Source organism: Gossypium hirsutum, chromosome A13 (genome assembly GCF_007990345.1).
Source record: "Gossypium hirsutum isolate 1008001.06 chromosome A13, Gossypium_hirsutum_v2.1, whole genome shotgun sequence".
In the NCBI taxonomy this organism is placed as follows: domain Eukaryota; kingdom Viridiplantae; phylum Streptophyta; class Magnoliopsida; order Malvales; family Malvaceae; genus Gossypium; species Gossypium hirsutum.
Genome location: NC_053436.1, coordinates 108,779,391 through 108,851,479, shown reverse-complemented (window position 1 = coordinate 108,851,479; position 72,089 = coordinate 108,779,391). Strand labels below are relative to the sequence as shown.

Below are 72,089 nucleotides of genomic sequence, written 5' to 3'. Positions count from 1 at the left end.
CCAATAAGCTTTATGCTCCAAATCTACTAGTAGATGACATGCTTTGGCAAAAACAAGTCGATACGGGGTCATGCCAATTGGTCCCTTATACGCCGTCCGATAGGCCCAAAGCGCGTCATTGAGCCGAAGACTCCAATCCTTACGGTTGGGTCGAACCGTTTTTTCCAAAATTGACTTGATCTCCCTGTTTGAAACCTCTGCTAGGCCGTTCGTTTGGGGATGGTAGGCTGTTGCTATACGATGATGAACCCCATATTTTGATAATAGTGCCTCCATGACCTTGTTGCAAAAGTGGGTACCACGATCACTGATCAAAGCTCGAGGTGTTCCAAACCTAGAAAAAATAGTTCGTTTTAGAAACTCCACAACAGTATTAGCATTATCATTGCGAGTAGGCTTTGCTTCTATCCACTTAGAAACATAGTCTACTGCAAGAAGTATATATACGTTTCCAAACGAAGAAATAAAGGGGCCCATGAAATCAATGCCCCATACATCAAAAATCTCACATACATGAATTGGGGATAGGGGCATTTGATTTCATCTAGTGATATTACCTGTATGTTGACATTTATCGCAAGACTTATAGAAGTTAAACGCGTCGCTAAAGATTGTAGGCCAATATAGCCCACACTCCAATACCTTGTGAGCTGTCCGCTTAAGGCCAAAGTGACCTCCACAAGCTTCTGTGTGACAAAAAGTAAGGATAGAGGTTACCTCGGTTTCTGGAACACATCGTCGTATTATCTGATTTGAGCAATGTTTCCACAAGTATGGATCGTCCCATGTGTAATTCCGAGCTTCGCGTCTAAGCTTGTTTTTTACGGATTGAGCTAACTCAGTGGGCAGTGATCCCGTGGTTAAGAGATTAACTATGTCTGCATACCACGGATAGTAAGCCTTGGTTGAGAATAAGCTTTTGTCAGGGAACTCATCCTTTATGGGATCATCATCAAATAGAGTTTTTATCCTACTCAAGTGGTCGGCCACTAGGTTTTCACACTCCTTTTTGTCACGAATCTCGATGTCAAATTCTTGGAGCAGTAAAATCCACCTAATGAGCCTTGGCTTTGCTTCCTTCTTTGCGATTAAGTATCTAAGAGCTGCATGGTCAGAAAAAATAATCACCTTAGATCCCAGTAAATATGATCGAAATTTATCTAAAGCAAACACAATAGCTAAAAGTTCTTTTTCTGTGGTTGTGTAGTTGCTTTGTGCAGCATCTAGGGTCTTTGAGGCGTAACAGATGACATAAGGCTCTTTCGCTATCTTTTGTCCCAATACGGCTCCCACGCTACGTTTACTTGCATCGCACATAATTTCAAAGGGATAGTTCCAGTCTGGTGCTTGTACTATAGGGGCGGTTACCAACTTTTGCTTAAGTGTATCAAAAGCCTCCTTGCATTTTGAGTCAAACTCAAATTTTTTATCTTTTTGCAACAGCTCACACAATGGTTCAGCTATTTTTGAGAAGTTTTTTATAAAACACCTATAAAATCCTGCATGGCCAAGAAAAGAACGCATCTCTCTAACAGTAGAGGGATATGGCAAAGAATTTATAATGTCAATTTTGGCCTTATCAACCTCAATTCCCTTAGATGAGACTATATGACCTAGAATCAAACCTTTGTCTACCATAAAATGACACTTTTCATAGTTCGAGACAAGATTAAATTCTATGCACCTGTTCAAAATTATCGTAAGGTTTTCAAGGCATTCAGTAAAACGGTTTCCATACACGGTAAAATCATCCATAAAAACTTCAATAATTTTTTCTACATATTCAGAAAATATACTCATCATGCATCTCTGGAAGGTAGCTGGAGCGTTGCAAAGTCCAAATGGCATCATCCTGTATGCAAACGTGCCGAACGGGTATGTAAAAGTGGTCTTTTCCTGGTCTTCTGGCGCAACAGGGATCTGGAAGAAACCTGAATATCCATCAAGACAACAAAAGTGAGTTTTACCAGCTAAACGTTCAAGCATTTGATCTATAAAAGGAAGAGGGAAATGATCTTTTCTAGTATAAGCGTTCAACTTCCTGTAATCGATGCAGACACGCCACCCGTTCTGCACTTGGACCGGTACTAAGTCGGCGTCAGTATTTTTTTACTGTCACGCCCGTTTTTTTGGTTACGACTTGTACCGGACTTACCCATCTGCTGTCAGAAATGGGGAAAATGATGTCAATACCCAGTAGCTTAATTATTTCTTTTTTCACCACCTCTATCATATTCGGGTTTAAGCGTCTTTGTGCCTCTTTCCTTGGTTTCGTGTTCTCCTCCAAGTAAATCTTTTGGGTGCATGTCAAGGGGCTTACCCCTTTCAAGTCAGCAATGGTCCAGCCAATCGCCTCCTTATGACTCTTTAGTACCTGGATCAAACTTTCCTCCTCGGGTTTAGAGAGTTTATTTGATATTATAATGGGTAAGGTATTACCTTTTCCTAAAAATGCATACTTGAGATGCGCGGGAAGTGGTTTCAATTCCAAATCTGGAGCCTGCACAACAGAAGGTAGAAGTTTAGTTTCTGATGGTGATAATAATGTCTTAACAAATTCATAATCATCATATCTATATTCAGATTCGTCTTCATAAGTTGACTCAAAAGTCTCATCCACTAATGAGTCAATCAGGTCGACGCGGTTTACGCTCAAGATTTCACTTGGATGGCTAATGGCATCGTAAACATTGAATTTCACGATCTCCCCATCAAATTCCATCGTAAGAGTGCCGCTTCAGACATCGATCTTGGTGCTAGCAGTACTAAGGAAGGGTCGGCCAAACAGGAGGTCTGAAGATCCAGCAGTGTTGTCGTCCTCTATCTTAATTACGTAGAAATCTGCAGGGAAAATAAGTTCATTAACTTTTACCAAGACATCCTCGAGGACTCCTTCAGGATGCACAATAGACCTGTCTGCCAATTGAATAATAACACCTGTTTTTGTCAAAAAACCCGCGTTAAGTGATTCATAAATAGAATAAGGCATTGCATTTATTGAGGCCCCTAGATCACACATAGCCTTCTTAATTACCAAATGGCCAATTTTGTATGGAATAGCGAACATACCCCTATCTTTGCATTTAACCGGCATTTTTCGTTGTAGAACTGCGGAAACATTCTCACAAACACTTACCTTTTCATTACCTCCTAATTTTCGTTTGTTGGTGCAAAGTTCTTTGAGGAACTTGGCATACCGCGGAATCTGTCTAATGGCATCTAACAGTGGTAAGTTGATCTCAACATTCCTGAATATTTCGAGGATCTCCTTGTCTTCCTTACTTTTTCGACACTGATTTAATCGTCCTGGGAATGGAGGTTGGATTTTCGGCAGTGGGGGTTTCGCTCGGATCTGTTCGTCATTTCCTGGAGTTTCCTGGGCGATTTCTTGACCAAGATTCTTGCCAGGAACTGGTTCTAGGATCTTTCCGCTTCGTAACGTTACTGCATTCGCATTCTGCCTCAGGTTTGGTTTTGTTTGTGATGGCAGTTTCCCTTGAGAGTTTAATTTCTCAATTGATGTGGTCAACTCCCTTATGGATGCTTCAGTTTTCTGCTGAAAACCCTTCATTTCTCTTTGGAAATTGAGAGTTTGCTGTTGAAAATCAAAGACATTAGTTGCTAATTTATTGACCAAAGTTTCTAAAGAATTACCTGAATCTTGCGACTGTTGTGGGGCTCGATTTTGGTATGGCTGGTTATATCATGGATTAGCCCCATAACTAAAATTAGGGTGGTCCCTCCATCTTGGGTTGTAGGTATTGGCGTAAGGGTCGTATCGTCTTTGTGGTGGCCCAGGAAAATTTCCCACAGCATCTAAATGGGCCATAGAATCGTTACACAGACTAGGACACGCATCAGTCGTATGTTCAGGTGTAGCACATATTCCATATACTCGGGCTAGTTTCGATTTTTCTGTAACAAGGGAATTCACAATATTAGTAAGTCTATCAAGTCTATCTTCAATGGTAGAATTACTTAGCTGGTGAACCCTTCTAAGGGGTTCAAGATTGGCTCAAAATTGCTGGGAATTCGCAGCCATTGTGGAGATTAAGTCTCTTGCTTGTTGTGGAGTCATGTTGACTAACGCTCCTCCACTCGCGGCATCTACCATATTCATCTTCATGGGTTTCAAGCCTTCATAAAAGTACTGGAGTAAAGACTGTTCCGTTATACCGTGTTGTGGGCAACTTGCACACAACTTCTTAAATCGCTCCCAATAGTCGTATAGAGTCTCTGCGTCTTTTTGCCTTATGCCCACGATTTCTCTTCTTAACTCAGTCGCTCGTGATGCAGGGAAAAAGCTGTTAAGGAATAAACGAGATAGATCAGCCCAAGTTGTAATGGATCCAGGAGGTAAATAAAATAACCATTCCCTGGCTGAATCTGCTAGAGAAAAAGGGAAAGCGCGCAATTTAATTTGATCATCGGTTACCCCCTGAGGTTTCATACTCAAACAAACCATATGGAATTCTTTTAAATGCTTGTGAGGGTTTTCATTTTGTAATCCACAGAAAGTTGGCAGTAGCTGAATCAAGCCTGACTTTAATTCAAAATCAGTATCCATAGTAGGATACGCGATGCATAGTGGCGGTTGTTCTGTCGGCGCTTCGGCCAGTTGCTGAATTGTCTGAGCTATAAGTTGAGGTGTTAAATTAGGGTTTTCGTCAACCCTAGTGTTTAGCACTTTTTCAGGGGAATCGACTTCTTCTTCTTTACTTTCTAACGTTTGAGTAGGGTTTTCGTTAACCCTAGACTCTACTTCGTCGTCGATTCTAATTTCTGGCGGTGGATTGCTTTGAGTTTCAACCACCACTGACTGCTTTTTCCTTAGTTTTGTTTCCTTTAGATTAGCTTTCGCAGTATTTTCGATTTCTGAGTCGAACGGAAGAGTACCTGGAGCAGATCTGGTCATAAAAAACAAAGAAAAACAAGATTAGTATGTTGCCGATCCCCGGCAACGGTGCCAAAATTTGATGCGGTTATTGAGAGCACCAAAAATATCCTATTCCCTGTAAAATAATGAAAAAGAAATAGTAAAGGGGAAGTAGGGTCGAATCCTCAGGGACCGGATTATACGAATGCTTGTCTCTCAAAAACCTGGGCAGAATCGTGGCCAAGAAAACCTGCGTTCCTGGAAAAAAATAAAAAACAGAATTTAAGAATTAATTTTGGAAGCGAAAATAAAATAAAAACAGAATTTAAAGTTTACTGAAATTATGATTACGAAAATAATAAAAATAATAAAGTGAGTTTTAAGAGAAAAGAAATTCTTATGGGAAAGTTCCAGCCTCCGGTTGTCTTATTCCGCCTTGGGCTCAATCCTTGGCTTTTGGATGATCCTTCTCGACTCAAGTAAGCCAGTTATAGTGGAAGAGGACGCCTACGACCACCAGCTCTAAAGATTAGATTTACGATTTTTAGGGAACCTGACTCTAGCCAGTAATCTATGCTAGATCAACGCTTCTCAATGGCGAATCCCACACCATTTTGTCTCTTTGGCTCGCCAACCTCTGACGCAGTAAGTTAACGAACCACTATGCAGTCCTTCCAAAACATACAAAGTGGCCGCCTTTGCATATACTGAAAAGCTTACTTCTTAAGAGCCATGGAAGGAAGCGTCAGCCCGTAGTGTGGAGAAACGATGAATACTTGGCGAGAAGGCTAAGTACGGATTCTAGGCTTCAAGAATCCTTTTTGGGGAAATATTGACAACTTTTGGCTAGAAGGGTTTTTTAGTGGCTCATGATAATGGAGGGAAAGCAAATAAATAAAAATATGGAAAAAGAAATTTTATTGAAAAGAAATATGAAAGAACAAAAGACTTTTGGGGAAGAGTGTTTACAGAAAAAGATGCCCCCAAATAGAGTCACTTCACCCCCTATTTATAGTGCTAGGGAGATAGTCTAATTGAACTTAAATTCTAAAAAGATAAATACATTTAATTAAAGATAAACAAAGATAATTAAAATAAAATCCTAAATTTCAATAATCCTAATAATTATCTTAATATTAATTATCCTAATAGAATAAAATAAAATAGAGTCTTCCAAAATAAAATCTCTTCTATTTGCTTTTAAGTCCTTGTGCCTTCCATGTTCATACTTTTGGCACCATATTTGTTCCACGTTGCATATTGGCCCATTTAATCTCCAAATTGACGCTTTTTCCCTTGAATTTACTTTTCGCCTCCAATTTAGTCCCTAAAAGATAAAAAGACATAAATAGCTCAAATTAGTAGGCTTAAGCTCAAAATAAACACATGATTAATATATAAAAACACGTCATTTTAGAGTACTATCACATGTGAAACATTTTTCGTGAAACATCTGTTGAAACACAAGATGATGGTTGTTTTTGGATGGGAGTTATTCCTGGATAATAGTTATTTTGACTTGTTCCAAACATAAATTATTCTCAACATAGTTGTTCTCAATTAGAGGTTACTCTGCGTAACCCTTTTTTTGAAAACGGGGATCGACTTGGATTTGAAAACGAAAACGAAAAATGGGAGTCGCCACCAATCCTTTTTGATGAGGTGTGATCGGATCACCTTAAATTAATCATTTTAATAAAAGTTAAGATTTACTAAAACGATAATTTTTTTGGTCTACGAAAATCAGAAAATGAGTTCGGGAGTCAGTTACGCACGAGGAATGGTTAGCACCCTCGCTACGCCCAAAATTGGTACTTAGTTGATTAATTAGTGTCTTAATTGTCGAAAATTGAGAACTTGAAAGACTTTGAAATAAGATCCCTCTTTTGTAAAATAAACATTAAAATGTTAAAGACATTCTCGTCTCGAGGCAACGATACGTCATATCCAGTAAGTTAGGATACGGCATCTTGAACTTTTGAGAATAAGCTTGCCTTTTATTTAAAATCGATGTATTTTAACTTCTTTTAAAAGGATATTCGGTTAGTTAGGGTTAACGAGAAAAATCGAAACCCAGTAAGTTAGGGCACGTTTCTTCGAATTTCCGAACACTGAACATTGCCTTTATTTGCAAAAGATCTTATTTCGAGGTATTAAAATGTCATACCCGATAAGTTAGGGCACCACACTTCGAAGCTCTGAAAATAAGCATTTTTTAGACTCATATTTAAAAGATTATTCCGTTTATTTAGGTTGAATGAGACAAGTCGAGACCTAGTAAGTTAGGGCACGATTGTCTCGAATTACTAAATACGAAATATTATTAATGTTTTGAGTAAAATCGTGATTTATAGTAAACATAAAAGCAAATTAATATGAATAATAACATAATGATGGGTGCAATTTGAGAAAATATCCCATTAGGACAAAAACACGAGGATCCCCTAGCGGGTCGGGTCGCCTGCGCGGGTCGAGGGCCAAACGGCGCCGTTTTGAGGTCTCCATAATCCCCTTAAAACTATGTCGTTTTATACTTCTATATAAACTAATTTTTTTTAAAAAATTCCATTCTTCCCTTTTGTTTTTCAAAAAAATGCTTCTTTTTTCTCTGTGCAGGTTCTCCTGGTCCGGTCTAGGCTCCGGCGAACAGCCACCGTCCTCCGCCGCGGGCGCCATCGCTGGCCACCGCTTTCGGAAAAGGTGTATTTTTTATTTTATTTTTTTATTTTCCTCTTTATTTTAATAATATATATATGCACAACCATGTAATCAGGAAAAGAAAAGTAAAAAAAAGAAAAAAGAACTATTCGAAACTTAGAAAATTTAAACACCTTTCGATCTCTGGTTTTGATTTCTTCCTTAGGCTTCGTTTTTTCTGCTTTTGATGTTGATGAAATCTCTGTTACTTGTTTTGTGTTCTTTAAGATCTAATAATGTTTTTCATTTCAAGAAGAACCGAACGTAAAATGGTCCTTGATTTGGCTTTTAAATAGCCATTTACATGCCCCTTTTTTTAATATCTGTCTATTCTCCTCTTTTAATGTTGCATGCGCAAGTGGGGCGGTGGCACAGTGGCGGTGCTTGCAGGCGTCGGTGGAGGATGGGACAGGGAGGCAGCAGCTAGGGTTTTTGGTTCTTTTTGTTTTAGGGTTTGAATTGGGCTGCTATTGGGTTTTGGATTTAGTGGGTATTGGGCTCATATGTTTAGTGGGTTTTGGGCTAGGTTTTGGTTAGTTTGGGTCTGGAATTATTTGGGAGTTATTTGGGCCGAAAATTGGGCTGTACAATGACTCTTCTGAAAAACCACAATTGTTCTAAATACAAATTATTCTAAATAATAAATTTTTTAAACATAGCTATTTTTGAAACGTCATTATTCTAAACAATAGCTGTTATGAACTTTAGCTGTTATGAACTGTTGTTAATGGACTCTACTATTTTTATTTATTTATTTTTGTATATTTGTTTGGGCCAGATAGAATTGGGCCATTACATCTGCACTTGCTTGTTTGGAAAATAGTTTTTTATCTTCTCTCTCTGATTTAGTTTATATTAGTTATCGTCCCCTTTTCGACAAAAAAAAAAGTGGAAACAAATTTGATACGTTGATCTAATCTAAATTGGAGGCTCAAATTTTTGGAAATTCAATCCTTTGTCTGCTATGATTGTGTTTTTTTTTTTTTTTGTAATTGATGAACTTTGAATATTCAACCTTTCATCTGCAAAGTTTTGATTTTGTTTTGAATACGCAACCACTTCATCTTCTATGCTTCGATAATCAAATTAAAAATTTGGGAAATTGATAGCGGTGTTAAATTACAAGCTATGAATAGACCTAAATCCCTATGTAAAGAGAACCAAGTTAATTTACAGACTAATTTAGTTCAAGGAAACATTTCCTTAAGAGTATTAAAAAAAGGTTAACAACATGAGTGTTGATGCTAAGATTGAGTTTCCGGTCATTGAGTTTCGTCTATCAGATTCGGAGTGACACCGTGTGCAAAAAAGTTTGAGAGGCTTGTGATACTTTCGGTTATTTTGAAGTGATGTATGATAATATATCGACGAAAGTTGGGAAAGGAAATATGTAAGTCGATAAAAGAACTGGTTGAAGTTGTAGTGGAAAGGAAACAAAAGAACACTAGTCCCATGCCTTACCATGACTAGATTACACCATTCGCTCATATGAAGGTTTTGAACTTAAAGATGCCTCCAACTTTGATTTTATTAAAAACTTTGCTCAATTTATTTTTCAACAAAAAATTCAATTGTAAAGACAATTTTAATTTTGAATTACTTTTAATGCTCTCTTAATCAATTAATAAATCTCTATTTCGTTTTGTTGGAAATAGACTTTTACCCATTTAAACTAATAATATCAAATTAATAGCTAAATGAAATTCTCATTCAATGCATCGAGTCAAAGAGGCTGCATACAATTATTCAAAAGTTTGGTTCGAGTAACTATTAATCAATTGATTAAATTTATCACTCCATTATTAAATGATAAATAAGACTAATAATAAGGTGAAGTACAATTTATTTTCTGAGGGTAAGAATTAAATTGTATATTTTTATGATATTAAGAAGTAATTTTACTATTTTAATAGCTTATATTTTTACAATTTTAAAAGATTAAATCAAATTTTTATCATCTTAGGACCAAAGTTAATTATTATTATTATTAATTTAAAATTTTATAAATTATAAATGAGCTAAAAGGGAAAATTTTCATTTTAGGGTTCCCTTGCCAGCCCTTAATTAATGGTGCATTTCGACGTTAATCACTCTAAAATTAAGACAAACAACTCATTAATCACTCCAAATAGGGGGCGTTCATATTTAAGTCACCCTAAATTTTTTCGTTTAAATGCACCATTAAACTTCCGTTACCATTTAATGATAGAGTGATTAATTTGATCAATTTCTTTTTTGAGTGACCAAATTAACAAAAAAAATTAGGGTGACCAAAATAAGTTTGTTTGTTTATGAATTGATTGTTGTGTTTATTATTATATGATACATATATATATTAAAGGCATAATGATGAATTAGTTCTCAATATTTATATGTTTTGTCAATTTAACCCTTATTATTTTAGTTAAATTTGATCATCAACTTTTTAAAAAATAATCAAATCATTTTTTTAACAAAAATATTGATTAAAATATCAATTTTTCAATGATATTGGCGGGGTACCTTAGTGGTACTCCAAGTATGCTTCATGCTGAAATGATATCATTTGTCTTATATGTCACGTCAATAATAATTTAATAATTATAAAATATTTAAAAAATAAAATTAGTCAAAATTCAAAAAAATAATATAAAAATTTAAAAAATTAGCATGAAGTAGATGTAGCTCGCCATGTAAGCTGCTGTGTTTAAAAGTTTAATATTTTAGCCAATATTTCAGTTAAAAAAATAGCAATTTGACTATTTTTAAAAGGTTGATAGTCAAATTTGACTATTTTTAAAATATTGAGATTAAATTTATCTAAAAAAAATGCTTAAATGAAAAATTAGCCCTTAAACTATAGGGCTTTTCCCACTTGGCGGCCAAAAAGTTTTTTTTTAGTCAAAAGTATCACCAAAACTTTGATTTCGTTACCACTTCTGACATAAGGTATATTTAGATATTTTTAATTTTTTCACCGTTTTTTCTTTCTTTCATCTACTCTTCTTCTCCTTCACAACCCTAGCCAACTTCTTCAATCTCTCTTCAAAGCAGAATATTTTATAATTTCATCACACAATTTTCCTCATATCGCTTCAGTTTTAAGGGAAACTCGTCACACAATTTCAAACATCTAGAAAATTTCCAATTTCATTACCTCTCACTTACGATCTGATTCAACCATTTTGTAGTCTAAAATATAAATAGTAATTTTTCCAGGAAAAATTCAAAGCTAGCTTTTCATCCCCACTTTTTTGAACAATAAAAAAGAAAAAAACCCATTTAGGTGTTGATTTTATTTACCCTCTATATATTTAATTTTTTTATTTAATAAAAAAATATCGCATATCACAATACACTTGGTTAAGGTTTTTTTTTACAAAAGATTAACAGTTGAATAATCGAGTACTTTTTCAATTGATGACATTTGAATATTCAACCACTTCAACTGCTTCTTCCTTGGGATTTTTGGAGTTTTGCTTTTGTTTTGAATGTTCAACCACATGTGCAATGCTTGGATGATCAAATTAAAACTTTGGGAAGTTGATAGAGACCTTATTACCAAGCTATAAATAGACCTAAACTCCTATGTAAAGAGAGCCAAGTTAATTTACAGAATAATTTAGTTCAAGGAAACACTTCCTTAAGAGTATAAAAAAAAAAGGTTACCAACATGAGTGCTGCTGCTAAGATTGAGTTCCCAGTCATTGAATTCCGTTCATCGGATTTGGAGCGAGGAACTGATGGGTGGCACCGATTGTGCAAGAAAGTTCGAGAGGCTTGTGAGACTTTCGGTTGTTTTGAGGTGGTGTATGACACGATATCGACGGAAGTTCGAGAGGAGATGTTTAGGTTGATGAAAGAACTGGTTGAGGTCCCAGTGGAGAGAAAACAAAAGAACGTTCTTCCCTCGCCTACCCATGGCTGGGTTGGACCAAACAGTCACGTTTCTCCGTTGTATGAAGGCTTTGGACTTGGAGATGTCTCCAATTATGATTCTGTTAAAAACTTTGCTCAACTTATGTGGCCTGAAGGTCACCCACGCTTTTGGTAACAACAATTCTTTGACTTTTCTAATTTCACAGGCTGTATTGGCTTTGATAATTTCTAATTTGAGTTAAGTGAATTTGAATTATTTACTTTTTATAGTTAAATTGAGTCGAGGTTAATCAAATTAATTTGTTTATATTTAGAATTGATAATGTATTAAAATAGATGTCCAAGATACGCTAAGGGATTATAAGTATTGATATTATATGAATAGTTAGGTTAAATTTTGAGTCCTCGGCTAAATCACACTGGATTAACTAAAGACTTGACTTTGACTCTGACTCTGATTTTGACTTTAATCTCATATTCAGAATTTGATTAACCCCTACCACCTACAACTTAAAAAGAAATTTCTTAGGTTTGTTTCCTTTTCTTTCATTAATTTATTGGACATTTTTTTAGGAATGATTTTTTTTTAGTGAAAGAAATTGTAGTAAGAAAATAGAAGAGAGGATTCTAATTTTTATATACGTTACCTCTTAAGAGTGGCTACGTGTATTAGCTCCAGAGTCAAGTTTTTATCTTTTTCACATAATATATTTGGATTTGAACTCATAACCAGTTGTGAAGCTAGAACAATCTTTTAAGAGCTTGAATGAAATTTTAATTTTTTATAGTTTATATCTTTATAATTTTACCTTTACTAATTTAAAAATTTAAAATTTTTTAAAGGGCCTAAATAATAATTTTCTATTTTAGGGGGGTTGGGCCCCTTTCCACCCCCTAGATTTGCCTCAGCTCATAATATACTTAGAATCATAAATTTGAAATCTTACAAAATTTAGAATCTAACAAATCATTTCCGTTGCTTGATCTTTTGTCCCAGTGATACTGCACATACCATGGGAACACAATTGGAGGTGCTAAACAAGTTAATTTGGTTAATGCTAATTGATAGTTATGGATTAGGAGATGATTCACTGAAGATGAACTACACAACGGTTATGCGGATGATGAAATACATGCCCCCTTCACCAGGGGAGAATGAGATAGGATTCTTTGCTCATACTGATAAACCTGCCAGCACATTAATTTGTGAGAATCAAATTCCAGGGTTGGAAATTGAGGTCAACGATGGCCAATGGATCAAGCTGACTAATTTATCTTCTTCTTCTTTTGTCTTCGTGGTTGGAGATCCTCTCATGGTATGTTTATATTGTTTATATTCAATTTTTAATTTACTAAGAACTTAATTTATATGATCTATATGAAAAAATTTGAAATACAACTGCTACTTTATTAAAATATCAATTATATAAAAATTCATCAAACTTAACTAATTTTTAATTTTTAATTTTTTTATTTTTTGTGTTGTTTGAGATTTTGAGAAAGAAAACTAAATATAGATTCTTTTAATAACCTACCCTTGGTATGGATACCTTTGGTCAATTTTGCTCCAAAACATTTGAAAATTTTGTTAAAAACCCCTATAAGGAATTTGAATTATTTCAACATTTAAAATCAATTCAATTCAATCCAAAACATTCCAATTTCCACCACTATTACTACAGAATCATATCACAAATACATGAATTTTTAAACTCATAATGATAAACTCAATTCAATAGTATTAAAGTATTTCATTTGCGCACCAAACTAACTCAACTTCTCAAAGTCTGCATATTAGTCATTTTAGCAAAAACTTACACCAAGTACCTATGTACATGCCATACTAACTCCAAAATTTATATAAACCCTCTTGTCACGAGGGGGTGATGATGAGATGGGATGCTCTCGACCTCGATAATAGCCCAATAGGATCAACTGTACCTACTTGTTGGAAAACTAACGCGTTAAGTCTGTAAAAACTTAGTAAATACTTCAATATATGAAAATCTACAACCAATAAAAATAAACAATATTTATTATATAATTATATACATACTTCATATGAATTTAATCCCTAATATTCAATACATTTACCAAGGTTGTACTTATCGTTACTTACCATAATCCTTTATTTATTTTAAGTGAATTTATGATATTATAGCCTAATGTAGACTAGCTAAACATTTAGGATATACAAAAGGGATAAATTAATGCATCTACATGAGATTTATTTATCATCAGACCATTACATGTATTCATTTAACAGAAACTGTTACAACTTTATTCTTTTCACAATTCAGTCTTTATTGCAAGAATTATAACTTGTAAATCTTATTCACACTTATCACACACAACACCACAACTTTCACAATCTTTCATCTAAAACCATTTTTTTCTTCTAGAAATATCATATCATATTTTAATTCCATTACAAATTAGTCATTTTTCCATTTTCATCACAACTACCAAAATTGCACAACATAAATTAAGATTATAATATTTACATTACTTTCCTCTAATAATTACTTCACATAACATTATGATTTTAGTGATTAAACTACTTAATTTACATAATTTCCTAATTAACATAGCTTAAACAAGGTTAAATACTTGAAGTACATACAACCAAAAATTTGGATGATAGATTCTTCTTCCTTCTTACTCTTTAGCCAACTCTTTCCCTTTTCCTTCAATTTGATCTTCAATTTTCTTCTCTTCCTTTAAAGTTTTGATGGAGAGAAATTTGGGGCGACGGTTTGCTTGTGGAGAAAGATGATAATCTTTTCATTTTTCTCTTCCTTTCTACACAATTCTACTAAAAAATCTAATGATTTAAATAAAAATGGTCAAATTACTATCTAGTCCCCTAGCTATTCATCTTTACACTAAGACTCCTAATCATTATGCCTATAGATATTTACTTGGCCAATTACCATTTTACCCTCAATCATATTTACATTTCCATGTATGAGTCATATTTTTACTTGGTAAGATTTCCTATTAGTCTTTCCTTGGTTTTCCATCTTTTCCATATATTCTCATAACTTTCTAGTTTCATACTTTCACCACAACAATTTCTTTACTCTTTCAATTTAGTCAATGCTTTTATTTAAAAATTTCCCATGTAAGGAGTATTTTCTAATTTCCTATCAGGTCTAAAAACTTTCTAATTTCATACTCAAAGTCTCTATTTGTTCTATTTCAAAAAATTCTCCACTAATTCCAAACTCGATCCATCACTGTACCTAATTTCGAGTCAAAACATGGTTGTTACAATAATAATGTAAATGACTATTATTAGATAAATTTATGACTCCAAAAAGTTGCAACAAAATCAAACACCAAAACAAGGCGAACAAACTCCAAAAAAGAAAACTTAGGCAGTCAATGCTAGACCCCAAGTCCCCATCAAACAAAAACACACCCATTAATCTCACAGCTTCATGAAGAACTCATATGCATCTTAGCTTCATGAAGCAACTCATCTCCAATTCACGAAACAAGCCTTTAAAAACAAACTCCAACATAAGCCCGCATAAATCCATAAACATTTGCCACCAATCCATAAAAGAACAACCCAAGCAAGAAATCATAAGTAGAGTGATGTCAACAATTACCATAAAATATTTATGGATGTTTTTATATTAAATCTCTGGTTCAAATTTTGAATAACTTGTTTATCATGCTCATAATATATATTAGACTATTGACATTGAATGTGAATGCTTATCATAAAATTAATACTTATCAATATTGATTTTGATCATTAAAGGCATGGAGTAATGGGAGATTGAAATCAGCGAAGCACAGAGTAGTAATTAGAGGAGACAAAGATCGTTTTTCTATAGCAGCTTTTGTCTTACCAAATAAGGGTACCATAATCAAGACACCCAAGGAGCTTATGGATGAGCAACATCCTCGGGTTTTCAAGGACTTTGATTTCATGGAATTCTACTCTTTTGCCTTTTCCGACCCAGCAAGGAGCAGGGATAGTGGCCAGGTGCTCTATGATTTTGCTGCTCTCTCACCACCAGTTTCCATTTAAAATCTTGCCCATTTCGACAAGTACAATCCCAGTTACAAATAATAAATTGTGTCCTATACTCAAGATCTGCATTCTCGTGTTGTATTACTATGTTGTGGTTAGTTATAATTGTGTGATTGTATGGTGCTAAGGTTATTAAATCTATCGTGTAATTTAGTTCACTTATGTGTTCTTTTATCTTTTAAATAAATAAATAATAAATAAAGAGTCCAGAAAACTGTTCTATTTACTTTTGTATGAAAATCTCCTAGCTGACTTTCTTTATATCATCTTTTGTTTTCATTCACCTTCAGGTGTGACAATGTTGACGTCGTATTTCCACGGTATCACCTTATCGTCCTGGTAAGAGAAAGGAGATGGTACTTCGATTATCACTTTTGGTTTCACCGGCTCCTTCTTCGCATCATAATAAATTATTAACGATCGGTCGGTGCTATATGGAAAACCTGACAATTGATTGTCAGAGGCACATATTTCTCCTCTATCGGCCTTTTCGCCTTTATAAAAAATCCCAATCTCCTTATTATCCATCATATTTTGCAGTAATCTCCTGAACCCCTCGCAGGACTGAATGTCGTGCCCCTCAATACCATGGAATTTGCAAAAACTTTAACCTTTTGCATTTCTTCCTTCGAATACTCTGTTAAGATGACAGAGCAACCCCTTTTCAACTAGTACATCCAAGATTTTCTGCAGAGGTGTTCCTATTTCAAAAACCCATCTTCTACTTTTCCGTTTGTCCTCCTCTCCCACTATGCTCATATTTCCTTCGGTGTGGTTTGGGAATGGGTTCCCGGCCGTACTGCCAATACCATCAAATCGCAAAATGCCCGCATCGATGAGTCATTGAACTCTCCTTTTGAAGGAAAGGCAGTTTTCCGTAGAGTGTCTCTGGTTCCCAGCGTGATATACACAACTAGCGTTAGGATCGTACTATTTCGGGTACGAGGGTTTTAAGGGTGCCATGTAATGGGGAGATATCAATTCCAAAAGTTTTGGGTACAATTCCCCATACGACACAAGGATAGGAGTAAATTGCGGTCTCTCGGGATTGGGCTTTGCTGGTCTTGGTTCGTTTTTGGGTTGGCTTTGGGTGGGTACAATGCTTTGTGGGAATGTGGCGAGGGGTCTTTGGTTCTTTGTGGCGTATACGGGGTAGGAAGAATGTGGTGCTTGGTGATAAGGGGTTTGAGGAGGATAATAGAAATTCGGAGGTGGATAATTTCGAGGTCGGGGTTGGTTTAGATATGGCTTCGGAGTGTAACGACTTCCAGCTCCCACTATATGGGTTTTTGGCTCTCTTTTCTTTACGGGTGCTGCCCTTCTTGAACTGTCAGAACCTTTCATCCTTCCACTCTTTATGGCATTCTCAATAAGTTCCCCGGATATCACAATATTCGCAAAGTCCTTTGTGGCGCTTCCCACTAGTTTGTCATAGAATGGCGCTTTCAACGTGTTGATGAAAAGGACCGTTATCTCAGTTTTAGTTAGTGGAGGCTTCACTTGGGCCGAGATATCTCTCCACCTTTACGCATACTATCTAAAGGTTTCTGCTGGTTTCTTTTCCATCATTTGTAGAGTCATTCGATCAGGTACCATATCCGATACATGCTTGTACTGCTCACTGAATGCTGACGCCAAGTCCTTCCAAGATCGGATCTTTTTCCTTCTAAGCTGGTTGTACCACTGAAGGGCCGATCCTACTAGACTATCCTGAAAACAATGTATGAGTAGCTTATCTTCGTTCATATAACCGGTCATTTTCTGGCAAAACATGACAAGATGCGCTTTGGGACATCTTGTCCCATCGTACTTTTCAAAATTAGGTACCTTGAACTTCGAAGGCAGAATTAGATCGGGTACCAGACTGAGTTCTTTAGCACCTAGTGGGGAGAAGACTTCAGTGCCTTCTATCGTTGAGTCTTTCCTCTAAGCTCCTATACTTCTCTTGAGCCTCGTGATCACCGGTTTTCAACTTGGCTATTTCTGCTGGATCGTCCAAATCTGGAACGAGTGGATCAGCAGGACTAGCCCCCGGGTTTGATACGAACATTCTTTGCCCCAAATTAACAGGTGGCGCAGGTCGTTGCTCCAGGCCTGTAGGTTCCCATTGAGCGTACCCTCTTTGTGTTGCGTAGGTGTGCGGTGAAGTAAATCCTGGAGGATGGGGCGGATCTTGATCGAGGTTAACCCTTGACTGTGGTTCCACAACGTCAGGGTTTATAGGTCCCTTTCCTTTTACCAGAACTGACATCATTTCCATCATCTTGGCCATTTGATCCTTCTGTTTGAGCGATTCTTCTCGAGATCTCACCATTAAGTCTCTTGTCTCTTGCTGTGACTTGGTCAACTACTCTTGTAATTCCCTTTGGATTCTTTCCATCCTTTCAATCCTTTCATTGAATTCAGTCTCCATTACTCTAGCTTGTCGGCGTGTCCTATACAAATGACGTGGTTCCAGTCTTATGGTATTATAACTGCGAATTGTATGTTTTAACCTCAGCGAACGATTATGGGATATGCAATGAATGAATGAATGTATAAATGAATGTTAGTCATACATGAATATGCAAGAATTTAGTGTTGATTTCAAGACGGCCCCTATTTAGGCATTTCATTTATCAAAAGAGTCCATTACAAAATATTTTACCACTTTCGATTCAGCCATTACACAAACTTCCTAGCTATATCGCCATATTTCTTTACTCGTGCTAAGAATTCTGATATGTTTGATCTTCGACTTGGAGGGAATTGACAAATGAGAATTTCAGCTTCTTCCGATAATTGTACCATGTGCATGGCTACCCCACGAACTTCATTGATCAAATAGCTAAGTTGCATTTCTTTTTCTTGGAGGCCTTCTTCGTAAGCACGAATGTCTCTATCATACTGACTATTCTTTTCTTCCAAAGCCTCCAAGGGAGTATTTAGCTGTTGTTGACGATCTTGCAGCATGTCTTCTAAATCTCGTATCCTCTCTTTTAGTTCTTGACATTTAGATCGACTAGTCATTACCTCGGCAGACAAAACATCATATTTGGCGTTCTTCTTCCTTAGCTCCATCATAGCCCGCGCAATCTTTTCTTCTTCTTTTTTCGCTTTTCTTTTCCAAAATTTCATCCCATCTTTGATGTTGCTTAAATCTTCTTTCCGTTTCGCTGATGATTTGCCCAACCCACTATTCTTGATAGTGACTCTTAATTTCTTATTTTCCAGATGAAGATCTCTTAAGTCATTTCTTACGATCTCAGCTTCTCTTTAAACTTTCTCAGCTCTGAATCTTTCAATTTGAACATCAATCTTCAGCTGGTAATTTTCCTCTTAAAGGGCACTAAGGTTCCGTCACATCTTGGCTTTTTCTCGTTCAAATTCCATTCTTGCCATTTCCAGCTCTGATGACATTTCTTCCGAGAAAGGATTCTAGAAGGTATAATTCGTTGACAAGACTTGCTGACTATTTACTCGTTGTTTTCTCCATACATCATAATCCTGGGTGAAAGTATCAGCGTATAAAGCCAATTCCATCAGATGAATTTTCTTCCAAGACTTCGCCGTATCTCAGACCCTTTTCATATAACCCTCGCCTGCGAAAGCAAATTAGAACTGTGCTAATCCTCCAGTGGCGGGTATGGATTGTCGCGAAGAAAATTACCTCTGGGCCAATAACGGAGCACAACCTACTCCCCCCCATAATCCAAGCAGTGGCACCCAATCTTGGTTTCCAACCTTGTATAATAGCACCGAAGGCGGATCCACGGTAATCTCCAGGTTACATCTTCAGCTCGAAGGTTCTGAAAAACTGAAACCCAATGCTCTTCGGTGACATCCTTTGGCCATTCTTTCTCAAGATAGGCTTCCAACGGAGTGAAGGTTTTTGAAAACATGTGGTACAGTGTGCGCTCTACTTTCCAAAAATGGCTCAAAATCCAAACATTAAGCAATTGCGCACATCCGATAAAGCGTCCTTCCCCTTTTCTCCTACAACTGCTTAGGGATCTGAAGGTCTCGGCCAAAATAGTTGGGATAGGGTTGATTCCTTATTTTAACTTTTCAAAGAAGTCTACTACTGCAACTCTATATGTCCCAGAACTTTTGGGAAGACGACCAATTCGTAAATGGCCAAAGCGAACAGATCACTCTCTTCAAAATATCGGGATGGTTTAGGACTAAATCCCGCAGGGAAAACCATGAAATACAGCTGATTTCATTCTTTTTCTTTATTTGTTTCTCAGCCCATGTGTCGGTCAAGCTAGTCAACTTTACCAGCTTTTTCTTGAAAGTCATCAGCTTGGGCTCCTTCACATAAATCTTGTAGAATTACACATTATCAATACGAAGCAAAGCAGCGTACTCTTCTACGGTTGGGGTCATATCTTCTTGATTGAAGATGAAACACTGGTAAGCCGGATCCCAGAATCTGATCATGGCCTGAATCAATCTTTCATCTATGTTGACAGCGATCAGGCTGGCTATATCCCTGTACCTTTCAGTGAAGATGCCTCTAGTGTCCGAATCCCACTGTTTCCAAATCTAAGTCAAGTCATCAAGGTTATTCTGACGAACGTTCACAGTTACGTGCTCGGGTAGATTGGGAATACATCTTTCCATTAGACTGTCCCCTTTTTCTTTCTGGGTTCTTAGAGACCAATATCGGACTACAGCGTTTTTCTCGGTTGTTTGTAAAATCGACTCTTCCATTAGAAACCCGTTTTTAGCAACCGATCTTTAATCAACACCCTCCTGATATGATGCCTATAATGCATGATGCAAAATTAAAACAAAGACAAATACCTTGGTTAGTACGACAAATATGAACAGAGGAAAATTACAGAAAACCCAAATAAAAAGTGTAAAGAAATAAAAGGTAAGAGGTGTTTCTCCCATGTACTTATTTTGGTGATTATTAACGGACAGAGGTTCGGCATGGCTCTAATTAGGTGGCTCATATAGTTCACTATATGCGGTTTTGGTTCTAAATAAGTACTCGAATTGTCCGTACTATCATCTGCTAAGATTAGTACGAAGCCTCGATCATTGCCTATCACAGGCTTACGAGTTCAATTCGAGGGATCACATTTACTTATGCCTATGCGGAGGGACAAGTTAACTCACGAAAGCATAAGTCATATGTAACCCGAAAGTATTCACTAGCCTGTGCGAAGGGACGAGTTAACTCACGAAGGCATAGCGTTTACCTTCGTTTAAATGGACGGAGCCCGGGTAGAGAGCTCATGTTATGCAAAAATGCAGGTGCACGGTGTGTGGGGAGAAACTCACAAACCTTTACGTTTTATTTAAAAACTAAACCAAAACTAAAACCATAAAAATTTTAAAGCTGAAAAACAACCAGAAAAAACAAGTTAGAAGAATATATACAACACGATGCAAATGCATGACTTTTCAAAAACACAATTTTGGGACCACGACTAAATATTAATTTGAACAAGAAATTTTGAAAATTTTTACAATACGCGTTTAATTTGACTCGACTCTCAAAAATGCATCCCCAGTGGAGTCGTCAGCTGTAGCGACGTAAAATTTTTGTTTTGGTCGCTAGTTGAGGCGATTTATTGAAAATTTGAAAACTGACTTTCGATTTTATTTAAAAAAGGGGAGTCGCCACTGATCCTTTTTCCTAGGTGTGATTGAACACCTAATAAATCCTCTTTACAAGAAAATTTATTTTTTTAAACCAAAAGAAGGCTGAGTTTAGGTTTACGTCAAAAGCCAGAGAAAAAAATAGGGTTCGGGATTCGGTTACGCACGAGGAAGGTATTAGCACCCTCGTGACGCCCAAAATTGGTATCTTTATTAAACAACGTGTTGTCTTGATTTTCAAAAGTACGAATTCAATTTGACATTTAATCGTGATTCAATTGAAAAATGAGAATTTTTAGTTTTCGGTTTTTTTTAAGGGTGTTCCGTCTTTAACACGAGCCGAAGAATTTCACCCAACATAGCGATGAAATCGATGGATTAATGTTAAATCGGTACATTGCCTTATTTATTAAAAAAAAGAACAAAAATAAAAATCTTTAAAGCGGTGAACAGCGAGATGATACAAAAATGAGAGGTAACAAAACATAACAAAGTTAGAAATACGTCGAAACAAATAATAACTACGATAACAATATTAAAACAATAACAATGTATGCGATATTAAACATGATGACAATATTACTAAACACGAAATAAGAACGAACATATATGTAAACATATAAAAATAATAAGTAAGGTGACGTAAACTTAATATTAAAAAAACTATACTAATAATGCTAGGTATATATATATTAAAATATATGTAATAATACAAATAGAAAGTGTTTACATAATAATAATATTAAAGCATATACATAATAGATGTATATATAATATATATAAAAATGAACATATACAATACATTAGAAATAATAAAAAACATAAGAAAGAAAATGTAACACCCCAAACCCGGTCCAGACGTTATGGCCGGATCCGACATGCCACATCGAAGCGTTCAAAACATTTTATATTGTTGATCCAGAAAAACCTACTTAGTGCTTTAAAAGATAATTTCATTATAGGTTAAAGTGAATGGAAGCTGTGCACCAGGTAGGAAACCAGAAAAGAGGAGGTGAGTCTATCGGACTACTTAAGTACCAAGCTCCCTTTGGATCCAATCCTAGACATGCACACCGCCATTGCCACACCTTAACGTCATGTATATTTCTAGGAAACCGATTTGATTAAGTCATTTTAGGAAAAGTGATTAATTTTGGAAAATACTTTCATTGCGGAAGCTTTGCTTGTTGTCGTGTTATTTTGAAATCAATTGTTGTTTTTTTTTTGAAAACGCGCCCTAAAGCTATCCAATTTCAACAGTTAAAATAAGTAATACCTATCTTAGTAAACATATTAAAACCATCAAAAATAATTAAGCGACCTTATTACATTTAAAAACCCAAAACTTCAAACGTAAATAAAAGGATGTCCAGTTCACCAGAAGAAAATCAAACTTTCAGAATGGGTGGCCACTCCGAATTCCCTCACAGCTCCAAGCCCACTATGGTTGGGGATTACCTGCGTGGATGAAAATAAAAGGGGTGAGTTTGGGGAAACTCAGTGTATAAGGAAAACCCATTCAAAGCCCAAATCAGCTCAAGCCTATTGGGCCTAAGCCCATTCAGGTAACAGTGGTACTGGACCAGAGCCCTTTTCAGATTACAATAAACTGGACCTTAACCCCTTATTCAGATAACAGTATGGCCCATAGGCCCATTTCAACGACATGTAACATCAATAACATATGCAAGCCCATTTGGGGAGACTACTCAACCCACCAACCACTACACTTGTAATACCCCTACCCGTATTCATTGCTGGAATAGGGTACGAGGCATTATCGGAGTTTACGAATTAATTTTTTTTATATTCAATATAGCCCTTTTATAAATATCTAACCTTCCCTGTAATATTAAATCGAGACCAATCCACATCAACCAAATCAATTCAACATATTTTCATGATAGATTCATGCATTTATATAAGATAACGTCATCACCTATCTATAACCAGGTTTGTTAACCATACTAATGGCTAACTTTACATTCATTTCACGTTAACATTTACTTTGTTAGCTTATACATGCCATTGATTTCCAAAATAAAGTTTCTTTATATACCAAAATCCTGAGGTTGATAGTGTGATGTGTCTCCGACCAGATCCGACCTCCGAGCTCTTAACACTACAAAATAGGGAAAAAGAAAACGGGGTAAGCACTTTGTGCTTAGTAAGCTCATGTAACAAGAATTATACTTACCTAATATTTTCAATACAATACCATAAACATCCATATATCCATTCAATGCATTATTACCCTAATATGCACAAACTCAACATTCAAGTTAGTACAATAATTTCCATGTACCAATAATATATACCATGATTGATGTACTCATCAATACCATGATTTTCATTCCCTTATTATTTTCCATATTTATCCCGTTGAATTTATCGGAATTTCGATGGATTTTTAGAGGTACACATTTACTGTACAATTCTGGGTCCGTCAATTCATATTGATGTGCGCACATATCCATTTCAGAGAGCACACTCCCGTGAACCTCAACCTTGCAGCGGGATTACCAGTCCAGGCTAAATCCTCTGCAATATAAACTCATAGAGTATTGTCGGGATTACCAGTCCAGGCTAAATCCCCTGCAACGACAATTACTCTAATGAGCTTGGATCTGAATTACCAGTCCAGGCTAAATTCAGACCCTAATTCAGATTACCCGTTCGGGCTAAATCCATTTTACACATATTCTTTGGGAGGGCTATATCAGGATAGGATCACCCGTCCGGGCTAGATCCTTTTTACCGTCAATTCCTTTTCAGAGATCCATCGAATTTTCTTTTCATTCAACCGGGGGATTTCTTCCCATTTTATCAAATATATCAATGTTTCATAAATTTCCATATAATAAACACTCAAATCATATTCACATCAATAACATACAATTTCAAGCATTTCAGAATATAATTCAAGTTACACGAACTTACCTTGATACTTGTTTGTAAACAGTAAAAATCTACTAATCCCGAACTTTTTCCTTTCCTCGATATAGCTTCGTATTTGAATCTTCTGGATTTGGTGCAAAAATTATGAAATACCAGCTTAGAGAACCCTCCTTTGGCGTTTTTAGCTGCTGGAATTGAAGCGAAATGAAGAAAAATATAGATATTTCCAATTTAGTCCTAGTTTTATTTAGTTAATTTTGTAATATTCCAATTTTACCCTTAATTTATCAATTTTTCCGCTGATTTCATACCCTTGCCGTCCAGCCCAAATAACTTTTGGGTCTAATTGCCTTTTAAATCCTTTCTCATTAGACTCTTAAGTTATTTAATCACTCTAGCAACTTTTACACCTATTACAATTTAGTCCTTTTCATTTAATTGATTACCCAAACATTAAAATTTCCTAACGAAATTTTAATACCACATTAATAACATTTCATAAATATTTATAAAATTATTTTCGACTCGGTTTTACTAGATAGAGGTCCCGATACCTTATTTTACCCAATTTCTTCAATAATTTCTTTTTCTAACTAATCACTAAATCGATAAAATTTTCCTATCAATATTTTCATACGATTTTCCTATCATATCAATTTTCAAGAAAAAATATTGAAATAAATTTCTCTTTAAATCGGATCTATGGTTACGAAACCATTGTTCCGATAACCTTGAATTTAGGCCATTACAACTCTCCCCCCTTTTAAGGATTTTCGTCCTCGAAAATCTTACCAGTAAAGAGGTTTGGGTATTGTTTCCTCATTGCCTCCTCTGGTTCTCATGTTGCTTCCTCAATCCCGTGCTTTTGCCACAATACTTTCACCAAATTTATCTTTTTATTTCTAAGCTCTTTTGTCTCCCATGCCAATATCTTGACCGGTTCTTCACTGTAACTCATATCCGGTTGAATCTCTACTTCTATCGGAGAAATAACATGTGAAGGATCTGATCGATATCGTCGTAACATAGATACATGAAAAACATTATGGATTCTATCAAGTTCCGGTGGTAATGCCAATCGATAAGCGACCGGTCCAATTCTTTCTATGATTTCATAGGGCCCGATAAATCTTGGACTCAATTTACCCTTTCGACCGAATCGAAGAACTTTCTTCCAAGGAGACACTTTCAGAAATACCTTGTCACCGACTTGAAATTCAATCTCTTTTCGCTTAAGGTCGGCATATGATTTTTGACGATCGGAAGCTGCTTTTAGACTATCTCGAATAACCTTTACTTTTTCTTCTGTTTCTCGGATCAAATCAACCCCATGTATCTTCCTTTCACTGAGCTCTGTCCAATATAACGGTGTTCTACATTTTCTACCATACAAAGCTTCATACGGAGCCATTTTAATACTAGACTGATAACTGTTATTGTAAGCAAATTCAATCAAAGGTAGATACCTCTCCCAATTACCTTCAAACTCTAGTATACAACATCGGAGCATATCTTCCAATACTTGAATTACACGCTCAAATTGACCATCTGTCTGAGGATGAAATGCAGTGCTGAAATACAACTGAGTACCCAAGGCTTCTTGCAATTTGTCCAAGAAACGAGAATTAAATCGGGGATCTCTATCTGATATAATGGAGACAGGCACTCCATGTAACCTGACAATCTCATATATGTACAGTTCAGCTAGTTTATCTAAAGAATAATCCATACGTACCGGAATAAAGTGAGCTGACTTTGTTAATCGATCAACAATCACCCAAATAGCATCTTTTTTCCTCGGAGACAAAGGTAGCCCCGATACAAAATCCATAGTGATTCTTTCCCATTTCCATTCCGGTATAGTGATTGGCTGAAGTAACCCCGAAGTACCTGATGTTCAGCTTTAACTTGTTGACATATTAAACACCTTGATACAAACTCAGAGATATCACGTTTCATTCCCGACCACCAGTACATCTTTTTCCGATCATTATACATTTTATTACTCCCCGGATGTACAGACATAGTACTACTGTGGGCCTCGCGTAGAATCTTCTATATGAGCTCTGAATTCTGAGGTACACATACCCTACCTCTGAATAATAAACAATCATCAGAACCAATCTGAAATTCAGAATCATTACCTGACTCACACTGTGCCCGTTTAACCTGTAACTTCTCATCATTCTTCTGAGCTTCACATATTTACTGTAAAAATGTCGGTTTAGCTCTCAATTCAGCTAGGATTGAACCATCATCAGTCAATGATAATCGGGTATTCATAGCTCGTAAAGCAAACAGAGATTTGCGGCTCAAAGTATCAGCTACAACATTAGCCTTACCCGAATGGTAATCAATAATCAAATCATAGTCCTTTATCAGGTCAAGCTACCTGCGCTGTCTCAAATTCAAATCTTTCTGTGTCATCAAATATTTGAAGCTTTTATGATCAGTATAAATATGACATTTCTCACCATACAAGTAATGCCGCCATATCTTCAGCGCAAATACAATAGCAGGTAATTCAAGATCATGTACTGGGTAATTTCTTTCATGTGGTTTAAGTTGTCTTGAAGCATAGGCTATTACTTTACCTTCTTGCTTCAAAACACAACCTAAACCATTTAATGAGGCATCACTGTAAATAACAAATTCCTTACCCGGTTCAGGCTGCACTAATACATGTGCTTTCGTTAATAGGTCTTTCAATTGGTTGAAACTTTGTTGACATTCATCAGTCCACTCGAACTTTACATCTTTTTGCAATAATCGAGTCATTGGAGAAGCTATCATAGAGAATCCCTGTACAAACCTCCGATAATAACCAGCAAAACCCAAGAAACTTCTAACTTCAGATACATTCTTCGATGGACTCCAATTGACAATAGTTGAGATTTTACTTGGATCTACCCTGATGCCTTCGGCAGATACAATGTGTTCAAGAAAACCCACTTCTCGAAGCCAAAATTCACATTTACTGAATTTAGCATACAACTGCTTTTCTCGTAGAATTTGCAACACAATTCTCAAATGTTCTGCATGTTCTTCTTCATCCCGAGAATAAACCAAAATATCATTAATGAATACTACTACAAATCTGTCTAAGTACGGTCTAAATATCCGGTTCATCAAATCCATAAATACTGCAGGTGCATTAGTTAGCCCAAACGGCATAACTAGAAACTCATAATGCCCGTACCTGGTTCTAAAGGCTATTTTTGGCACATCTGACTCCTTTACCCGTAACTGATAATAACCTGATCGAAGATAAATCTTTGAAAACATAGTAGCACCTTTCAGCTGATCAAATAAATCATCAATCCGGGGTAACGGGTACTTATTCTTTATGGTTACTTTATTAAGCTGCCGGTAGTTGATACACAATCTTAAAGACCTATCTTTCTTTTTCACAAACAGAACCGGAGCACCCCAAGGTGAATGACTCGGTCGGACAAAACCCCTGTCAACAAGCTCTTGCAACTGTGTCTTTAACTCTTTTAATTTTATAGGAGCCATCTGGTACGGAGCTATGGAGATCGGAGTAGTTCCCGGAATCAAATCTATAGAAAATTCCACTTCTCTTTCTGGTGGCAATCCTGGTAATTCTTCTGGAAACACATCGGAAAATTCACATACCACTGGAACTACCTGTATCTTTGACTCAGATACCTTGGTGTCGAGTACATAAGCCAAGTAAGCATCATACCCCTTTTTGACATACCTCTGTGCTACCATTACTGAAATCATATCAGATAACCCCTCTGTCTGATCAGATTTAACCTGGAGTAACTCACCATTCTGACATTTTAGCATAATATATTTTTGTTTACAATTTACTACCGCATCATGCTGGGTTAACCAATCCATACCCAATATCACGTCAAATTCATCAAATGGCAGTAACATCAAATCAGCCAGGAAACAATAACCTCTTACCATCAGTGGACAATTTTTAAAAATTTTATCCACTAACACAGACTGGTCTAGAGGGTTCGAGACTTTAACCACAAATTCAGTAGGTTCAACAGATAAATTTTTAACAATTGCAAGTTTAACACATATATATGAATGCGTAAAACCAGGATCAATCAATGCAGTAATATCAGTATCAAGTAAAGAAATTGTACCAGTAATAACATCGGGTGCTGAAGCATCTTCTCTGGCACGAATGGCATATGTCCTAGCAGGTGCTCGTACCTCAGGCCTACCTATAGTATCTTTTGTAGCTCCTCGACTACCACTGACATTACCGAATGGTCGAGGTGGTCTGCCCCTCGAAACTAGATTACTCGGCTTCGATATATGTTCAACTTCTTTTTCAACCCTTTTAGGACAATCTCTGAGGAAATGGTCAAAAGAACCACATCGGTAACAAGCCCCACTCTTAAATTGGCATTCACCAAAATGAGCTTTATTACAGTACTGGCATGTCGTCTTAGGAATGCCAACACTACCAACACTGGTCATTGATGGAGTAGAAGGTCTTGGATTAGTGCGTTGAGAACCTCGCTCTCTACCCGAATACCCAATGGCTAAAGTAGAACGATCCTGATACTTCTTCAATTTCTTTGAAGCAGAAAACTGGGATTTTCCCATCGGTCTTTTACTAAAAATTCGAGCTTCTCTCTCAGCCTGTTTCTTTTCTTTGCTCAATTCTTCTGCTTTATAAGCTCTCTCTGCCAATGTAGCAAACTCTCGAATTTCAAGAATTCCGATCAGTAACTTAATGTCTTCATTCAACCCTTCTTCGAATTGTTTGCACATTTCAGCTTCTGACTGTACCCATTCTCGAGCATATTTACTTAATCGAACAAATTCTCTTTCATATTCAGATACTGATCTATTGCCCTGTTTCAGCTCAAGAAATTCTTTTCTTTTCTAGTCAAGGAACCTCTGGCTGATATATTTTTTTCTGAACTCGGTCTGAAAGAATTCCCATGTAATTTCTTCTTTCGGAACAACTGAAGCTTTAGTATTCCACCAATGGTAAGCTGTATCTTTTAGCAGTGAGACGGCACATTTCAGACATTCTTCTGGTGTACAAGATAATTCTTCCAGAACCCGAGTAGTGTTTTCTAACCAGAATTCAGCCCGTTCAGAATCATCATCAACTGCTGCTCGAAATTCTTCGGCCCCATATTTTCAAATTTTATCTACTGGAGCTTTTCCTTTTCTGACAGATTCAGTACCTGCACCCTGTGGGATCTCGGGAACTGGTGAAGGAGCAAGAGGGGGAGCTTGAACTTGCTGCATTACAGGGTTAGTTCTTAAGTATTGATTAAACCATTCATTCATCATTTGAAAGAAGGCTGTTTTTGCCTCCTCCCCTCGACCCTCTGTCTCGGGCCTTCTACTGCTAGTTTCTTCTCTTTGTACTGAAGCCGGAGCATGACTCCCAGCTTCCTCAGATTAAGCTCGGTCGGATGATATTACTATAAGAAAAACACATTTTAAATGATCAGGAGATATCACATTATCAATAATAATTTAAATGGCATGTATAGCTAATCCCATATTTGCTACATCAGTCCTAGAACCGGCTAAACCGTAGCTCTAATACCAATAAATGTAATACCCCTACCCGTATTCATTGCCGGAATAAGGTACGAGGCATTACCGGAGTTTACGAATTAATTTTTTTTTATATTCAATATAGCCCTTTTATAAATATCTAACCTTCCTGTAATATTAAATCGAGACCAATCCACATCAACCAAATCAATTCAACATATTTTCATGATAGATTCATGCATTTATATAAGATAACGTCATCACCTATCTATAACCAGGTTTGTTAACCATACTAATGGCTAACTTTACATTCATTTCACGTTAACATTTACTTTGTTAGCTTATACATGCCATTGATTTCCAAAATAAAGTTTCTTTATATACCAAAATCCTGAGGTTGACAGTGTGATGTGTCTCCGACCAGATCCGACCTTCGAGCTCTTAACACTACAAAACAGGGAAAAAGGAAACGGGGTAAGCACTTTGTGCTTAGTAAGCTCATGTAACAAGAATTATACTTACCTAATATTTTCAATACAATACCATAAACATCCATATATCCATTCAATGCATTATTACCCTAATATGCACAAACTCAACATTCAAGTTAGTACAATAATTTCCATGTACCAATAATATATACCATGATTGATGTACTCATCAATACCATGATTTTCATTCCCTTATTATTTTCCATATTTATCCCATTGAATTTATCGAAATTTTGATGGATTTTTAGAGGTACACATTTATTGTACAATTTCGGGTCCGTCAATTCATATTCATGTGCGCACATATCCATTTCAGAGAACACACTCCCGCGAACCTCAACCTTGCAGTGGGATTACCAGTCCAGGCTAAATCCTCTGCAATATAAACTCATAGAGTATTGTCGGGATTACCAGTCCAGGCTAAATCCCCTGCAACGACAATTACTCTAATGAGCTTGGATCTGAATTACCAGTCCAGGCTAAATTCAGACCCTAATTCGGATTACCCGTCCGGGCTAAATCCATTTTACACATATTCTTCGAGAGGGCTATATCAGGATAGGATCACCCGTCCGGGCTAGATCCTTTTTACCGTCAATTCCTTTTCAGAGATCCATCAAATTTTCTTTTCATTCAACCAGGGGATTTCTTCCCATTTTATCAAATATATCAATGTTTCATAAATTTCCATATAATGAACACTCAAATCATATTCACATCAATAACATACAATTTCAAGCATTTCAGAGTATAATTCAAGTTACACGAACTTACCTTGATACTTGTTTGTAAACAGTAAAAATCTACTAATCCCGAACTTTTTCCTTTCCTCGATCTAGCTTCGTATTTGGATCTTCTGGATTTGGTGCAAAAATTATGAAATACCAGCTTAGAGAACCCTCCTATGGCGTTTTTAGCTGTTGGAATAGAAGAGAAATGAAGAAAAATCTAGATATTTCCTATTTAGTCCTAGTTTTATTTAGTTAATTTTGCAATATTTCAATTTTACCCTTAATTTATCAATTTTTCTGCTGATTTCATACCCTTGCCGTCCAGCCCGAATAACTTTAGGGTCTAATTGCCTTTTAAATCCTTTCTCATTAGACTCTTAAGCTATTTAATCACTCTAGCAACTTTTACACCTATTACAATTTAGTCCTTTTCATTTAATTGACTACCCAAACATTAAAATTTCCTAACGAAATTTTAATACCACATTAATAACATTTCATAAATATTTATAAAATTATTTTCGACTCGGTTTTACTAGATAGAGGTCCCGATACCTTATTTTACCCAATTTCTTCAATAATTTCTTTTTCTAACTAATCTCTAAATCGATAAAATTTTCCTATCAATATTTTCATACGATTTTCCTATCATATCAATTTTCAAGCAAAAATATTGAAATAAATTTCTCTTTAAATTGGATCTATGGTTACGAAACCATTGCTCCGATAACCTTGAATTTAGGCCATTACAACACTCCACCCGTACCAGCCCTACACTCCATGTGGGGAATAGCTCAACCCACCCAGCCCAACACTCCACAGTTGCAGCCTTGCTGCTCAGTTAACAGTAAATTGAGGCAAAGCCTCTAGTACGTGGACAAGCCACTTTCAGTACTTCCTCCGTCAATATCCCAATCCCATGCATCAGATAATAACAACATGGCATGCAGTAAATAACAACAGTCAAACATGCATTTAGGTCAATTTAACCCTAGGGGTATTTCGGTAATTTATCTCCTAGGGGTAAAACTGTAAATTTTCCACTTTTAAAGGTATTTCATTAATTTATCTATTTTAGGGTTTTTCATGCATATTCCTACCTTTCACGTACTAACAGAATCACGTACCGAGGGTTCTTACCGAATTGGGCCCGTTGGCCCATCATTCCAATTTTGGCCCATTAAGTCCAAAAATATCGAGGGCACAGAAATCATGCACTTTGCAGTCCAAATTTTGCAGCTTACCAAAAACATTAATCGATTTACCTCACGAGCATTCGCACACTCGCAAATCTACAAAATACCGGTTTTCGGCATTTCGGCTTTTCAACTTTTGCCGATCCAGACTAAGAAAGAGGGTGTTAGTTACACACCTGTTTGCGACGATATGCTGACGAGATCCACACACGAACTGCCTACAATTGGATTACTAACACGTTAATCTAACTATTCAAATACAAACTACGTATTAACCCCTTACAATATTCGGCCAACCACACCTACAGATCATAGTAAGCTTATAAGAAATCAATAAGCAACTCATTAACAAATTTTTGTCAATGTTTACCACATAATCATAATTTCACTGCAAGCTGTCTTCCTGAGCAACAGTCACTAAATCATTTATAACTGGAGCTACAAAACTCCAAATCAAGTGCCATTAATTTTCCCTGAAAATAGACTCATATATCTTCTATCCATAAAATTTTCAGAATATTTGGTTTAGCCAATCAATACCAGATTTTTCTTAAAGTTTTCCATGTTTCACTGTTTGACTAATCTGACCACTCTTCATTACGAATCAAATTTCTCATTGTACAAAATTCAAAATATGTTCTCGTTTATTTCATTTGAAACTAGACTCATTAATCTTTAATTACATAATTTATTCAGCTTCTAATTCATCTCCCACAATTTATGGTGATTTTCCAAAGTCACGTTACTGCTGCTGTCCCAAGCAGATTTATTACCAAATTCACTCTTTCACACATAACTTGCATGCATGTTATTTAAACATGTATATCACCAATCAATCATCACATATCTATGATTTTACTTAAGTATAATCTCCATTTCATCATTTTAAAGCACAACATGTTAGCCGATTTTTCCCTTTAGCATCTAAGGCACATGCATGTTCATTTGTTTGGCTCAACTTCACCTATCTTCCATTTTTCATCAAAAGAACATGAAACAACAACCATTTCCTTCATTTTAATTCATGACCAAATGCTCACAATACAACCAAAAACCAAAATATGCTTCAAGAGTTAAGGTAGAATCAAGAAGAACTCATGAACCTCAAAATAAAAGCAAACTACCATGAACTTACCTTCAATTTTCTTCCCCAAGTGACCGAACATTGAAGAGCTTTCTCCTCTCCTTTCTCTTCTCTAACTTTAGGCTATGATGAACAATGATGGAAAAAACTTTATTCTTTTCACCCCTTTTTCTTTTAATAAAATTTCATATTTCATCCATTTAATTCTTTAATACAAAAGACATGAAATTCCAATCATGGAACATTTACCTAACCCATTATCATGGAACATTTACCTAACCCATTATCAATTTGTACCATAAATTATGGATATCAAGTGCACATTTTGTCTACAACAACATGATGGCTGGCCACTTCATGTAAAATGGGAGGTTTGTCATGCAAATCCTCTTATTTTGCACTCCTATTTATTTGGCCACTTCAATTTAGCCTATAGCATTTTCAAACATTTTCACATAGGTCCTATTTCATAATTTCACTCACAAATGACAAAATTAAAGCATGAAATTTTGCCAACATTCACAGAATTCCCAAAAATTGGGACGTTATAACTCTACCCCTTTAAAGAAATTTCGGTCTCGAAATTTACCTGATCCAAATAGTTGAGGGTATTGTTGACGCATAGTCTCTTCTGATTCCCAAGTAGCTTCTTCCCTTCCATGATTACGCCACAGTACTTTTACCAACGGAACTGACTTCCTTCTTAGAACTTTAACCTCTCGATCTAAAATTTGTATGGGTTCTTCCTCAAAGGTCAAATCAGTCCTTACTTCAATCTCCTCCACTGGCACAACATGTGAGGGATCCGATCGATATCGTCTTAACATAGACACATGAAAGATGTCATGGATTCTGTCTAACTCTGGTGGTAACTCTAACTGATACGCTACTGGCCCTACCCACCTAAGAACCCGATAAGGCCCTATAAACCGCGGACTCAATTTGCCTTTCTTGCCGACTCTCAAGATCTTCTTCCAAGGTGAAACCTTTAAGAAAACCATATCCCCAACCGCGAACTCTATCTCTTTGCGCTTTAGGTCCGCATATGACTTCTGTCTATCAGATGCCTCCTTTAATCGATCTCTTATCAACTTAACCTTACTTTTAGTATCTGCCACCAACTCCGGTCCAAGCACTTGTCGTTCACCCAACTCTGTCCAAGACGTAGGAGTACGACATCTCTGCCCATAAAGTGCCTCATATGGAGCCATCTGAATACTTGCTTGGTAGCTGTTATTGTATGCAAATTCTACCAACGGTAAGTAATCCTCCCAACTACCTCGAAAATTAATCACGCATCCCCTCAACATGTCCTCCAGAATCTGAATAACCCTTTCTGATTGACCATCAGTTTGGGGATGCAAAGCCGTACTAAAATTCAATCGCGTCCCTAATGCCTCATGCAACTTTTGCCAAAACTGAGATGTAAATATGGGATCCCGATCAGAAATAATTTAAACTGGGACTCTATGAAGTCGCACAATCTCCGCCACAAACAACTTGGCTAACTTTTGAAGTGAAAAGTCAGTACGAATAGGTATAAAATGGGCCGATTTGGTCAACCTATCCACAATCACCCACACTGAGTCTTTCTTCGATGGTGTCAAGGGCAGCCCACTCACAAAGTCCATGGTTACCCTCTCCCACTTCCAAAGTGGTATCTTCACTGGCTGCAACAGTCCAAAAGGTAATTGATGCTCAGCTTTCACTTGCTGGCATGTTAGACATTTCCCTACAAACTCCGTTACTTCTCATTTAAGTCCAGGCCACTAGTACAATTCTCGCAAGTCGTGATACAACTTGTTCCCTCCAGGATGCATGGCACAAAGTCCTCCATGAGCTTCCTTCAATATTGCCTACCTCAAATCAGAGTCCTTCGGAACACAAATTCTTCTTCGGAAACACAGAACTCCTTCGCCATTTAACCCAAACTCAGAAGTTTCCCCTTCCTTAACTTGTTGGAAACGAGCGACCAAAGACTCATCATTCAACTGCTTTTCCTTAATCTGATCCACCCAGGTTGGCCTCACTTGCAACTCAGCCAACAGACTTCCATCATCATACAGACTCAGACGAGGTAACATTGCTCTTAGATCAGATACAGCTCTACGACTTAGAGCATCGGCTACCACATTAGCCTTGCCTGGGTGATACTCGATCGCACAGTCATAATCCTTAAGTAACTCAATCCATCTCCTTTGCCTAAGGTTCAGCTCCTTCTGAGTCAACAAATACTTAAGACTCTTATGGTCAGTGTATATAATACACCTTTCTTCATACAAGTAATGTCTCCAAATCTTAAGTGCAAATATCACTGCTGCCAACTCTAAATCATGAGTCGGATAGTTCCCCTCCTGAGGCTTAAGCTGTCGTGATGCATATGCAACCACCTTACCCTCTTGCATTAACATGCAGCCCAAACCCACGTGTGATGCGTCACTGTACACACGAAAATCCTTCCCAGACTCCGGCTGAATCAACACAGGTGCTTCAGTCATAACTTTCTTCAACTTCTCAAAAGCTTCCTGCTGCTTCTCAGTCCATACAAATGGTACTCCTTTCCTTATGAGTTTTGTCAGAGGTGCTACCATCACAGAAAAACCATCCACAAACCTTCTGTAGTATCCTGCCAACCCTAGGAAACTTTGAATTTTCGACACCGTCCTAGGTGCCTTCCACTCCAAAATTGCTTCAATCTTTCGAGGGTCCACCTTAATCCCTTTGGCAGAGACCACATGTCCTACGAAGGTTACCTCCCTCAACCAAAATTCACACTTGCTGAACTTCACAAAGAGTTCCTTCTCCCTTAACACTCGCAGCACTATACGGAGATGCTCATCATGTTTCACTTCAGTTTCAAAATATACCAGGATATCATCAATGAAGACGACCACGAATCGATCCAAAAATGGTTGGAACACCTGATTCATCAGATCCATAAATGCTGCAGGAGCGTTCGTCAGTCCAAATGGCATAACCAAAAACTCGTAATGACCATACCGAGTCCTGAATGTCATCTTATGGATATCCGCCTCCTTGACCCTTAATTGATGATATCTAAATCGAAGATCGATCTTGGAAAATACAGAAGCTCCTTTAAGCTGGTCGAACAGATCGTCAATCCTTGGCAGTGGATACTTATTCTTAATCGTCAGTTTGTTCAACTGGAGATAATCAATGCACATCCGCATCGTACCATCCTTCTTTTTCACGAATAGGACCGGTGCTCCCCATGGAGACACGCTTGGCCTAATGAAGCCCCTATCCAACAACTCTTGAATTTGAGCCTTTAACTCCACTAACTCCTTCGGTGCCATCCTATACGGTGTGATGGACACGGGCGCCGTTCCAGGCAACAAATCTATTCCAAACTCAACTTCTAGGTTCAGAGGCAATCCTGGAAGCTCCTCCGAAAAAACATCTTGGAACTCCTTTACGGTCCTAACCTTATCCATTGTCAATCCCTCCTCTTCTAACTGACTTACAAATACCAAATAGGCCTCACAACCTTTTCGAATCCACTTTTCGGCTCTTAAAGCCGACACCATATTAGACAAATAATCCCTTCGCTCACCTATCACCATAACCTCCTCATCCTTTGTGGTCCTTAACACCATTCGTTTAGCAGTACAATCTAGGGTCGCCTTATGCTTAACAAGCCAGTCCATTCCCAAAATGAGATCAAACTCTCCGAACGGTAACTCCATCAAATCTCCAGGGAAAATTCTACCTTGAGTTTTTAAGGGTACATCCCTATACAGTTTGTCTACCCTAACCGAGTGACCCAAAGGACTTAGTACAGATACCCCACTCACAATCTCCTCAGAGCAGTCCAAGTTGTCCATAATTCGTTCTGTGGCCTCCAACCAATATTCCACCACATTCGGGGCTATACCAGACATGCCCCTAAATATCTCCGTTCCATTAGCCCGAAGTCGTTCAGAAATAGATCCTCGAACTCCATTGCCCGCACTTGCCCCGACAACCCTTTCCAGAACACGAAGCATTGTCTGTGACAGGGCATCATCCTCGGCACCGCGGTCATGAGACTCTACTTCTGTTGCCGGTGGTACCGGTGCATCCACCGCCGGCATATGTCTCGAAGACGAAGATCTCGCTTGAGCACTTCCTCGGCTCCATCCACGGCCTCTTGTACTCATATCGTATTATCTTGATTACAAATTTTTATGCATCAATTAGTATTCCAGTGTTTATTACAGATGTTTTATGAATCAGACAGTAGTTCAGAGTTTGTTTTCGCAGAATCGAAGTCTAGCTACAGTTTCAGTCTCTTATCAGATTTTCCTATGGTTTCAGTATCATCCTATCTAGAGTATCCTAGCAGAATTTTAGTACAGACAGATAAGTCAGAAAAATATTACGAAAAGTTAAGAGTAATACTTACAGGCTTGGGCCGGAGATTCGAAATGCCACATTCTAAAGATCTAAATTTTGAAAATCACGTTTTTCGCAAAAAAAATTTATTTTTGAAAATCTTTATTTTTTTGTAAACCCATTCCACAGTCGAGTTGTTGCAACCTAGGCTCTGATACCACTAAATGTAACACCCCAAATCCGGCCTAGACGTTATGGTCGGATCCGACATGCCACATCGAAGCATTCAAAACATTTTATATTGTTGATCCAGAAAAACCTACTTAGTGTTTTAAAAGATAATTTCATTATAGGTTAAAGTGAATGGAAGCTGTGCACCAGGTAGGAAACCGGAAAAGAGGAGGTGAGTCTATCAGACTACTTAAGTACCAAGCTCCCTTTGGATCCAATCCTAGACATGCACACCGCCATTGCCACACCTTAACGTCATGTATATTTCTAGGAAACCGATTTGATTAAGTCATTTTTAGGAAAAGTGATTAATTTTGGAAAATACTTTCATTGCAGAAGCTTTGCTTGTTGTCGTTTTATTTTGAAATCAATTGTTGTTTTTTTTTTAAAACGCGCCCTAAAGCTATCCAATTTCAACAGTTAAAATAAGTAATACCTATCTTAGTAATACATATTAAAACCATCAAAAATAATTAAGCGGCCTTATTACATTTAAAAACCCAAAACTTCAAACGTAAATAAAATGATGTCCAGTTCACCAGAGAAAATCAAACTTTCAGAACGGGTGGCCACTCCGAATTCCCTCACAGCTCCAAGCCCACTATGGTTGGGGATTACCTGCGTGGATGAAAATAAAAGGGGTGAGTTTGGGAAAACTCAGTGTGTAAGGAAAACCCATTCAAAGCCCAAATCAGCTTAAGCCTATTGGGCTAAGCCCATTCAGGTAATAGTGGTACTGGACCAGAGCCCTTTTCAGATTACAATAAACTGGGCCTTAGCCCCTTATTCAGATAACAGTGTGGCCCATAGGCCCATTTCAAATATATGCAACATCAATAACATATGTAAGCCCATTTGGGGAGACTACTAAACCCACCAACCACTACACTCCACCCGTACCAGCCCTACACTCCATGTGGAGAATAGCTCAACCCACCCAGCCCAACACTCCACAGTTGCAGCCTTGCTGCTCAGTTAACAGTAAATTGAGGCAAAGCCTCTAGTACGTGGACAAGCCACTTTCAGTACTTCCTCCGTCAATATCCCAATCCCATGCATCAGATAATAACAACATGGCATGCAGTAAATAACAACAGTCAAACATGCATTTAGGTCAATTTAACCCTAGGGGTATTTCGATAATTTATCTCCTAGTGGTAAAATTGTAAATTTTCCACTTTTAAAGGTATTTTAGTAATTTATCTATTTTAGGGTTTTTCATGCATATTCCTACCTTTCACGTACTAACAGAATCACGTACCGAGGGTTCTTACCGAATTGGGCCCGTTGGCCCATCATTCCAATTTTGGCCCATTAAGCCCAAAAATATCGAGGTCACAGAAATCATGCACTTTGCAGTCCAAATTTTGCAGCTTACCAAAAACATTAATCGATTTACCTCACGAGCATTCGCACACTCGTAAATCTACAAAATACCGATTTTTAGCATTTCGGTTTTTCGACTTTTGCCGATCCAGACTAAGAAAGAGGGTGTTAGTTACACACCTGTTTGCGACGATATGCTGACGAGATCCACACACGAACTGCCTACAATTGGATTACTAACACGTTAATCTAACTATTCAAATACGAACTACGTATTAACCCCTTACAATATTCGGCCAACCACACCTACAGATCATAGTAAGCTTATAAGAAATTAATAAGCAACTCATTAACAAATTTTTTTCAATGTTTACCACATAATCATAATTTCACTGCAAGCTGTCTTCCTGAGCAACAGTCACTAAATCATTTATAACTGGAGCTACGAAACTCCAAATCAAGTGCCGTTAATTTTCCCTGAAAATAGATCATATATCTTCTATCTATAAAATTTTCAGAATATTTGGTTTGGCCAATCAATACCAGATTTTTCTTAAAGTTTTCCATGTTTCACTGTTTGACTAATCTGATCACTCTTCATTACGAATCAAATTTCTCATTGTACAGAATTCAAAATATGTTCTCATTTATTTCATTTGAAACTAGACTCATTAAGCTTTAATTACATAATTTATTCAGCTTCTAATTCATCTCCCACAATTTATGGTGATTTTCCAAAGTCACGTTACTGCTGCTGTCCCAAGCAGATTTATTACCAAATTCACTCTTTCACACATAACTTGCATGCATGTTATTTAAACATGTATATCACCAATCAATCATCACATATCTATGATTTTACTTAAGTATAATCTCCATTTCATCATTTTAAAGCACAACATGTTAGCCGATTTTTCCCTTTAGCATCTAAGGCACATGCATGTTCATTTGTTTGGCTCAACTTCACCTATCTTCCATTTTTCATCAAAAGAACATGAAACAACAACCATTTCCTTCATTTTAATTCATGACAAAATGCTCACAATACAACCAAAAACCAAAATATGCTTCAAGAGTTAAGGTAGAATCAAGAAGAACTCATGAACCTCAAAATAAAAGTAAACTACCATGAACTTACCTTCAATTTTCTTCCCCAAGTGACCGAACATTCAAGAGCTTTCTCCTCTCCTTTCTCTTCTCTAACTTTAGGCTATGATGAACAAAGATGGACAAAACTTTGTTCTTTTCACCCCTTTTTCTTTTAATAAAATTTCATATTTCATCCATTTAATTCTTTAATACAAAAGACATGAAATTCCAATAATGGAACATTTACCTAACCCATTATCATGAAACATTTACCTAACCCATTATCATGGAACATTTACCTAACCCATTATCAATTTGTATCAATTTGTACCATAAATTATGGATATCAAGTGCACATTTTGTCTACAACAACATGATGGCTGGCCACTTCATGTAAAATGGGAGGTTTTGTCATGCAAATCCTCCTATTTTGCACTCCTATTTATTTGGCCACTTCAATTTAGCCTATAGCATTTTCAAACATTTTCATATAGGTCCTATTTCATAATTTCACTCACAAATGACAAAATTAAAGCATGAAATTTTGCCAACATTCACAGAATTCCCGAAAATTGGGGCGTTACAGAAAATACATATTAATAATAAATATGTACATATATATATTAAAGATATATACATATATAATAGACATATACTAATAATGATAATAATAATAGTAATAATAAAAAGATGTATGTACACCAAATAATACATAGTAATATTAAAATAAAATAATAAATGACAATAGTGAAAATAATAAGTATAATAATCAATATAATGATATATGAGAATAATACTATATAAAAAGTATATAGATATACGTATAACAAAATATATGTACTAACATCAATAATAAATATAATAAGAATAAAAATAAATATAATAATAATATACACATAATATGGTATTAAAATATATATAATAGTATTTAATAATATATACGCAATATATATGCTAGGAATAGTAATAATAGTGAAAACCATTAATAATGATACATAAATAGATATAAAGTAACAGTATATACATACATTGGCAATAAAATAAACTATAATACAATACATAAGTATGTACATATATAAATAGTAATGGTATTAGAAGTATATAATATATAGTATTAGAAATATATATATAAAACAACATAAAAGACATATAACTAATGACATTAAAATATATACATAATATATATATATATAAAATATTAGGAGACATATGTACCTAACATATATAAAAATATATATAATATAGTATTAAAATATACACATAATATATGCTTATTAGAGATAAATATAATGTTACAAGACAATTATTGATAATACTACATAAATATATACACATATATACATTAAATATATACATATATAATAACATTATACACTAATATTAATAATAATAATCAATTAATTTTAATCATAAAATAGTAAGAATAACTAAAAAGGGGTTAAATTAAACATAAGGCAAAAGTTTAGGGCCAATTTAAAATAAAAATAAGGAAGAGGACCAAATAGAACGCGCGAATGAAATGGAGGGATCGGTTGTGCAAATATGCCTTATCCCTGAAACGACGTCGCTCCAATATCCCTTCCCGAAATGGTCAAAGGACCAAATTGAAGCGGAGTTAAAATTAAAAGACAGAATTAAAAAACATGAAATGACTAGATTAAAACATAATAAAAATGCGGAAGGGCCGCATGCGCAATTACCCCAATAACAAAAAACGCGCGGATCCTTCTAGTGGGTCGGGTCACCTGCGTGGGTTTGGCGTGAAATGACACCGTTTAAGCGTCTATCCCCTGGGCACAAAACGGTGCCGTTTTGCCATGATATAAAAGTCAAGTTTTTTTGAAAAAAATTCATTTCCTTCATTTCTTAGAAAAAAAACTGAAACCCTCCCTTAAAAATCCTCTCAAGCGTTCACCCCCTCCAGTGGAATCCCGGTCACTGGGCCACCGCCGTTCGTTGCGCCGTCGCCGTCGCCGGTTTTTTTATTTGTTTTTTATGTGTTTATAATATATATATATGAGATTAAATAGATTCAAAATAAAAAATAGATAAAAAATGATAAAATCACTTTTAGCTTTTAGATTTAGATCCTTGGTATTTCAGTTTCTCGATTTTTGGCTTATTCTGCTTGAATGTCCGTTCTTATTTCAATGGGAAAAGGAAAAAAAAATCATCCCTTTTACAAACTGATTTCTAGGCTTATATAGATCTATTTTTTACAAGCTTTCAATATTTTATGCATAATGTCTTTTCTTTTGCAGGTGAACGGCGGTGCTGCAGAGCTGGTGGTTCAGAGGGCAGTTGGCCGACTTTGGCAGAGGCAAGTGGGGAGAGGGTGGCTAGGGTTTCAGCTTTTCTGAAACCCTAGTTTGACTAATGGGGTACTTGGGCTTGGGCTAGGTAATTAGGTTTAGTTGGGTTTGTTGTTTGGGCTTAAAATGTTGTAAACGGGTTTGGGTTTTGTGGGTTTAATTGTAATGGGTTGGTAGTTTAGGGGTGTTGGCTAAGGTGGGTCAAAATTGTAAAAGGGTTTTAAATTGGGCCAAAATTGGCCTACAACAACCTTCAAGGAAGAAATCACATGCAATAGAAGCCAACAAGTAGTAGAAACAAATAGAAAGAAACAAAAAATAGAAATCAAAAGTCTTGTAATTTGGCTATAAAAGCCATATCGACATGCTTGTTTTTTTTTCTCTCTGGTTTTTCTTCCGAAAATTTGGAATAGAAAAGCAAAATATTTAAACTTTTGAGGTGATTTTCGTATTATTTATTTAATCTTAAGTTTATTTTATTTTTTATTTTTTTACATAAATACGAAAATAAAAAGGAAAAAGGGGATCATGCTCACCGGAGTACCCCACGACCGCGTCGTCGCACCGCGATCCCGTCGTCGGATGTCTCTCCTCCGTGGCCGGAATCAAACCAAAATGGGGCAAAAGGGGTCCACTTTTCTTGCGTTTTACGGGCCTGGGGATGGTACCATCTTTGGACCATTTCGAACAGAGGCTAAAGAGCCCATTTTCGCACCTCCGACCACCGATTATGGCGGCCGGTGCGGAGGTGAATCGCACCATCGGTGACCGAAGGAAAAAGGGGGAGGGAGAGAGCAAAGGCTCTCTGTTTTTTTTTCTAAAAAATGGGGTTGAAATGAATTTTTCAAAAAAATGTGGGTTTATATAGCAGGCCGAAACGACACCGTTTCGTTAGGCCCCCCATGCGCCCAAAACGACGTAGTTTTGGGGGGCCAATCTGACCCGACCCGTATGGGCACCAGGTTCCGCGTGTTTCCCAGTCTTGGGATATTTATGCGCGAGGTCCTTCCGCCTTTGTGCGCATCACAATTTGGTCCCCTCATTCACTTTATTCTTTTTTATAAATCTGGCCGCATAATTTTCTTCTGATTACATTTGAGTCCCTGCTAAAATGATGTGGATAAAGGCTGGGAAGATTTCCCAGCTAGTCCCTCGTCGTTTCAACGTGATTCATTTAGGTCCTTGATGGCCTTCTTTTCATTATTTACAATTTTTACCTTAATTTTTAATTCAATTTCCGCCTAGTCCTAATCTATTTAATTAATTAATTTATTTATTATTTCAGTTTTTTTTAGGAGACTATTTTATTATTTATTTATTTTAAGCTTGTTTTTTCTTATATTATTTATTTTAAAATCGTGTTATTATCATGTATTCTAAGTTTTACATATTTTAAACTATTATTCATTTTAATTTTCATATACATTATTTGTTTTAATTATTATGCATATTATTATTTTTAGATACCTTTTATTTTAAACTATTTTTTATCTATTATCTATTGAAATTTTTTATATGTTATTTAGATATATTATTCTATATGTTAATCATTTTAAATTCCTTTTATTATTATTTATTTTGAACTTTCTATATATTACTTATTTTAAAATTCTTTTATATACTCCTCATCTTAAAACTTTTATATATGTATATGTTACTTTGGATTATATTTATATTTATTTATTTATTTTAAATTGTTTTTGTTTATAATTTATTTTAAATTTTTTATTTACATATTATTTATTTTAAGCTCTTTTATATGTCATTTTAAAAGGGTCTTTTTTTATTTTACTTTGTGTATTATTCAATTTTAATTTATTTAACATATTATTTATTTGAAATTTGCTTTATATATTATTTTATTTCAAATTGTTTATATTTTATTTATGTTAAATCTTTTTCACATGTCGTTCATTTTGAACCATTCTTTGGTATTATGTGTTTTAAATCTTAATTATTTCATTCGTTATCTATTTTAAACTTTTATCCTATTTACTTTAAATCGTCCTTTTTGTATATTATTTTACTTCTTTTGTCTTCGATTATTGATTGGTATTAAAAAATAATATACATTGTGAATATGGCCATTACATACACTAGAAATTATTTATTGACATCTTCATATTATGACATTCATTAATATTGTATCTAATTCATGTTTCATTATTTCATGCTCTATTTTACACGTTTGTTTTATCTAGTTCAAATCATATCGCGCATTAAGCTCAAATGTATTTATCCAATATAGATTGTTTCATTTTACTCCAAACAAAATAAACTCACGTTGTGAAGTGACACACTCGTTATTATTCAAAAAGAAAATCTTTAAAATAAGGCAATATTTCGCGTTTCGGGAATTCAAGGAATCGTACCCTAACTTACGGGGTTTCGATTTTCTTGTTAAACCTAAATAGCTAAATAACCTTTTAGGTTTCAAAATATATAAATTTGCGATAAAAATTAAAGGAAACTTGTTCTCGAGGGTTCAAACGTCGCATCCTAACTTACGGGATGTGGTATTTTGCTATCTCGAGACGAGTAAGCCATTGATGCCCGTTGCCACTTAATTCAAGCTTATTTTTGTGAATGTTAATAAAGAAGGATAGTATTTTAAGTGCATTCCCGATTTTTAACTTTCGACATTAAGACACTAGCTAATCAATTCGGTACCAATTTCGGGTGTGACGAGGGTGCTAATCCTTCCTTCCACGTAACCAAATCCCGAACCCATTCTCTCGAGTTTCGTAGACCAAAAACACCGTTTTAGTGGACTAACATGTTTTATTAAAAGAAAGGTGATCCGATCACACCTAATAAAGATCGGTGGCAACTCCCGTTTTAATCTTCGCTTTCAAACAAAGTCGATGCCCGTTTTTAAAAAAATGGTTTCGACAGTTATGTTTAAAACATGGTTTTAGTTAGAACAGTTGTCATTTAACGCCGTTGTTATTTTAGAACAAGTCCTGTTGAGAATAACTAAAGTTCATAACAGCTATTGTTTAGAATAATGACGTTGCAAAAATAGCTATGTTTAGAAAAACCATTGTTTGGAAGAATTTACGTTTAGAACAATTGTGGTTTTTTGGAAGAGCCATTGTTGAGAAACAACTCTTATTCAGAACAACCTCTATATTGAAAACAACTATGTTGAGAATAATTCATGTTTGGAACAAGTCAAAATAACAATTATCCAGGAACAACTCCCATCCAAAAACAACCATCATCTTGTGTTTCAACAAATGTTCCGCGAAAAATGTTTCACATGGTATTACTTCACCAAAATAGAAGAAGAAAAAGTAACTTTGGAATATGAAAGCTTAACTTGGATTATCTTTACTATTGGGATATTCTGGAGAGCTTAACTTGGTAGATCAAATATGGAGGTAGTTAAAAATTTTCCTCTAACATTGAATGTTTTTCCCTTCTTTTAGAAATATAGCGAATTCTTCTTCACTATTCACCATTACCATCACCAACAAAAACTCTTCATCATCACATCTTAACCATTAATGTCATTATAACTAAAATTTATTTTATTATTCTTATTAATTGCCAACTTTGTAACTCCCATTTTTTGAGACATTGTAAGAAGGAGCTTTTCACAATTGATGAAAGGACTTTTGACACTTTAATTAGAATTCTGACTCTCAAAGTTCTCTTTAAAATTCTCCCAATTTATTTACTTTGCTTAGCTTTATCTTCAGCCACTTTTCCCTTTCTCCACCTTACCAATCACCACCTCTCACTACGTTCAGTGTTACCAAATCTGCTTTAATCTTCCTATATGTCTTCTTCTGATACATCTCTTTCATTTGTTTGCAATGCTTCCTCTCTCCATCAAAAGAAATCTCTACAATTCCAAAACATTGTCTTATAACTTGGATGGCTATCTTAAATCGTCTTCCACTTGAAGATAAATATATAATTAACCAAGCAAAACAAGGATGGTGCACTTGGTTAAACAAAAAACAGTATATACGTTACTTAATATAAAATTAAGAAGTTGAATATCAAAATTTCATCAATTAAAAAATTGAAAAAAATTAAAAATCTATTTTCTATAATGTATCAAACTGAATAACTTAATTATTCTCCATAAAGTGACGAATATAATCTTAAATTTTTATCTATAATTTGATTTATTTATCGCATCTTAATTTTACCGCAATCGAAAGTGTTGGAGAAGTAGGTCATTTCACCCGCAGTGGGAGGTGTTATTCTAAAGAAGTCGAGCCGGTAAAAAATAGTGACTTGAAACAGAAAGGGAAAGCACCGATGCACGTGATCGAAGATGAGCATGAAACTGGGCCTGAACAAGAAGTTAAAAAGCCTGTGGACGATGAGGAAGCACATGACTTCTTAAAATTCATCCAGCATAGTAAGTATAATGTAGTGGAACAATTGAAAAAGCAACCAGCACGAATCTCGATTTTATCTCTACTGTTAAACTCAGAGCCACACCAGAAAGCTTTGCTGAAGGTGTTAAATCAAGCTTACGTAGCGGACAACATATCTGTTGAGAAGCTTGATAGGTGGGTGAATAAACTGAACGCTAACAATTTTATCTCTTTTAGTGATGATGAGATACCGTCAAATAGTAGAGGCTCAGTGAAAGCACTGCATATTACGACTCGCTGCAAGGGCTACATAATACCGAACGTGCTCATCAATAATAGGTCGGCACTCAACATCATACCTTTGGCCACACTTTCCAGAATTCCGATGGATCTGTCCTATTTAAGGCCCTGTCATTCCACGGTAAGGGCATTTGATGGGACAAGGCGTGAAGTCATGGGAAAGATTGAGATCCCTTTGGAAGTGGGCCCTTATATATATTGTTGAATATCAAGTCATGGACATTACACCATTATACAATTGCCTCTTGGGAAGACATTGGATCCATTCTGCTGGAGCAGTTCCATCCTCTCTCCATCAAAAAGTGAAGTTTATCATGGAGGGCTGTTTGGTCACTGTTGAGGGAGAAGAAGACATTGTCGCATCTATCTCTGCTGATGCACCGTACCTGAAAGTGAGCAAAGATGCAATAGAATGTTCCTTCCGATCCTTGGAATTTGTCAATGCCACTTTTGTTGCTGAAGGAAATAGAATTCCCATGCCTAAGCTGTCAAGGAATAGCAAGATGGGAGTTGAGCTGACTGTGGGAAAAGGACCCCGAGCAAGGAAAGGTTTGGGAAGGTATCTGTAAGGAATAGTCAAGGCTCTAAAGCTAGTGCACCACAAGGCCTGATACGGTTTGGGGTTCCAGCCGGACATGAGTCAAAGAAGAAAACAATGGAAGAAAGATCAAGAAAGAAGGATCGCAAGAACCTTAGGCCGAGAAATAGAATTGGGGCCCATAACGTACCCTCCTTTGTCAAAAACATTTACATCTGCAGGAATGATATACCCCGGACAAGATAATCCACGAAGCACGTTGTTATTAATTGAAAGGGGTCTTCAGAATTTCATTATAAATATCATTGACAAAGGAAGTGATGCAATTAAAGATGTTTCAATGATACGCCCTTGTCTTCCTAGATTTGTTTTGAACAATTGGACTGTTGTGGAGCTCCTTGTAGTTTCTAAATCTTCTTCAGAGTAATGCTCAATATTAACACTATTCTTTTTGTGTGTCCCTAAGCAATAGAGGGATTCTTTTGTAAGAGCTTATGATTTGCTCTTTATCACTTAAATGAACATTAATAAAGATACATTTTGTCATAGTCTTTACATTCTCATTAACTTCATAATTGTTCCCTCTTTTCACAGCCTGTCATTGCATATGTCTCACATCATGCCTGTTGGTCCCAATACTTTGATGCTCCTCTATAGTTTCCTTTTCCATTCAAGTTTCAGGTGCTCAGATATCAACGGCATGAACAAACTCGTTACGAGTCTTGAAATTGATTTTGAGAAGGTTGTTTGTTTAAGAGAATTCGAAGCCGAAGAAAATGCTGAAGACTATGTCTCGTCTCCTAACTTGCTAAGAATGGTGGAATAAGAGGATAAACAGATTTTGCCTCATCAAGAATCTGTTGAAACAATAAATTTGGGAACTGAAGAAAAGAAGCAAGAGGTGAAGATTGGGACCTCTATTTCAAGGGGCACCACGCACAATTTGATTGCTTTGCTCCGCAAGTACAAAGATGTATTCGTATGGTCATATCAGGATATGCCAGGATTGGATGAAGATGTAGTGGTCCATAAGCTCCCATTAAAGCCAGAATGCAAACCCATTCAACAAAAGCTAAGACGAATGAGACCTGAGATGTTGTTGAAAATAAAATAGGAAGTTAAGAAGCAATTTGATGCTGGCTTCCTACAAGCCTCCAAATATCCAGAATGGGTGGCTAACATAGTCCCGGTACCAAAGAAAGATGGTAAAGTACGAATGTGCATGGATTATCGTGACCTGAATCGAGCAAGTCCTAAAGATAATTTTCCCTTACCACACATTGATACGTTGGTGGATAACACAGCAAAACATTCATTGTTTTCCTTTATGGATGGATTCTCGGGGTATAATCAGATCAAGATGGCCCCCGAGGATATGGAGAAAACTACTTTCGTAACGATGTGGGGAACATTCTGCTATAAAGTGATGCTGTTTGGGTTAAAGAATGCTGGGGCAACATATCAAAGGGCTATGGTGACGTTATTCTATGACATGAAGCATAAAGAAATAGAGGTCTACGTTGATGATATGATTGCTAAATCCCGAGGGGAAGAAGAGCATGCAGTGAACCTCAAGAAGTTGTTCGAAAGGCTGAGAAAGTTTCAGCTAAAATTTAATCCAGCCAAATGTGCGTTTGGGGTTACCTCGAGAAAGTTGCTAGGCTTCATTGTCAGTGAAAGAGGTATAGAGGTTGATCCAGATAAAATAAAAACCGTTCAAGAGTTACCACCTCCGCGCACGTAAAAGGAAGTCAGAGGATTTTTAGGGAGGTTGAACTACATCGCTCGGTTCATTGCTCAACTTACTAACCAGTGTGACCCAATTTTTCAACTTCTTCGGAAACATAATCCCGGAGAATGGAACGAGGAGTGCCAAGTGGCTTTTGACAAGATAAAACAGTATTTGTCTAGTCCCCTAGTACTAGTACCGCCAACTCCGGGAAGACCATTGATATTGTATTTGACTGTGTTCGAAAATTCAATGGGTTACGTTCTGAGACAACACGACGAGTCAGGAAAGAAAGAAAAGGTGATTTACTATCTCAGCAAAAAGTTCATAGAGTATGAGGCAAAGTATTCGTCAATTGAAAAATTCTGTTGCGCATTGGTTTGGGTAGTTCGGAGGCTCAGACAATACATGTTGTATCATACAACATAGTTAATTTCAAAGCTGGACCCAATAAAGTACATGATGGAATCACCTGCACTCTCAGGAAGAATGGCACGATGGCAAATCTTACTATCAGAATACGACATTGTCTATGTGAGCCAAAAGTCGATAAAAGGAAGCGCAATAGCTGACTTCTTAGCGACTCGAACAATGGATGAATACGAGCCATTGAGATTTGATTTTTCGGATGAAGACTTGATGTGCATTGCAGAAAAAGAGTGAGAGTTACCAAAAGAGAAGTCATGGAAGATGAGCTTTGATGGTGCATCGAACGCATTGGGGCATGGGATTGGAGCAGTCTTAGTATCACCAGAAGGGAACCATTATCCGTTCGCTGCCAGATTAATCTTCTTCTGCACCAATAATATAGCAGAATATGAAGCTTGTATCATGGGACTCCATGCAGCTATTGAACAAAACGTCGAAACATTAGAGGTATATCGAGACTCAGTATTGGTGACATACCAAATCCGTGGAGATTGGGAAGTGAGGGATTCGAAATTAGTCAAATATAGCGACCTAGTGGCAGGACTGATTAAAGAATTCAAAGAAATAACTTTTAATTACTTCCCACGAGAAGAAAACCAATTGGCTGATGCCCTGGCCACTTTGGCTTCAATGTTTAAAGCAAACAGAGAAACATAAATAATGTCTCTGTAAATGAGCATATATGAAGTCCTACACATTGTTTCAACATTGAAAAAGAGCCAGATGGACGGCCATAGTTCCATGATGTCTTAGAATATATCAGGAATCAAAGGTATCCCGAACAAGCAAATGAGAATGACAAAAGAACAATCAGAAGAGTGGCAGCGGGATTTGTTCTTGATGGGGACATCCTGTACAAAAGAGGAAAAGATCAGGTGCTCTTGAGATACGTGGATGCTGTTGAAGCCGGAAAAATACTTGAAGATGTCCATGAGGGAATCTGTGGGACACATGACAATGGTTTCACTATGGCCAGGAAGATTATGAGACTCGGTTATTACTGGTTGACGATGGAAAGCGACTGCATTAGTTTTGCAAGAAAATGCCACAAATGTCAAATTTCTGGCGACAAGATTCATGTAGCCCCTTCGCCCCTTCATGTCATGACCTCTCCGTGGCCTTTTTCTATGTGGAGCATGGATGTTATAGGGCCAATTTCTCCAAAAGCTTCTAATGGACACCGGTTTATTTTTGTGGTTATTGATTACTTCAAAAAATGGATAGAAGCCGCTTCATTTGCCAATGTGACGAAGACTGCAGTTTGCAGGTTTTTGAAAAAGGAAATCATTTGTCGATATGGTTTGCCTGAAAGAATCATTTCAGATAACGCCTTGAATCTGAACAACAAGATGATGAAGGAAGTGTGTGAGCAATTTCAAATAAAGCATCATAACTCCTCACCCTATCGCCCAAAAATGAATGGGGTAGTTGAAACGGCCAACAAGAATATTAAGAAGATTATTGGAAAAATGATCGAAACATATAAAGACTGGCACGAGAAGCTACCGTTTGCTTTGTATGCATATCGCACATCTGTACGGACATCTACGGGAGCAACTCCTTTCTCTCTGGTTTATGGAATGGAAGTTGTGCTACCTATCGAAGTTGAGATCCCTTTTCTACGAGTCTTAATGGAGTCAAAATTAGAAGAAGCAGAATGGGTTCGAGCTCGATATGACTAGTTGAACCTCATCGAAGAAAAACGTCTAAAGGCAATTTGTCACGGATAGATGTACTAGAAGAGAATGATCGCGGCCCATGACAAGAAAGTACGGCCAAGAGAATTCCACGAAGGAGAACTCGTGCTGAGAAAGATTCTCCCAATACAAAAAGACCTGCGAGAAAAATGGGCACCAAATTGGGAAGGTCCATACGTCGTAAAGAAGGCATTTCGGGTGGAGCTTTGATTCTCACTGAGATGGATGAAAATGAGTTACCTAATCCAGTGAATTCAGATGCTGTAAAGAAATATTATGCCTGAAAAAAAAATCAAGGTGAAAACCCGAAAAAGGCGTCTTGATGAACAAAAAAGGATCAAGGTGAAAACCTGCAAAGGGCGTCTTGCACAAAATTTCTCCACCGATTCCTTCTAGTCGAGCCTCTCGGTCTGTCATTATACCCCGAGAAGTAGAAAGAATTACAATCTCCATCTCGCCTAAAATCCTAGGAATTTGTTGATAGTTAGAATAGATTCGTAGACCTGGTCGACTGATCCGTCGTAAATTTAAAATAGTTCTATGTGGTCCTTTTCTATTCCGTCTATGTGGGTCTCAGAGCTATGAATGAGGATACAAAAAGTGATGCCTGGTCCAATCAAAAGAATTCCTTTCCTTTATTTATATATATTCTTTTCCACCCTTTCTTTTCGATAATCTACCGCCTTCCTTGTACAATCACCTGATGATGTATCATCTGACTGCTTTTCCACTTTCACCGTTTACAAATAGTTTCCAAATAAACCCCAACAAAAAAGAGAAAGGAAAAAATAAAAAAAAAAAGATAAAGATATTGTTGGGAATGAAATTTTGTCATTTGTATCCCCTTTGACAGAAAACGGAGGGATCAATTGATGTATTTTAAAAATTTTATCCGTCAGGACTGACGGGGCTCGAACCCGCAGCTTCCGCCTTGACAGGGCGGTGCTCTGACCAATTGAACTACAATCCCAGGGAAATAAAGAAAAGTGTACAACAGAGATAGTCTTATGATTTCATTCAAGCCATTTTCTATTTAGATTTTAGATTCGAAGCCGGGTTGTAACAAACAAAGGTGCGAGTGATATATTGATATCCATACGGGTATGCACTTTGAGTGAGAGCGACGCGGATTACTAGTTACTAGAAATCTTTTCGTTATTGCCAAATAAATCTATCAATAATCAATTTGAAAATGAAAACAAAAAAGAGTCTTCTTTTTTGTTTACTTTACTCTTTTTCTTTTTATTAAACTTTCTATTTAATGATCCTGATATGAATCTAGAGCGTTATCAAGGTCATAATTTATGGGAACAACTAAATAAATAGAACAAAATAAAAAAAAAATAGCGGTAGGGATGGATATATCACAAAATTGGACTTTTTTTATTCTTCCCTAATTTTTTTGTTTGGCTTTTCAGGAAAACAAAATACAAAAAATGGGCATTTTAGCTTATGGCGGATCAGCGAATTATTGGGCCGAGCTGGATTTGAACCAGCGTAGACATATTGCCAACGAATTTACAGTCCGTCCCCATTAACCGCTCGGGCATCGACCCAGGAAGAATTAATTCTAGGTTTATTGATAATCCATGATCAACTTCCTTTCGTAGTACCCTACCCCCAGGGGAAGTTGAATCCCCGCTGCCTCCTTGAAAGAGAGGTGTCCTGAACCGCTAGACGATGGGGGCATACTTGCCTGACCAAGACCATACTATCCCCTGGATACCGAAGGCGTCCTTGGGGTGATCTCGTAGTTCCTACGGGGTGGAGACGATGGGGTTAGTCCATGGATTTTCCTTCCTTTTGCCGCATTTCGCTCAAAGGGTTGAAGGGAGATAGTGCATCAAGCTGTTCGCAAGGGCCAACTTGATCCTCTTCCCCAGGGATCCCAGATGGGGGAACCTAGGGGAGCCGCCGACTCCAACTACTGTCCATGTACGATCCATACTAGATCTAACCAACCGCCCATCCTACCTTTTCTACGTTCTTGACAGCCCATCTTTGTCTCAGTAGAGTCTTTCAGTGGCATGTTTCGGTCTCACAAGAGGTTTTTCAATCCATAATAAATATTTATCTTCTTTTTTTTAATATTTCTAACTTCGAACTTTCTTGATTCCCATCCAGATAAGAAGTTTCATAAACCGGTCTATTTTTATAGTATGTCTCTTTAAAACGAAAGTGGAGTTCGCCCTTTTTTTTTCTTTCCAATCGTTTCCGGATTATAACTTGAACCCCCTTTTTTCTGGACCCATCTCACATCGATGACTCGACCCCTCCCACCTATAGGTAATTTTAGACAGGTTTCCTTTGAAGTGGATACTTGATTCAGATTGGCTCTGGTTCGTTTGGAAAATATAGTTAGAGAAACTATATGCGGAGCAATTAGGCATAAATTGATACAGCTCTAACTCGATTATTTCCTAATAATTGCTGTACCTCACAAGTTACATTAATTTGTTGACCGGCGGTATCTTAACCCTTAACTACTAGGGCGTTGTAAATATTAGGCATCTTGCCCGGGGGAAAGGCTACTTTCACGCAATTCACAGGGTTCAACAAGCAATCGATATTTCACGATCAAGGGTCATATAACTATTGCATTGAAGGATCTTGAATTTGAACCACTTGACAGATATATGCTACGCCCAAAACCAAAAAACACCTCCAAATACCCGGATTTGTTATAGTCCCCCCTGTAATACTCCAACCGCCCCATGAATTGGAAGCTGTAGGTATTATTGCGGGGCAATCCATTAGAGAACTGGGAACGCAACTAACATTAAAAACTTTTCATACCGGCGGAGTATTTACAGGGGGTACTGCAGAACATGTCCGAGCCCCTTTTAATTGAAAAATAAAATTCAATGAGGATTTGGTTCATCCTATACGTACACGTCACGGGCATCCTGCGTATTTTCGTCGATTTTGCTCGGATCCACCTCTTCCTCCGAAAAGAGGGAAGAAGAAGTATTTTCTTCGGTCCCCTATTTCTGGTTAGCCCCTCCCCCCTCTTTCAATGCAATAGTTATATGTCATAGAATTTTTTAGCTTAGATACCATATGATTGGGTATCATATGAGTAATGAAGTAAACACTGGGCTTAAAAAGCAAGGTGTTTTGAACGGTGGGTCAGGCAGTAAGACTACAGTATTTGAAGCAGTTTCAGTAGCTCGAAATCTTCTACGTAAGAAGCCATGCTCGAAAAGATTCTTGATTGAGGAACGTGGAAGAGTTCATGTGTTGAATATCTAAAGTATTTGTATCCGTTGAATGCGATCCCTTTTCTCTTTATGACACTTTTTTTTTACTATCGTTGGTTAACCTTCTTTGTTTGCTACATTTGAAATAAATAAATATAAGGTACCCCTTTTGTCCCTACCTGACCATTTTCATGCATCTCATTATGTGGTTTATTTACATGATAAATAGTGAAATGACATACTTTAAACAAAAGAAATGTTAAGCATTACCTAGATGAGAATCTGAGAAATGCAGGTTACTTGTAAAACTTGAGGACGGGTACAGGGCCTAAAGAGAAAGTCAAGAGCTGAAGTAATGAATGCAGATCGTCACAAAAATCGTGACGAAAAAGGACATACGACAAACATGCTTGAGGCGCATAGCAAAATCATGTAGGCATAAAGACATTTAAGACAAACATGTGCATATCATGATAACATCATGCATGACATATACAGGTACTCCAGTAGGGCAAGACGATGTGATGATAGCTGTACTGAATCAAAGGAAAAGACACCTGAGTTCCACCAGATGACATCTTTTGGTATTTTGATGTTTTTATTTCTATTTCCAAAAATCAACTCATATTGCGAGAGGTGAATTGAGCCTTGGGACACGCTGAGGTATTTTCAATTTTTGTTTTTCAATTTATGTTTCAAAAAAATGAACTCATATTGCGAGAGGTGAGATGAGCCTCGGGACACGCTGAGGTATTTTCAATTTATGTTTCAAAAAAATCAACTCATATTGCGAGAGGTGAGTTGAGCCTCGGGACACGCTGAGGTATTTTCAATTTATGTTTAAAAAAAATCAACTCATATTGCGAGAGGTGAGTTGAGCCTCGGGACACGCTGAGGTATTTTCAATTTATGTTTCAAAAAAATCAACTCATATTGCGAGAAGTGAGTTGAGCCTTGGGATACGCTGAGGTAATTTCAATTTCTGTTTGTCAAAAATCAACTCATATTGAGAGAGGTGAGTTGAGTCTCGGGACACGCTGAGGTATTTTCAATTTATGTTTCAAAAAAATTAACTCATATTGCGAGAGGTGAGTTGAGCCTCGGGACACGCTGAGGTATTTTCAATTTATGTTTCAAAAAGATCAACTCATATTGCGAGAAGTGAGTTGAGCCTTGGGACACGCTGAGGTAATTTCAATTTTTGTTTGTCAAAAATCAACTCATATTGCGAGAGGTGAGTTGAGCCTCAGGGCACGCTGAGGTATTTTCAATTTCTACTTTTCAATTTCTGCTTTTCAAAAAATCAACTCATATCGCGAGAGGTGAATTGAGCCTCAGGACACGCTGAGGTATTTTCAATTTCTGTTTTTTCAATTTATATTTTTCAAAAATCAACTCATATTGCGAGAGGTGAGTTGAGCCTCGGGTCACATGTCGAGGTATTTTCAAAATCTGATTTTTAAATTAAGTTTCAAAAACCAACTCATATTGTGAGAGGTGAGTTGAGCATTGGTTCACGTGCTGAGCTATCTTCAATTTCTGTTTTTAATATCTGTTTTTAAAGAGTCAATTCATATTTCGAGAAATGAGTTGAGCTTAGGATCACATGCCGAGTAAAGAATAAAGATTGGAGCTAATTAAAGACACCAGATTTTGTCTCCTTGAAGTTGCAGTGGAACAGATTGAAGTTGCAAGTCTTATCTTTCTAAAGTTGCAGCGGAGCTGATCGAGGATATCAGATCTTACCTTTTTGAAGTTACAGAAGAAGAGACCACAAATCTTATCCCATTGAAGCGGTAGAAGAGCAAATTGAAGTTGTAAATCTTAAGAGAAGACTGAAGCCATAAATCTCATATCCATGAAGTTACATTGCATCAGATTGAAAACTACAAGTCAAATCTCTAAAGTTGCGGTGAGATAGATCAAAGCTATAAGACACAGTGCACTAGAATGAGGCTACCTAAAGAAGAGAAGCATCAAAGAAGTCAATACTCGGCAAAACCAGGCAAAATTGGTCTTTCTTTATGTCTTTGCTCTATTCTCGTTACACGACAATGGGCAAAGAGGGGCAGTTGTTGTAGGCCAATTTTGGCCAAATTTCAAACCCTTTTACAAATTTGACCCACCTTAGCCAACACCCCTAAACTACCAACCCATTACAATTAAACCCACAAAACCCAAACCCGTTTACAACATTTTAAGCCCAAACAACAAACCCATTTAAACCTAATTACCTAGCCCAAGCCTAAGTACCCTATTAGTCAAACTAGGGTTTCAAAAAAGCTGAAACCCTAGCCACCCTCTCCCCACTTGCCTCTGCCAAAGTCGGCCAACTGCCCTCTGAACCACCAGCTCTGCAGCACCGCCGTTCACCTGCAAAAGAAAAGACATTATGCATAAAATATTGAAAGCTTGTAAAAAATAGATCTATATAAGCCTAGAAATCAGTTTGTAAAAGGGATGATTTTTTTTCCTTTTCCCATTGAAATAAGGACGGACATTCAAGCAGAATAAGCCAAAAATCGAGAAACTGAAATACCAAGGATCAAAATCTAAAAGCTAAAAGTAATTTTATCATTTTTTTATCTATTTTTTATTTTGAATCTATTTAATCTCATATATATATATATATTATAAACACATAAAAAACAAATAAAAAAACCGGCGACGGCGACGGCGCAACGAACGGCGGTGGCCCGGTGACCGGGATTCCACTAGAGGGGGTGAAGGCTTGAGAGGATTTTTAAAGGAGGGTTTCAGTTTTTTTCTAAGAAAGGAAGGAAATGAATTTTTTTCAAAAAAACTTGACTTTATAGCATGGCAAAACGGCACCGTTTTGTGCCCAAGGGATAGACGCTTAAACGGCGTCGTTTCACGCCAAACCCACGCAGGTGACCTGACCCACTAGAAGGATCCGCGCGTTTTTTGTTATTGGGGTAATTGCGCATGCGGCCCTTCCGCATTTTTATTATGTTTTAATCTAGTCATTTCCTGTTTTTTAATTCTGTCTTTTAATTTTAACTCCGCTTCAATTTGGTCCTTTGACCATTTGGGGAAGGGATATTGGAGCGACGTCGTTTCAGGGATAAGGCATATTTGCACAACCGATCCCTCCATTTCATTCGCGCGTTCTATTTGGTCCTCTTCCTTATTTTTATTTTAAATTGGCCCTAAACTTTTGCCTTAGTTTAATTTAACCCCTTTTTAGTTATTCTTACTATTTTATGATTAAAATTAATTGATTATTATTATTATTAATATTAGTGTATAATGTTATTATATATGTATATATTTAATGTATATATGTGTATATATTTATGTAGTATTATCAATAATTGTCTTGTAACATTATATTTATCTCTAATAAGCATATATTATGTGTATATTTTAATACTATATTATATATATTTTTATATATGTTAGGTACATATGTCTCCTAATATTTTATATATATATTATTATGTATATATTTTAATGTCATTAGTTATATGTCTTTTATGTTGTTTTATATATATATTTCTAATACTATATATTAGATACTTCTAATACCATTACTATTTATATATGTACATACTTATGTATTGTATTATAGTTTATTTTATTGCCAATGTATGTATATACTGTTACTTTATATCTATTTATGTATCATTATTAATGGTTTTCACTATTATTACTATTCCTAGCATATATATTGCGTATATATTCTTAAATACTATTATATATATATTTTAATACCATATTATGTGTATATTATTATTATATTTATTTTTATTCTTATTATATTTATTATTGATATTAGTACATATATTTTGTTATACGTATATCTATATACTTTTTATATAGTATTATTCTCATATATCATTATATTGATTATTATACTTATTATTTTCACTATTGTCATTTATTATTTTATTTTAATATTATTATGTATTATTTGGTGTACATACATCTTTTATTATTACTATTATTATTATCATTATTAATATATGTCTATTATATATGTATATATCTTTAATATATATATATGTACATATTTATTATTAATATGTATTTTCTTTCTTATGTTTTTTATTATTTCTAATGTATTGTATATGTTCATTTTTATATATATTATATATACATCTATTATGTATATGCTTTAATATTATTATTATGTATACACTTTTCATTTGTATTATTACATATATTTTAATATATATACCTAGCATTATTAGTATAGTTTTTTTAATATTAAGTTTACGTCACCTTACTTATTATTTTTATATGTTTATATATATGTTCGTTCTTATTTCGTGTTTAGTAATATTGTCATCATGTTTAATATCGCATACGTTGTTATTGTTTTAATATTGTTATCGTAGTTATTATTTGTTTCGACGTATTTCTAACTTTGTTATGTTTTGTTACCTCCCATTTTTGTATCATCTCGCTGTTCACCGCTTTAAAGATTTTTATTCATGTTCTTTTTTTTAATAAATAAGACAATGTACCGATTTAACATTAAGCCATCGATTTCATCGCTATGTTGGGTGAAATTCGTCGGCTCGTGTTAAAGACGGAACACCCTTCAAAAAATATCGAAAACTAAAAATTCTTATTTTTCAATTGAATCACGATTAAATGTCAAATTGAATTCGTACTTTTGAAAATCAAGACAACACGTTGTTTAATAAAGGTACCAATTTTAGGCGTCGCGAGGGTGCTAATACCTTCCTCGTGCGTAACCGACTCCCGAACCCTATTTTTTCTCTGGCTTTTGACGTAAACCTAAACTCGGCCTTCTTTTGGTTTAAAAAAATAAATTTTCTTGTAAAGAGGATTTATTAGGTGTCTGATCACACCTAGGAAAAAGGATCGGTGGTGACTCCCCTTTTTTAAATAAAATCAAAAGTCGATTTTTAAATTTTCAATAAATCGCCTCAACTAGCGACCAAAACAAAAATTTTACATCGCTACACAGGTGTCAGAGGCATGCAACGCGCGTGGAGGTAGCAGACAATGGTGGCATGCGGCGGCTGAAGCTTGGGGACAGAGGGAGGAGCGACTAGGGTTCCATTTTTTTGGAAATGTTGTTGGGTTAGGGTTAAATCTGTTTTGGGCTTGTAACTGAGTAATGAGCTAGGTTTAATTTGAGTTTGGTTTTAATTTTCTAATGGATTTTTATTATTTAGACTTTTAAATTTGTTTATTTGAGATTTAGTTATCTGGGCCAAAATTAACTATTACAATAACTATCTCAAATAACAGTTATTCTAAACAACAACTATTATAAATAATAATTATTGCTTTAGAAGAGATATAAAATTGAAATCACTCAAATAAAACGTTTCACGAAAAACCTGAAATAATATTTCTAAAAAAAATTTGAAAACACCCAGCTATAAAATTGCACTTACTTTAAAAAAATCTTTAAAATATATATTTGACGGAATTTAAGAATTTGAAGGAAAAAAAAAGGTAAAAGTTGCCGTGAATCCTTGACACAGCCAAAAAAGTCACCACAATGCACATGTTTCGACAAATGTCGGCATTAATTTCAATGAGTGTGGCAACAAATTTCATACGTTGGTTTAATCAAAATTGGAGGCTCAAATTTTTGTTTGTTATAAATATCACAAAACATGGACCTACCTCCATTGAAATCAATTTTCATAAACTAATTGTTGTTGATCAAGTCATGAAGCTTTTCACTAAGGCTGAATTTATAAGTAAGGCTATGCAAGCAAGAACTAATTCTGTTATTCCCGTCACTTGATAAATGTTACTGCCACACATAATTTGATCCAGTTTAGAACTTTTTCATTGACTGTGGATTGGCATGTAAAGCTATGCAAATACTAAGTAATATTAGGATGAGTTTGGATGGGCGATGCGTTTACTTACGGTTAGTGTAAAAACAGTGGTGGCGGTGAGATTAGATAATGTAACGATACTGTAGCGTAAAACAAAAAGTAAGCTAAACGCACCGCACCGCACCGCCGCCCCAAACAAAGCCTTAGTATACTCGTCCCTCTTTATAATAGATTTATTTGTCTATTAAAATTTTATTTTTTATCTGTTTATCTGTTATAGAGAAATAACTATAATTTCATTTTAAATTTAGGACACTGTTATAAAGAACTAATTTATTAAGAAATATATTTTATAATTATGGTTGTTATTGTTATAATAAAATATAAAATATCGGCTTTGCAAGAAATCTAGATGCTATAACAAAAAACTATTATAGAGAGTAGATGTTATATATAGAGAGCACGGATTGTATATGTTTTTCACATGCATGTGTTGATATGTATGTTGCCAAATATAATTGCCAATAAGTACGGAGAGGGGAGGATAGGCAATCAAAACTAACATTTTTTTTTGTCTGTTGATAATTGTCATATAATTAGATTAAATTAGTGCACACTAATTGTCATTGATTGCGTCAAGAATTTCTTTATTAAAGGTGAATGGACACGTTACGCAAGTAAAAATAATATTTATTTGATTTAATATTTATAATTTATAAATAATATTATTTTATATTGATATATTGCATACCTTAATAATTATATTAATTTAATATAAAAATAAATATATATTCATTTATTTAACTATATATAATTAAAATTAAATTAAAATTTTATACATATATATATAAACTATAATTCAAATTTTGTATATATAATTAAAATTAAATAAAAATTTATTTATAAAATATTTATCCTTTGAATTTTGTTTTCACCAGTGCACACGTTCATTACACGTTGTTATATTCATGAGAAATAAACTCTAATATTTTTTTTTCATAAAATCAAATATTTTAAAATGTCTTTGTTGAAATTAGTGAATATGAATAGTCATGATTTCTTTTCCAACAAATTCTACTCATGTGAGGAAAATCAAAGGTTTAGGGAACACCGACGAAGTAAAAGATTTCTGCTCCTTAATACTTTTCCGTTTTGAGGGGCCAAGTTCGTATCTATCCCCCACTAGCACTGCCGCTATGTGTCCCTCTTGTAAAACGTAATACCTTTGACCGCTGCAGTGCACCTCTCAATACGTAATCTCATGCAAAAACAAAATTTTGACTATTCAACCGCTTCAAGTGTTAATATAAAACTTACGTACCATAGTCACTACGATGGAATTTAGAAACCGTGCATATAATTGTCTATTATGAGCTGCGTACAAAAGTACTTAGATAATATTCTCGTAAATTATTTATTTATTTGATTAAACGTAATATTTATTTAATAAAATAATTATTTTATTTCTATTATTTATTTTTTTAATAGTTATTTTTTGGTATTACCAAAGAATAATTATTTCATACAACATTAAATAAAAAATTTTAATTTTCAAATTAATCTTTTAAAACGTGGACTTAAAAAATATAAAAATAAAATATTTAAATATTTAAATATAATTTAATATAAAAAATTATATTAAAAAATTATTAAATTATATTTAATAATAATATTATTAAAATTTAATAACAATAACAATAATATTTACCTAAAAAAAATCTGCTAAGGGTATTCGGTCATTTCAAATTTTTTTCTTCCGCTATAACAACATCATTCTATTTAATCAAACATAATAATACTATTATAGTCTATTCTATTCTATTCAACTAAAAAGTTAAATTACTGATTATAACTCTATTTCATTATAATTCTATTTTATTACAGTGAACCAAACTAGTGTTAAGAATTTATGCTTTTTATATTTGTGAACTCAGCCGGCCGAACTCTCATTAAGCAGTTCATACTCAAGTTTTGCATTATTATATAATCAAGTAATTTTTTAATTGATGTAATTTGAATAATCAACCACTTGATCTGCTTCTTCCTTATATTTGTTTTCCTTTTGTTTTTATTATTCAACCACTTCATGTGCTATGCTCGGATAATCAAATTAAAAAAATTGGGAAGTTGAAAGAGATGTTAATTTACAGGCTATAGATAGACCTAAATCCCTATGTAAAGAGAACCAAGTTAATTTACAGAATCATTTAGTTCAAGGAAACATTTCCTTAGAGTATTAAAAAAGGTTACCAACATGAGTGTTGACGCTAAGATTGAGTTTCCAGTCATTGAGTTCCGTTCGTCGGATTTGGAGCGAGGAACCAATGGGTGGTACCGATTGTGCAAGAAAGTTCGAGAGGCTTGTGAGATTTTCGGTTGTTTTGAGGTGGTATATGACACGATTTCGACGGAAGTTCGAGAGGAGATGTTTAGGTTGATGAAAGAACTAGTTGAGGTCCCAGTGGAGAGGAAACAAAAGAACACTAGTCCCCTGCCTTACCATGGCTGGGTTGGACCATGCGCTCAAGTTTCTTTGTTGTATGAAGGCTTTGGACTTGGAGATGTCTCCAACTATGATTCTGTTAAAAACTTTGCTCAACTTATGTGGCCCGAAGGTCACCCACGCTTTTGGTAACAACAATTCTTTGACTTTTCTAATTTCACAGGTTGGCTTGGTTTTAATAATTTCTAGTTTAAGTTGAGTGAGTTCTGAGTTATTTGCTTTTTGTAGTTAAATTTACATATCTATTTTTATTTATTAAAATAGATGTCTAGGAAACGCTAATAGATTATATGTATTGATATTATATGAATAACCAGGTTAAATTTTAGGCTGTCAACTAAATCAGAATAGAGTGACTAAAGACTTAATGTCAAGTCTGGCTTTGACTCTGACTCTTACTCTATTATGGTATTTGATATTTGAATAACCCTTAACACCAACAACTTAAAAAAAATAAAAAATCATGGGTTTGCATGTTATTATCTTTTTCACATAACATATTTGGATAGAATTATAAATTTTTTCACATAACCTATTTGTATTCTGAATTCATAAAATAATTAGAATTATAAATTTGGAACATTACAAAATCCCGAATCTAACAAAACATGTTCACTATTTGATCTTTTGTACCAGTGACACTATACATACCATTGGAACACAATTGGAGGTGCTAAACAAGTTAATCTTGTTAATGATAATTGATAGTTATGGATTAGCAGAGGACTCACTGAAGATAAACTACACAACGTCAATGCGGATGATGAAATACATGACTCCTCCACCGGGGGAGTATGAGATAGGACTCTTTCCTCATACTGATAAACCGGTCAGCACAATAATTTGTGAAGATCAAATTCCAGGATTGGAAATTGAGGTCAATGATGGTCGATGGATCAGACTGACTAATTTATCTCCTTCTTCTTTTGTCTTCATGGTTGGAGATCCTCTCAAGGTATGTTTATATATATGGTTAATATTCAAATTTTAATTTATTAAAACATTAATTTGCCTCATCTTTATTAATAAAATATAAAATATAAGTACAAATTGTTAAAATATGAATTACATAAAAAATCATAAAACTTAATTATTTTTTAGTTTTTTTTGTGTTGTTTGAGATTTTGAAAAAATATATATTCTTTTAATGAATTTGATTGTTACTATTTTTCCTCAAAAACCATTATATATTCTTGAGCTTTCCCTTTTCCTTAATATTTTCTTTAACTATTTAGTCGAAAAGAATTCACTTTTCACAATCATTGACTTTGTTTTTTTGGTTGTTTGTGCGTTAAAACTATTATCCTTTTATTTATGTATTGAGAAATAACTATAAATAATTCTAAATATTGTGTAAAAAAAGAGTACAAGACTCCAAATCATGCAACCAAATCAAACACCAAAATAAGGGTAACAAGACTCCAAAAAAGGAAAACTTAGGCCGCAATGGTAGACCCCAAGTCCCCATCATACCAAAACACACCTCATTAGCCCCGCATAAATCCATAAACATTGCCACGAATCCATAAAATAACAACAACCCAAGCAAGAAATCATAAGTCAAAGTGATGTCAACAATTACCATAAAATATTTATTGACGTTTTTATATTAAATTTCAAGTTCAAATTTTGAATAACTTGTTTACCATGCTTATAATATAGATGTGAATACTTATCGATATTGATTTTGAAAATTGAAGGCATGGAGTAATGGGAGATTGAAATCAACGAATCACAGAGTGATGATGAGTGGAAATAAAGATCGTTTTTCTATAGCAGCTTTTATCATGCCAAATGAGGGTACCATAATCAAGACACCCAAAGAGTTTATAGATAAGGAACATCCTCAACTTTTCAAGGACTTTGATTTCATGAAATTCTTCTTTTTTGCCTTTTCAAACCCAGCAAGGCACATTGATAATGGCCAGCTGCTCTATGACTTTGCTGCCCTCTCACCACCAGTTTCCAATGCCCACATGGAAAAGTAAAATCCCAGTTACAAATAATAAATTGAGTCCTATACTCAAGATCTGCATTCTGGTACTGTATTACTATGTTATGGTTATTTATAATTGTGTGATTGTATCCAGATGATCTGCACTCTCGTATTGTATTACTATGTTACGGTTATTTATGTGATTTGCTAAAGGTTACTAAATTTATTGTGTAATTGAGTTCGCTGATTTGTCTTTTTAACTTTTAAATAAATAAATAATAATTAAAGAGTCCAAAAAACTGTTGCTTGTATGAAAATCTTCTAGCTGACTTTCTTTAATTGCCTACATCATTTTGGGTTAATTCCATTTTTGGTCTCATATTGAACCAAAACTATTCTAAACTAAATAGGAATTTTTGGTAGCACAATTTCTTGAAATATAATATTATTTATCTCAATAAAAAAATATTATGTAGAAAAAGAATTATTCTAAACAAAAAGATCTTATGCAAGAAGGGTTTAGTAAAAATAAATAAGTAAATAAAACAATTATATACTTGTAAAAATTAAAATTCATGTTATGTAGAAAAAGAAAAAAATATTAAATTTCCACCGCCCCCTTGATTAGTTTTTGTTTTGATAAGAGAAGAGAAAGAACAGAAAATTTCATGTATAAAAGTAAGTATATTATAGAAAAATATGACAATTTTTCTCTTAAAAAATTGAAAATGGTATGCTAGAAGGTTTCTCTAAAAATTTTAAAACAACAAGCTTTAAATTAATAATAATAATAATACCACAAATTGCTCTAAAAAATTAAGATAAACAAGTTATAATAATTTGGAACATCATGTCTTGCTTTTCCCTAAAAATTTGGGAATGATAAGCTAGCGATTTTCTCGTAAAATTTGGTAATAATAGTTGGTAGTGCTTGGGTAAAAAAAGTGAGAATAACTAAGAAAAATAACTAGATATAATGTTTTTGGAATAATATATGGTGACATTTCCCTAAAAAAAACGTGGGAACATCTAAGTGAAGCGTTTCCGAAATAATTTACAATACTGTTTTTTGGAAAAAGTGGAAACACCCAAATAGACTGTTTCTCAAATAACTTGTAATAGTGTTTCTTTAAAAAAGTGGTAACACCCCAGAATAATGAGAAATTATTTTATGTATTTTTTCTATCATATCATTTATGGTCACTTTCTAATTATTTAATGATATTTCAGTAAAATTTTCTATATTATTTATACATAATTTTGATAATTTTTTTACCCTAAACCCGAATCAAAATTTGGGTTTGAGTTTAGGGTTAGTATTTGGGGTTCAAGGTTTGAGTTCAATATTTAAATTTGAGGTTTAAGGTTCAAGATTTGAGATTTAGGATTTAGAATTCAGGATTCAAGGTTCAAGATTCTAAGTAAAAAAATTACCAAAATTATGTGTAAATAACATTAAAAAAATTAAAAAGGGACCATAAATAATGTATTAAGAATGATCTATAAAATAATTTCACCTGAAAAAACTAGTGTTTAAAAAAAAAAAGAAAAGCAATTTTTCAGTTGTATTCCTAGAAAATATAAAATTGCACTTGCTTTAAAAAAATCTTTAAAATATATATTAATGGAATTTAAAAAGAATAAAAAGGGTAAAAGTTGCGGTACGGAACGAACAAAATTGGGGATTGCTTGATTCAATTTTTTAAATTAATAAACGAAACAAATATTATAAAGTTTATATACATGATAAGTAAATATTGAACATAAATATTTTGGTTTATAATAAACAATTTTTTTTAAAAAAATTGGGAATAGTAATTCATTACTATTCCTTAAAAATTTTGGAATAGCAAGCTTAAATTTTGGGAATAATTGATTTTATATTTCCCTAATTTTTTTTTCCTCAGTCAATAGATTACAAAATAAGATATTGGGAATTACTTTTGGATCGGTTATCATTAATTTTGGATCCAAAATTAAGATTACAAAATAATTGATTTTGAATCTCATTTGCATTTATTTATCTTTTTAATATTTTTTCTTTATTTTATGCATTTTTAGATAACTAAATTTAATTTAGATATTTTCGAATTTAAAATAGGTGCATAGAAGCTTGAGGCTCGGGTTTTGAGACCGGAAGATTAGATGAAGAACCAAGGCAAATCATAGCTGAAAATGAGGAGTTTGGAATAACTTTCATAAAATATTTATTGATGTAAATTTTAGATCTTGGTTTACAGATTCATAACGTTTAAAGTTCTTTTATGAAAAAAAACTGAATTGTAGAAAAGAAGGAAAAGAAGAGTTTTCAATTGATGCAGTCGGTGTGAGCCATACAACATCGATTTAACAGCCAAGTGAATAAAAGAAAACTTTCAAATAATTTAAAAACTATTTTATAATTTTTTTTAAATTGAGTGATCAAAATATAAATTTAATAATAATTTAGTAATATTTTACACTATTATATTTTATTACACATGTTAACATCCTAATCTCCTAGTTGAAATTTTTTATTCCATTGCATTGCATAAAACAAATAGCATTAAATAAATAATATGTCTTTTTTCCTAGTTGACTTTCGCTATTTGTGTATGTCATTCCGGGCTATTTACAAGAATTTAAGTGCAAATTAGCTATTTATTTATTTTTCATATTGGCCATATGTAAATTGTTTGGTTTGAATTTTGATTATTATTTTCTTTTTTTGGGTGAATTATAAGAAAAGAGTAAAAGTTTTAATAGCAACGACTCGAATTCAGATAATACTTAGAGTGATGAATATCTTAACCATCATATTAACACACGAGATTTATTTTCCTAATTTTTTAACTGATCTTAATTTTATATTAGTAAATGAATCACATGTATGAAAAAGATATGGATAAAAGGAACATTTAGTCAACTTTTAGTAAAAAAATGGAGTTAATAGGAGAACAAATTCAAAGTTCAAAACTACTGCCATCTATTATAATATTTTATTACTAACTTTTTATTTGTAAGAAACATAGATTAAACAGCTTAGGTGCAACATTTATGAAAGAACATCGTGTATTAATTCCTTTTGTACGGTATTACATGTCAACTTATATCATGTTTTTCCTAACCATCTAAAAGACTAAAAAAAAAAAAACCAATGAATTGAGTTCTAGATTTTTTTTTGTCCTACTTGTTTAATATCATATCATATCATCTACTATGATGCAATGAATTGAATTTATATAAAAAAGTATAGATTATCATATCATCACCTACTTGTTTATTGGTAATAATGCAATGATTTTAAAATAAAATTAATCTTTTACAATTAGGAACGAAGTCAATGGGGCTGGCAGGGCCCCCGGTTGTAATGCCTTAAATAATTTATTTATGTTTTTGTGGATTTTAATACAAATATCTGTTTGGTTTAGTGGTTAAATGTTTTGGGTGTGTGTGTGAGGTCTTAGGTTCAAGTATCCTTTTTACAGAACTTTGTTATTTTTTATCCAAGCCTTATCCTCGTTGAGTGAGTTTTTTTAAAATTGTTGGTTAATTTATATTAGAATGAGTTTATTGGTTTGTGTGGTAAGGAGTTAAGAGTATTGGAAGTTTTGTGTTCGAATTTTTGCGTGAGCAAAGGTGTTAATTTTTGTCAGGAGTGCCTGTTAGAGTTTCAATTGAGCAAAAATTCTATGTGGTTAGCGGGGAGAAGAAATTTAGGGATATGTTGGCATATTCTTTATTTTTTTTTGTTTGTTATCTTTTTCTCTCACCTTCAAAAATCCCCAAAAATTTGACGTTTTCTTTCCTATCAATTTGCAAAGTCTCTATTTTTTCCCTTGTCTTTTGAATTCTATCACGATATTGTCACTCAATCTTGGTGTTTCCTTGAAGTTACAGTAGAATAGACCAAATCTACAAGTTATAAATCGTATCTCCCTTAAGTTGCAGCGGAGCAGATTGAAGATACGAATCTCATCTCCCTGAAGTTGTAGCGGAGTAGATTGAAACTACAGTTCCTATATCCCTGGAGTCGCAGTGGGTTAGAATGAGGTTACTTAAAAAAGAGAGGCATTGAAGAAGTTGAGATTCGATAAGACCAGACAAAATTAACCCTTCTTAAAGTTTTTTTAAAAATAGTTTTGTTACAAGCCCAATTCGCCCGGCCCAAAACCCGTTTATAACCCCTAAACCCAACACCAAACTAAATTAAAACAAGCCCACTACCCGGTTAAAAGCCCAAAAAAAAAGAATAAAACCCTAGCCCATTCCTAATAATTTCAGAAAATAAGAAAAACCTAGCCCCTATTGCCTTTAGGCACCGAACCTAGCCCCGAGACTCTGTCACCGCCACTGGTGGCCACCTGCTCCACCGCCAACTGCTCCTGCAAAGAAAAGACAGGATTAAATGCAGAAACAGGAAGAAAACAGAGAATGTGGTATTCGGCTATATATAGCCAAAGAGAAAATGTAACTTTTTTACGGACAAAAAAAATACACGAATATTGAAATACAAAAAGGAAAGTCAAAAATCAAAAGGTGATTTACGAATGTTCTTGCTTTTCTTTCTTTGAATCTGTTCCCTTTTCATATTTTGTATGTACTATAGCATAACAAAAATATAAGAAAAAAAAAGAAGTCATACCTTGTGATTAGGCCGTCGATCCCCTTTTGCTTCGCTAAAATCGGAGTTAAAAAGGGAAAATCTGAGGCCAACAAAATAATATATTCGAGGCTTGCGAATGCCGGTCGCCGTTCCTAGCGGCAGGCTGTCGTTTTCCTGAAGGAGATGAAACGGAGAGGCTGGGGCTACATTTTTTGTTTCGGCCGAATAAATGGAAAAAGAGGTTGTTGTTTTTGACATGTTTTAAGTGGCCAAATGAAAGGTTTTAGGGTTTCTTAACCTAGAGCATAAAACGGCACCGTTTAGGGCCTGTTCCAGTGGCTCCAAAACGATGCCGTATGAGCCTTAACCGTGCAACCCGACCCGATACTCAGGGGATCCGCGTGTTTTGGTCTTTGAGGGGTAATTGCGCGTTTGATCCCTCGCCTTCGCGCTGGTATCTGATTGAGCCTTCTGTGTATTTTTTGTTTCTTTTATTTTTTCCTTGAGATTTGTATATCATTGCAATTGGGTCTGTGCCTTAACGCAGTGTTTTGGGACCTAGAAAATTTCCAGATCTGATCCCTATGAATTCGCACGCGTCGCACGTTGGCCCCTATCATCTCCCCAATAATTTATTTTATTTACAGATTATCCTTTTTATTTTAAGTTTATTTTAATTAAGTCCATAATCTACATAATGCTTATTTTTAAAAGAATTCACTTAAGCCTTTTATGTGTCGAGATTACTTTATTTATTTTATAAAAATATGTATTGTTTTAACATCTTTACGTTATATTATTCAAACATTTGGCATAATATTCCATTTAAATGTTTTATACATTTATACATATGTAACGCCCCAATTTTCGAGAATTCTGTGAATGTTGGCAAAATTTCATGCTTTGATTTTGTCATTTGTGAGTGAAATTATGAAATAGGACCTATGTGAAAATGTTTGGAAATGCTATAGGCTAATTTGTAGTGGCCAAATAAATAGTAGTGCAAAATAGGAGGATTTGCATGGCAAACCTCCCATTTTACATGAAGTGGCCAGCCATATGTTGTTGTAGACAATATGAGCACTTGATATCTATAATTCATGGTACAAATTGATAATGGGTTAGGTAAATGTTCCATGATAATGGATTAGGTAAATATTCCATGATAATGGGTTAGGTAAATGTTCCATGATAATGGTTTAGGTAAATGTTCCATGATGGGCATTTCATGTCTTTTGTATTAAAGAATTAAATGGATTGAAATTTTATTAAAAGAAAAAGGGGTGAAAAGAACAAAGTTTTGTCCATCTTTGTTCATCATAACCGAAAGTTAGAGAAGAGAAAGGAGAGGAGAAAGCTCTTGAATGTTCGGTCACTTGGGGAAGAAAATTGAAGGTAAGTTCATGGTAGTTTGCTTCTATCTTGATGTTCATGAGTTCTTCTTGATTCTACCTTAACTCTTGAAGCATATTTTGGTTTTTAGTTGTGTTGTGAGCATTTAGTCATGAATTAAAATGAAGGAAATGGTTGTTGTTTCATGTTCTTTTGATGAAAAATGGAAGATAGGTGAAGTTGAGCCAAACAAATGAGCATGCATGTGCCTTAGATGCTAAGGGGAAATATCGGCTAATATGTTGTGCTTTAAAATGATGAAATGGAGATTATATTTAAGTAAAATCATAGATATGTGATGATTGATTGGTGATATACATGTTTAAAAAAAAACATGCATGCAAGTTATGTGTGAAAGAGTGATTTGGTAATAAATCTGCTTGGGACAGCAGCAGTAACGTGACTTTGGAAAATCACCATAAGTTATGGGAGATGAGTTAGAAGCTGCATAAATTATGTAATTAAATCTTAATGAGTCTAGTTTCAAATGGAATAAACGAGAACATATTTTGAATTCTGTACAATGAGAATTTTGATTCGTAATGAAGAGTGGTCAGATTAGTCAAACAGTGAAATATGCGAAACTTTGAGAAAAATCTGGTATTGATTGGCCAAACCAAAAATTCTGAAAATTTTATGGATATAAGATATATGAGTCTATTTTCAGGGAAAATTAACGGCACTTGATTTGGAGTTTCGTAGCTCCAGTTATAAATTATTTAGTGACTGTTGCTGAGGAAGACAGCTTGCAGTGAAATTATGATTATGTGGTAAACATTGACAAAAATTTGTTAATGAGTTACTTATTGATTTCTTATAAGCTTACTATGATCTGTAGGTGTGGTTGGCCGAATATTGTAAGGGGTTAATACGTAGTTTGTATTTGAATAGTTAGATTAACGTGTTAATAATCCAATTGTAGGCGATTCGTGTGTGGATCTTTTCAGCATATCGTCGCAAACAGGTGTGTAACTAACACCCTCTTTCTTAGTCTGGATCGGCAAAAGTCTAAAAGCTGAAATGCCGAAAATCGGTATTTTGTAGATTTGCGAATGTGCGAATGCTCGTGAGGTAAATCGATTAATGTTTTTGGTAAGCTGCAAAATTTGGACTGCAAAGTGCATGATTTCTGTGCCCTCGATATTTTTGGGCTTAATGGGCCAAAATTTGAATGATGGGCCAACGGGCCCAATTCGGTAAGAACCCTCGGTACGTGATTCTGTTAGTACGTGAAAAGTAGGAATATGCATGAAAAACCCTAAAATAGATAAATTACTGAAATACCTTTAAAATTAGAAAATTTACAGTTTTACCCCTAGTAGATAAATTACCGAAATACCCTTAGAGTTAAATTGACCTAAATGCATGTTTGA

The 72,089-nt window shown here is 35.2% G+C and overlaps 2 protein-coding genes and 1 non-coding gene across 3 annotated transcripts; 2 read left to right on the top strand and 1 right to left on the bottom strand.

The window, feature by feature from the left end:
• The first annotated feature begins 11,149 nt into the window (after nt 1-11,149).
• LOC107938602 (probable 2-oxoglutarate-dependent dioxygenase AOP1) lies at nt 11,150-15,705 on the top strand. Its single transcript, XM_016871823.2, has 3 exons — nt 11,150-11,602; nt 12,429-12,747; nt 15,204-15,705. The coding sequence occupies exons 1-3, from the start codon at nt 11,226-11,228 to the stop codon at nt 15,474-15,476; spliced, it is 969 nt and encodes a 322-aa protein (XP_016727312.1). The 5' UTR covers nt 11,150-11,225; the 3' UTR covers nt 15,477-15,705.
• A 37,075-nt stretch (nt 15,706-52,780) lies between these two features.
• On the bottom strand, nt 52,781-52,864 carry TRNAY-GUA (transfer RNA tyrosine (anticodon GUA)). The gene has a single exon. It is a non-coding gene; the product is annotated as a tRNA-Tyr (tRNA).
• A 9,603-nt stretch (nt 52,865-62,467) lies between these two features.
• Nucleotides 62,468-65,031, top strand: LOC107938601 (probable 2-oxoglutarate-dependent dioxygenase AOP1). The gene is made up of 3 exons (XM_016871822.2): nt 62,468-62,931; nt 63,440-63,758; nt 64,504-65,031. Exons 1-3 carry the CDS (start codon nt 62,555-62,557, stop codon nt 64,789-64,791), a joined length of 984 nt encoding a protein of 327 aa, XP_016727311.1. The 5' UTR covers nt 62,468-62,554; the 3' UTR covers nt 64,792-65,031.
• Nucleotides 65,032-72,089: the final 7,058 nt, after the last annotated feature.

Excerpts from the sequence above, each read along its gene's own strand:
- LOC107938602 (XM_016871823.2), top strand. The coding sequence starts at position 11,226 with ATGAGTGCTGCTGCTAAGATTGAGTTCCCAGTCATTGAATTCCGTTCA. Across the intron at positions 11,603-12,428 it reads GAAGGTCACCCACGCTTTTG|TGATACTGCACATACCATGG; the intron begins GTAACAACAATT and ends CTTTTGTCCCAG. Across the intron at positions 12,748-15,203 it reads TGGTTGGAGATCCTCTCATG|GCATGGAGTAATGGGAGATT; the intron begins GTATGTTTATAT and ends TGATCATTAAAG.
- LOC107938601 (XM_016871822.2), top strand. The coding sequence starts at position 62,555 with ATGAGTGTTGACGCTAAGATTGAGTTTCCAGTCATTGAGTTCCGTTCG. Across the intron at positions 62,932-63,439 it reads GAAGGTCACCCACGCTTTTG|TGACACTATACATACCATTG; the intron begins GTAACAACAATT and ends CTTTTGTACCAG. Across the intron at positions 63,759-64,503 it reads TGGTTGGAGATCCTCTCAAG|GCATGGAGTAATGGGAGATT; the intron begins GTATGTTTATAT and ends TGAAAATTGAAG.